This window comes from Magnolia sinica, chromosome 5, assembly GCF_029962835.1.
Source record: "Magnolia sinica isolate HGM2019 chromosome 5, MsV1, whole genome shotgun sequence".
Lineage (NCBI taxonomy): Eukaryota > Viridiplantae > Streptophyta > Magnoliopsida > Magnoliales > Magnoliaceae > Magnolia > Magnolia sinica.
In genome coordinates this window covers 109,204,466-109,276,554 of record NC_080577.1, presented here as the reverse complement: position 1 = coordinate 109,276,554, position 72,089 = coordinate 109,204,466, and the positions used below count along the sequence as shown (strand labels likewise).

General features: G+C 39.4%; 1 protein-coding gene across 1 annotated transcript; it reads right to left on the bottom strand.

Annotated features, from left to right (window-relative positions):
* Positions 1–32,802: 32,802 nt before the first annotated feature.
* On the bottom strand, positions 32,803–71,379 carry LOC131246653 (V-type proton ATPase subunit C-like). The gene is made up of 11 exons (XM_058247002.1): positions 71,144–71,379; positions 70,980–71,048; positions 70,675–70,802; positions 69,801–69,900; positions 61,927–61,994; positions 61,577–61,718; positions 58,962–59,078; positions 58,192–58,317; positions 42,792–42,875; positions 38,255–38,334; positions 32,803–33,096 (listed from the first exon to the last, which is right to left on the bottom strand). Exons 1-11 carry the CDS (start codon positions 71,255–71,257, stop codon positions 33,000–33,002), a joined length of 1,125 nt encoding a protein of 374 aa, XP_058102985.1. The 5' UTR covers positions 71,258–71,379; the 3' UTR covers positions 32,803–32,999.
* Positions 71,380–72,089: the final 710 nt, after the last annotated feature.

The window sequence follows — 72,089 nt, the reverse complement described above, 5'->3', positions numbered from 1 at the left end:
CAGGTGGGCCATACCAATCAAAACAATGATGAATAACTATTAAAAACCTTTTAATTGAAGGCCACAAAAGTTTTGGATCAATTTGATCTTTGTAGTTTACCGTCATCTAGATCTTCTTTACATTATCAACAAGTTGGATTGCAAATAAACATTAATAAAACCTTACGATGGGCTCTTTATAATTTTTAATGGTGAGGTACTATATTATCATTCTTTCTAGTGGTGTGGTCCACTTAAGATTTAAATCTACACAAATTTTTATACCCGGGCCAAAAATGGGTTGGAGAAACATAGGGGCGGCAAGGATATACAACACATCATCAAAATCTCACTTTTGTTATCTAACTTTTCAATTTTTCTTGTCAAAATAAAAAAATCTAGTTTTCTTTTTTAAAATATATATTTTTTTTACAATTTGTCAATTTTTTCACAATTTTGTTTAATTTCTTAAATTTTCTTTTTCAAAATATCATTTTTTTAATCTCACTTTTATTATATAACTTTTCAATTTTTCTTGTCAAAATGCAAAATCTAGTTTTCTTTTTATAAAAAAAAAAAAAAAAAAAAAAAATTCAACTTGTCAATTTTTTCACAATTTTGTTTAATTTTTTAAATTTTCTTTTTCAAAATATCATTTTTTTATCGAATTTTTTTTTTCAAAATTATCAACATTATTCAAAGTTCTTGATTTGTTTTTTCAAAATCTAGATTTTTATAAAATTACAGTTTTTTTTTCAAAATTTAAATTTTTCATAAACATTGTTAATTATTTTTCTAAGCTTCTCAACTTTTTTTTTCGAAATTCATAATTTTTTTGAGCTTCTTTTTTTACCTAAGCACCGTCTCTAATAGAGACGGTCGTTGACCGTCTCTAATAGAGACAGTCTTTGACAGTCTCTAATAGAGACGGTTTAGGACCGTCTCAAATAGAGATGGTCTTTGACAAGGTTATAATAGAGATGGTCTTTGACAGGCTCAGATTATAAGTAAAAGACGACCAATGACCGTCTCAGATGACTACACATAAGACGGTCAAGGACCGTCTTTAATGCGGACGGCTAATGACCGTCTCAGATGACAGCATATAAGACGGTCAACGACCGTCTTAAATGATTTTTAGACGTTCAAATTTTTAAGACAATATTAAGGATGGTCAGAGGCCGTCTAAAATTTTAGAGACGGTTTACAGCCGTCTCTAAAGTGTCTTTAAACCAAGCAATTTTAGAGACGGTCCAGAACCGTCTCAAAATCCATCTTTTTTTTTCATTTTTCACGTAGTGTTTGTTCATATACGGCCTAAATCTAGCTGACCAATCACTAACTAATCAAGACAACCAAAACTAAATAAAGACTTACCAGAAGTCGAGATAACTAAGGGTCGGATCTTAATTAACAAACCAAAATTGACTTACTCCTTTAGCCTAAGGACCAGCATTATTAGGATCGAATCATTCTTTCCGCTAATTGCGACTAGGCCACGTTATGAACTTAGTTAATACAAAGTTTAATCATCGGGCACAAGAAATCATGCTATCCAATTCATTCCATAAATGCCCTGATTTTCTGAACAATCTATAAACCAATCTTTAGCGGGTCACTAAACCCGAGACTATAAAAAGACGTTCGTCTTGGCGAGCTTGTTGCCCATTGTGGGACATCGAGCCGAGATCGCATCTCAAATCACTCAATTTTGACTGGCAAAGTCAGTGCATAAGATGTGTAAATATTTCTAAAATTAATCAAAAACTTTAGTTACTTATATCCGATTTTTACCAAAGTTGTAGCTTTCAGACCATTAGATCGTGACCAAATTTAGGGCAACAGCACAAGTTAATACCATGCACATATGCGTATAGTTGCAGCCCCGATCAACCATCGGTGACCGTCGAATTAACTTTTGATCATACCCGTCGATCAGCGCATCCAAATAACAAGCCGATTATATCCATATATAGACCATCACTAGGGCTAACTATTCTATAGTGTATATTGATCCATACACTCCATAGTAGACCACGAAGGTTAGAAACACCATCCTATAAGGCTAGTAATTGAAAACCTAAGCTTTATGGCCATTTGTACCATTTTTTGCTCTATAAATAGGGCATTTGGGGCCAACCCTTGCTCTCATCCGATTTTTGCCCTTGAGAATGAGAGAATGAGCGAATGAGAGAAAGAAGAAGAAAAATAGCAAATGAGGGGGGAGATTGGTGTCTCCTTCATCGAATCCTTCAATCAAAGTCATATCCTCGACCGTTCTCCTCCGTTAAATCAACTACACTCGCGATTGATATATAAGAAAAACGAACCCTACTTTTCAACCTAGATTTTTTTAAGTTGAATTGCATGAATCTCGTTTAATTCCTTTGAATTTTTTATAGGAATCGTTTTTCTCCAAAACCCTAATCTTGGGAGCTCAAAAATCGAAAATTCTTTCTTAAGGCGCGGACCATTATTCATGGGTTGTCATTTATCGACCATTGAGGGTCTCAGTTAATGATTTATTGCTATAGATGGCATGGTGTTTGCTAACATGTTCATATTTCAATTTTAATTAGAACATGTGTTCTTACTTATTTATTAATGCTCACATGTTCGATGAAATACCTAAGTGATTACATTGTGTGTATTGATGCTCACATGTTTGATGAAATACATAAGTGATTGTGTTATTAAATTTAGGCTTCATATGAAATCTCGTTATGATTACCTGATAAATTGTTAGTCATTAGCGATGTTTAGAATTGCTTACGATGTTGGGTTAGTCGGTAAATCACCCGAACTAAGGGGTGGCCCGAGTTAGGCCAGCCACCTTAGGCTTGTTTGATCGACTCAGGTTGAACCCGAACGACCGATAGTAGCTGTATAACACATGATGCTTGCACCTAATGTTGGTTGTGTTGAGGTTCTCCCAGGTTAATCAAATTATTCTAACAGTCGACTAATCATGTATGTTCACAATGCATGTCACGACCAATATCGAATCTATGATATCCCGTTTTCCAATGGATGAGTCCATTCAACTAGGCGTAACTTAAATCTAAGTTTTCTTCTTTTTTTGGATACACCCAAACACAAACCCAAGTTGTAGCCCTAATTTTAGTCATCTGGTAATGATCACTGATTTAACGCTCACTGCAAGTTATGTAAACTTGACTAGGTCTTCTAATAGACTCAATAAGTCTTACAAGTTAGAATGGATTCACACCTAATACAAGTTTTTCAAAAACTCGACTGACAAATTCCCTAAGTCGAGTTAAATCAACCAAGTTTCGAGTCATGGCACCAAGGTTTAGAATTAGGATTTATAACCTATATGAACCCAAGGTTTTGTGGGAGCACCCAAATAGCACCAGTTTTTAAATACTTGATTTTTTACACCTAAAACATCTTTTTCAATTTTCTAGGATGAAAATGCTCCTGGCCTTTTCTATACTTGGACTTTCTTTTATCATTATTATCTAGCTAACTCTTTTTCTACTACTACGCTAGCAATCTTTCATGCTTTTCAACTACTCTCCGACAATCTTTGGTGCTTAAAAATGAGTTCTTCTTATTCTTCTTTCCTCTCCAGCATAAGGGACTTTCTAACTACCCTCTCCAGCAGAAACTCCTCGATCCATGACTATTACAACCCCAGTCCATATATAATGGATAGCCACCATTGAAAGTGGGGTCTATATGATGGACAATCCACATCAAAGGTGGGCTTCACATGATGGGCGGTAGATATTGAAGGTGGGCCCTACAGGAAGGAAAATAACATTGACGAAGGGCCCTATATGATGGATGACCAGCATCAAGGTGGGCCCCACATAATAGATGGTCCATATCAAAGGTCAGCCCCTAATGACTAATGGCCCACATCCAAGGTGTCCCCCACATGATGGATGACCACATTGAAGGTGTGGCCCACATGATGGATGGTCCACATCAAAGGTATGCTCCACATAATGGGCAGTGTATATTGAAGGTGGGCCCCAAATGAGGATAGTTCACATCGAAGTTCAACCCTTAATGATAAATGAGAAACTCTAACACAGGCCCCATGCATGTAATGGATGGTCCACCTTGAAGTTGGGCCCTACATGATACATAGTCCATATTAAAGGTTGTAACACTACATGGACTATCCATTATTAACACTACATGGACCATCCATTATATGGGGCCTACCTTGATGTGGGTCATTGTTTTCTTGCCTTCAAGTGCAGAAGTTAGTAAGTAATATCTTGTGAATATAGGGTCTATCCCACAAGGAGATGATTTATGAAAATGAGAAAATCAAATGCAAAACTAAGTAAGTAATGGAAACTAAACATATGAAATGATTTTGAAAGTTTTGAAGGTATGGAATTCAATTGAATTAAAACAACACCCAAGCTTCAAAGTTCCATACATAAGTTAATAATCCATAAATCATGATGACTTTGATAACACAATTAAGATCCAAGCACTATGGTCGGCCTAATCGAAAAATAAAACAGTTCAAATATTTTTAGTAAATGATATAAGAGATTAGAGAATCATAAATTAGCACCATTAACATATATTCTCAAGCGCTAGTGATTTTAAGCATTTATATACATAAGATAATGAATCAAAGAAATATAGCAGGTTAAGAACATCTCTCATCTAAGAAATCTAATTGATCCACATTAAACCTATCCATCAATATGGATTTCACGTGATGGAAACATATGGATCTCATATGAGGATCAAAAAACTTAAACTTAGATAATTGATAACATACATACACCATTCATCTCATCATTAAAAACAATCAATCATCATAATTTATAAAATCATTAAACCAATGTGTTTCCGTTCTAGCTTAGGCTAGAGAGAACTAGAAAAACATAACTAAATTGCAAAATAGAAAAGTAACAAGAAAGCAAGAAAATAAATTAATAAAGATCCTAAAGAAAAATAATTTCTAAAACTTATGAAACTTAAGAGCTCTCCAAGAACCTTAGATATGCTCTCTAAAAACCCTAGACATGTTATAAAGTCCGTAGGAAACCTCTATTTATAGTCTAGCTTGGTTACTTTCGCAAAATAAACTCTATTTACATAATCCGCATAGACACCACATTACACTGCGCGATTTCGGTAGCACCAAAATTAGTTCGGTGGCATCGAAATTGCATTTTATCGCATCTGAAATTATATGTGCAAAGTACTTAGGTGGCACCGAAATTGGCTTAGGTGGCACCTAAGTTGACTTCGGTGGTACTGAATTAAGCTTAAGTGGCACCTAATCAAGCTATTTTCTTGCTGAACTGTTTTATTCACTTTAGGTGGCACAGAAGTTGGCTTAGGTGGCACCTAAATGTCTTGTTTTTCTGCTGTTTAACTTGTGTTTTTGCCAATCTTTTCTCCATCCTTTATACTTAGTTTCTTTGGATCTTTAGTATGAGAATTTTCCGTTCTTGGTCTCCTAAGATCCCTCATTTGCCTTAGTGATTATTGAGCATTAAATCCATGCTTTTAGCATTCTTTTCAATTTAAGCTCTTAGATTCACCTTGCAACACAAACATGCATAAAACATAACATTAAACGGTATCATATTCATAAAATCAAGATATAAATGGGGAAAAATATGCATTATATTTGAGTCTCAACAGTCATTCATCATGTGAGGCCCACCATTAATGTTATTGTCCGTCATGTAGAGCTCACCTTCAATATCCACCGCCCATCATGTGGAGCTAACCTTTGATGTAGATTGTCCATCATGCGGATCCCACCTTCAATGTTGGTTGTCCATCATGCTTGGATCCGGGTTCTAACACTACATGAATATGAGTTTATCATGGTTATAACACTACATGGACTGGAGTTCTAGCACTACATGAATCGTGGTTGTAACACTGTATGAATAGCGATTATAACACTACGTTGATCATGATTCTAACATTATATGGATAGTTATTGTAACATTGCATCGATCATGGTTCTAGCAATTGCATTGATCGTGGTTCTAACACTGCATGGACAGTGGTATTTGAGAATCACGTGATTGCACAAAAATCATCATAAATCCCCCGTTATAAGTTAGATTAGGGTGACTTTTGGCTCGTTGGAAAGATAATTAGACGAACTTTCAAATGGGACTAGAATCATTTCATTTACACATCATTCGGACCTTCAACAGTAGGCCTAAAATCCATCATAGCATTCATGTTTATTTCCACCATTGTGCAATCCCATGAAAATTATCATAACTCCCTGTCTCCCTTGTTACAAGTCGGACAGGGTGATCTTAAGCCCATTGGAAAAATAATTTGATGAGCTTTCATATGGGAATAGAATCATCTCATTTAGACATCACTCGACCTTTCAAAACTAGCCCTAAACTCCATAATAGCATTCATGTTCCTTTTCAACATCACACGATCCCACAAAAATGGTTAAAACTCCTTCGTTACAAATTGGATGAGGACGATCTTGAACTCGTTGAAAAGATAATTCTACAATCTTCAAATTCAATTCAAATCATCTCATTTGAATGCCATTTGATCTTTTAAAAGTAGACTCAAAGTATAGCTTTTAATAAAATAACCATCTAAGCTTAATCTTTTGAAGAAAGAAGAACTTATCTTCTAAAAGTGAATTTTGCTATCTCTTTTCTTTCCTTTCCTTTCATCCATATCTTAGCAAAATACCTATTTAAGTAAAAAAATTTGAAGAAAGAAGAACAATTCATTTTTTAAAAGTAGAATATTTTTACTTCTTTTCATCTCTTTTTTTTTCTTTCAAAACAAGTCAATTTCAACATGACTGATAAAAAGTTAAATAAGACCTCACTTTCCAAAGGTGAAAGTTTCTACTGGAGATGATAGTCGAAAAGCCCAAAAAATTTTTAAAGAGTAGTCGTTAAGTACAAAAGATAATCGGAGTGTAATGGTATATTAGATTAGCCAAATAATAGTAATAAAAGAAGGTCTAATAATGAAAAAGATGTTGGAATATTTGGTTGAATTAAATAGACTATTAAAAATCGAGAACCAAAAAAAAAATTTGAGAAAGAAGAACTTATTGAATTGAGTCGAGGCGTAACTGAGTCACTCGGCTTGAAATCGAATTTGCTCCCCTTGGACAGCGTCCCAAGTGCAACAGGTTTCCAGAGCAATCGACCTCCAGGATACAACGACTATGACCCGGTCCCAGCGGTGCACTCACTGTACACGGGCTCGAACCACTTGCAGTTTAATCCAAAAGTGCTGAGTTGACTCAGCGATGAACTCAGTAGAAAATGCTTAAAACCGAATATCAGAGAGCGTTTTATAAGAGAAGAATTTTTCGTATATTTGAAACTGAAATCGGTTGTCTTTATATAGACTCCGAAGTGGTGCATAGGCACCCTTTTCAAAAGGTTAGGTCCGTTGGGTTTAAACCCAACAGAGGCGACCAACCGGAAGGGACGCATCTCTCTGGTTTAAAATGAAAAGGCGCAAGTGCGAGTACACTCCCGCACATACAGTCTTGCGAGTACCCATACACACACCCACGCGAGTACACACCGCACCCGCGCCCATGCCCATGCCCATGCCCAGCCCGTCCCGTCGCGCACGCGGACACGGACACGGACTCAGCTCGGCTCGGCACGGCTCGGCTCGGCGCGCGCGTGCGCGTGTGTGGTTAATGGCATAGATTAGAGCTATTGGCATAGACCCCCCACAGGACCAAATTCACATGCTCCTGAAAGGGGCTCAATCCCTAAGCAAAAATACTATCTTATATACAAGATAGTTAACTTTGTCAAATCCGATGTGGGACAAAAGCCCCAACTCAAAAGTACTACAACTTTTCAAAAATGGAGGGAAATTACCGAAAATTTAAAAATTCAAATTTTAATACTATTTTAAAACAAAATATAACAATCCCCCACATGTTTTAAAATAAAACCCTTTCGGATTAAAGCGTAATAGTTGTGCAATGGTGCCGGTGTCACCATAGACTTGAACCGACATTAGAGTAAGCAAGACAGGTCTACAGGAATCAGGTGACACCATAGTCTTGAACCTGAATCCTTTTAATGTAGATCGCAAGTACATGCCACTCACACAACTCTTCCTCTGCAAGTGATTCTGCGGTTCGGTGCGTTTTGGCCATACACCATTACCTGAATTTCATGAGTGCTCTAGAGAATTCGCCTAGATTCTCATAGGAAGCGGCCTCCACCTCCACACCCATATAGGTGAATTCCATCAAGTGTATGCAACAACTGTATACACCACCAAATATATGGTTATGGATTCATTAAGAGTTCTAACAACTCATCCTTCTACGTTGCTGCTCGCACTGTACACCATAGAAGGGGCTCATACAACTCAGTGCAATCGTCTACCTCGTGTCTTGTTGTTTACCCATTGAACCTACCTCATGGGATCTCCACTTGTATAGGTTGGGTTGCCGACATTGGCAGCTCATATATTAGGCTCAGCCCCATTCCCTTCGATGTATCATTGACTAACCTTTTAGATAGTCCTTTGGTTAGAGGATCTGCTAGATTCTTTTCTGACCTCACAAAGTCAACAGATATGACTCCATCACGCAACATATGTTTCACTATGTTGTGTCTGAGTCTAATATGCCTGCTCTTTCCATTATATATTTTACTCTTTGCTTTCGCTATAGCTGCTTGACAGTCACAATGAATAGTTACGGCCGATACAGGCTTTGGCCACAATGGTATATCAGCTAAGAGATTTCTAAGCCACTCGGCTTCTGATCCAGCCTTTTCTAAGACAATAAATTCAGATTCCATAGTAGACCGAGTGATACATGTCTGTTTGGTAGACTTCCAAGAGACTGCTCCTCCACCTAAAGTGAAGACATATCCACTCGTGGATTTTGTCTCATCTGAATCACTAATCCAGTTAGCATCACTGTATCCTTCTAATACAGCAGGAAAACCATTATAATGTAAACCATAGGCTATACTGCCTTTTAGGTATCTCAAAATTCTAGACAAAGCATTCCAATGCTCTTTTCCAGGGTTATGTGTATATCTACTTAGCCTTCCTACTGCAAAAGCTATGTCTGGTCTAGTGCAGTTTGTTAGATACATAAGGCTACCAATTATTCTAGAATACTCCAATTGAGACACGCTATTTTCAGTATTCTTCATGAGAGTCACACTATAATCATAAGAAGTACTGACAGGTAAACAGTTAAAATGGTTAAACTTTCTCAATATCTTCTCAATGTAATGAGATTGAGATAATATAATAACACAATTTTTTCTGGTTACTTCAATACCCAAGATTACACTAGCTTCTCCTAAGTCTTTCATGTCAAACTTAGATGACAAGAATTTCTTAGTTGTATTAACTAATTTAATATTAGTTCCAAAAATAAGCATGTCATCAACATAAAGGCATATAATAACATAATCATTTTCAGAAATTTTACTATATACACATCTATCTACATCATTTATATGATAACCATTTGATTTTAAAACACCATCAAACTTTTCATGCCATTGTTTAGGAGCCTGTTTTAAACCATATAATGATTTAATTAGTCTACATACTTTATTTTCTTTTCCTGATATCTTATAACCCTCAGGTTGTTCCATATATATTTCTTCTTCTAAGTCTCCATTTAGGAAAGCTGTCTTAACGTCCATCTGGTGTACCACCAGTTTATATATGGAAGCTATCGCTATTAAGACCCTGATAGTTGTAATTCTAGTTACAGGAGAGTATGTATCAAAGTAATCTATTCCTTCTTTTTGTTTAAAGTCTTTCGCTACCAACCTAGCCTTAAACTTTTCAATAGTCCCATCTGGTTTTAGTTTCTTTCTAAACACCCATTTACAACCTATTGGTTTATTTCCAGGTGGTAGGTCTACAATTTTCCAAGTGTTATTGGATATAATAGATTCTAACTCATCATTTATTGCTTCCTTCCAAAAGGTTGCATCTGGAGAATTAATTGCTTCTATATAGGTTGTAGGATCATCTTCTACTAAGAACGTGAAAAAACCATCTCCTACGTTAGTTTCTCTTCTAACCCTAGTACTTTTTCTTGGTTGTATCTCTTTTACTACTTTCTCGTAAACATTTTTACTAGTACACGCAATATCTGATTCTTTGACTTCCTCTATTCCTATAGATTTAGATTTCATAGGGAATACGTTCTCAAAGAACTCTGCATCCCTAGCTTCTATAATTGTATTAGGATCTAGAATATTATCCTTAGTTTTTAAAACTAGGAACCTATAGGCCGCACTATTTTGTGCGTAACCTATAAATACACAGTCGGTCGTTTTAGGACCTAACTTTCTTTTCTTAGTTTCAGGTAATCCTACTTTAGCAAGACACCCCCACACTTTAATATATTTGTAACTAGGAATATGATTCTTCCATACTTCATATGGTGTTTGTTCAGAAGATTTAGAAGGAATCCTATTTAGAATATAACAAACAGATAGAATTGCTTCTCCCCACATATTTGAGGGTAAGCCTGAACTATTTAACATAGCATTCATCATCTCTTTTAGAGTTCTATTCTTACGTTCTGCTATTCCATTCTGTTCTGGTGTATAAGGAGCTGTAGTTTCATGAACTATTCCATTCTTTTCACATAATTCTCTAAATTGAGAAGATTCATATTCACCTCCTCTATCTGTTCTAAGTCTTTTAATTTTTATATTTAACTGATTTTCAACTTCAATTTTGTATTTAGAAAAAGCATCTAAAGCTTCATCTTTGTTCCTTAACAGATAGACTCTAGTGAACCTAGAGTAATCATCTACAAAAGTTATGTAATATCTTTTTCCACCTCTAGACATGTGATTTCTAAAATCACCTAAGTCACTGTGTATTAACTCTAATAGAACAGATGATCTTTCTATTTGTTTAAAGGGTTTTCTAATGAATTTTGATTCGACACATGTTTCACATTTGTCAAATTCTTCATTAGATATATTAGGTAATAAACCTAATCTTTTCATTTTCTTCAAAGATGCTATATTCACATGACCTAATCTACTATGCCATAGATAAAAAGGTTCAACGATATAAACAGAACTGAATGTCTTCTTATTATTATCATTGGATACATTTATAATGAATAAACCATCGCTACAGTACCCCTTACCAACAAAGGTTCCATTTTTAGTCATTACAAGCTTATCTGAATCAAATACTAACTTAACACCAGCCTTATTGAGGAGTGAACCAGAGACCAAGTTTCTTCTAATGTTGGGCACATGTAGGACATCATTCAACATCAGAGTCTTTCCAGAAGTGAGTTTCAGAAGTACTTTCCCTTTTCCTACAACTGGAGACGTTCTAGCATTACCCATGAACACTTGTTCATCATCTCCTGATACTTGGTAGGAGGTAAACATGCTACGATCCTTACACACGTGCCTAGTTGCATCAGTGTCTAGCACCCACTCCAAGTTGTTTACAAGGAAGACTTCTGATACCACAGCTACTATCATGTCAGACTCATTGCCTGTTTCTGTAAGATTAGCTTGCGGCTTATCTTTATTTTTCTTGAGCCTACAGGTTTTGATATGATGCCCAGGCTTTCCACAGTTGTAGCAGTTTCCTTTTTTCTTGAATTGACTGTTTGCATTCTTCTTTTTGAGCCTGCATTCATTTGCATAATGTCCAGGTTTGCTACAGTTATGACAGTTGCCCTTTTTCTTATTATTTACCCGACTTGATTCCACAAGATTTGCCTTTGAATCTATCTCATTTTTATTTTCTTTTTGGTCCCTGATTCTATTGGCCTCCTCTATTCGTATGTGTACGATAGTGGTTTCCAAAGAAACACCGTTCTTTTTATGTTTCATTCTATTCTTATATTCTTTCCAGGAGGGCGGTAACTTTTCTATTAGTGCTCCTGAAAGAAACACTTCATCCAACTTAATTCCTTCTGTCGATAGTTCATGAACTAAACTTTGAAAATCATGAATCTGATTTGTGACAGATATATCGTCTGTCATTTCATAATGAAGGAAATTAGCAATTGCATGTTTCTTAGCGCTTGCATCTTCTAATATGTATTTCTTTTCCAAAGCAGTCCATATGTCTTTAGCAGACACGTAAGAAGCATACACGTCATATAGTTCGTTGGATAAAGAATTTAGAATATAATTTTTACAATTATTTTCATCTGTTACTTCAGTTTGATTTGCTGGATCTATAGTAAATGATTCAGATAATATGTATGAAACTTTCGGGGTGGTCAGAGCGAACATCAGTTTCTGTTTCTACCGTTTAAATGATTGTCCAGCGAACGGTTCGATTTTGGCTAACTCAGTAGAAGCATTTACTGTTACTGTAGCCATAGTCTATGTAATTCAACAATTCGATTTCAAGATTGTTGGAATATTTGGTTGAATTAAATAGACTATTAAAAATCGAGAACCAAAAAAAAAATTTGAGAAAAAAGAACTCATTGAATTGAGTCGAGGCGTGACTGAGTCACTCGGCTTGAAATCGAATTTGCTCCCCTTGGACAGCGTCCCAAGTGCAACAGGTTTCCAGAGCAATCGACCTCCAGGATACAACGACTATGACCCGGTCCCAGCGGTGCACTCACTGTACACGAGCTCGAACCACTTGCAGTTTAATCCAAAAGTGCTGAGTTGACTCGGCGATGAACTCAGTAGAAAATGCTTAAAACCGAATATCAGAGAGCGTTTTATAAGAGAAGAATTTTTCGTATATTTGAAACTGAAATCGGTTGTCTTTATATAGACTCCGAAGTGGTGCATAAGTACCCTTTTCAAAAGGTTAGGTCCGTTGGGTTTAAACCCAACAGAGGCGACCAACCGGAAGGGACGCATCTCTCTGGTTTAAAATGAAAAGGCGCAAGTGCGAGTACACTTCTGCACATACAGTCCTGCGAGTACCCATACACACACCCACGCGAGTATACATACACCGCACCCGCACCCGCGCCCGTGCCCAGCCTGTCCCGTCGCGCACACGGACTCGACTCGGCACGGCTCGGCTCGGCTCGGCCCGCGCGCGCGTGTGTGGTTAATGGCATAGATTAGATCTATTGGCATAGCCCCCCCCCCCTACAGGACCAAATTCACATGCCCGCTAAAAGGGGCTCAAGCCCTAAGCAAAAATACTATCTTATATACAAGATAGTTAACTTTGTCAAATCCGATGTGGGACAAAACTCCCAACTCAAAAGTACTACAACTTTTCAAAAATTGAGGGAAATTACCGAAAATTTAAAAATTCAAATTTTAATACTATTTTAAAACAAAATATAACAAAAGATCCATAGATTTTTTCATATATGAAAATTGAAAAGTGTTTTAACAGTAAAAAAAATCAAGTATTTAAAAAGTTATAATGGTGGGGACTCCCATGAAACCTTACATGTGTAGATGTGTAAAGGTTTTGTTTTTATTAATTTCAAAAAAAAAAAAAAAACGTACGTAACTTGTCATGTCATGCCATCTTTCCCCATTTACTTGGAAGCGTACCAAAAATTTATCGAAAGACAAACCACACGGCTCCTACTAAGTGAGAAAATGCTCATTTATCAGACAGGTAAGATAGTCCCATCAAAGAAAAGTTTAGTTAATCATACACTGGTACCTTGGACGTGATGTGTTGGACACTGCAGGCTTAATGTGATGCAGGTGGTCCATATCTATTTCATCGATGTATTTTTTATCTCATTTAAGCTCGATAAACCAGATCAAAAACTCAAGTGGACCACACCACAGGGATAATGACACTCACCGTTCAAACCTTTCTAGATCCTACTGAAATGTTCATTTATCACCAACTTACTGATCTTATTAGGTCCCACTGAAATGTTCATTTATCACCAACTTACTGATTTTATTAGGTCCCACTGAAATGTTCATTTATCACCAACTTACTGGTAATAACATCACTCGGACATGGAAGAAGGGAAAATAAAAATATCAGTATGATCCAAAACTTTCATATACCCTAAGAAGTTTTAAATGGTGGGCGTTCAATCACCACTTTTCATGTGGTGTGGCCCATTTCAGCTTCAAATCTGCTTTATTTTTCAGTTAATACCTTAAAATAAGGAGTTAAAATAGATGGACAGCATGGATATAAAAAAAACATGCATCAAGTTGGGCCCCACATCCGCAACACATCAACATTGTCAACACCACCTAGTACACAACCTAGAGGCACAAAATTCAAGGCCGAGGCTGAATGTGCAGGCAGCAAAACCAACCTTGCTTGGTTTGTAAGAATGAATATGAAAGACAGAAGATGCAGGTCCTATTAAGGAAAGGCTCATTAATGGATGGTTAAGATGGTCCAATAAATTAAAAAAGGTTTGGTAAATCGTACACTAGTACCACATGTGTGGTTCACAATCTAGAGGCACGAAAATTCAAATACGTGGCTTAATATGCACCGTAGACAAAAATGCGACCACTCTGTTCTCTGGGGCCTGTTTGGACAGAAAAAACCATTTAAATTTCAATTTGCCGACAGGTTTTCTTCCTAATGGCTCAATCCTGACGTCCGATATTTAGTTGTCGTTGCTAAAAAAAATACAATGCATTTGTGGGGCCCGTTTATACAAAATGACGGTCTAGAATCTAATGTGGTGGACCCAAAGGTCCACATCAATGGAGACAGTCGGCGATCACAATCTAAACCATCTTTACTACCAAACAGGTCCATCGCAATCCACTACAATCTAAGAAATTTCAGGTGTGAAAGCGTCCACATATTCATTTTCCCTTGCTACTTGTGGACTGGGCAAGACTCCAATGCGTGATGCCCAAGTAAGTCCTGTTAGTTATAGCACCCGTTATAACAGTAACAGTTTATGCTGCGTGATGTGGGGCTCACCATGATGCTTATGTGCCTTATATCCATGCCGTCCATCCATTTTGACAACTTATTTTAGGCTATGATCCTAAAAATGAAGTAGATCTAAATCTTAGGTGGACCATATTACAGGAAATAGTGGTGATTGAGCATTAAAAATTTCTTGTAGGCCACAAAAGTTTTGGATCAAGATTATATTTGTGTGGTCCCTTCATCCATGTCTTTGTGACTTTATCAATAAGTTGGATGGCAAATAAACATCGGGGTGGCCCCAAAATGTTTTTAAAGGCAGGTACTCAATCATTATCGTTGCCTGTGGTGTGGTTGTTCCTAATATTTGGATATCCTTAGGGTGCATTTGGCGCAGGGTATTAGATGGGATTAGGTGGGCGGGATATAATTGTATTTGGTCCTGTGCAATTCCATTCAGCATTTGGAGAGGATGGGAAAGGTTGGATGAAATTTCATTTAATCCTATGGAGTTGCATTTGGTCCCATGCTGGATTTCCGTCGATTTTGAAATCTATTACACATGTGAGCCCTGATGGGGTTTTCCTCCTCAGGTCAGAGGAGATGTGGTACAGTTCGGGTTCCACAAACAGTGGAATCACCGCGCTGCTCGACTAGTGGAGAGCACTGCTCGACCAGTCGAGTGAACAGTGCTCGACCAATCAATGGTCACTCAACTCAAAGTCCAGCGACCTCAATGAACAGTGCTCGACTAGTCGAGTGAACAGTCTCGACCAGTCGAGGACTCTACTCGACCAGTCGAGGTTACATAGATTTGAGTTCGGATCTTGTGCGGACTGCGAAAATCTGAGGCGATTTCGCAAGAAGTACGAAAGGGAGTTGCCTAAACTATAAATAGGGGTCCCTAGGGCTTTTCTAGAGTATGCAAGAGGTAATGCAAGAGGGTTTCCTAAAGCTTTGTAAGGGTTTGCTAAAAGGTTTAGAGCTATCAAAGGTGTGAGAAAGAGAGAGAAAGAGAAAGAGAGAGAAGAAGTTTGTAGAAGGGAGGTTATACTCGTGAAGGTGATCTACTGTGCAATCAACATTTCAGCGCTTTTATGTCCTCATGATCGGTGAGATCTCTCCGTTTTTCTTTTATTCTCTTATTGTTTATCCACTCCTGCGTGAGTGAAGAAGGTTTTAACGTTCTACTTTATAGTGGATTGTTGATCTGGACGAAGTCCCGTGGTTTTTACCTCTTTGAGAGTTTTCCACGTAAAAATCCCTTGTGTAGTGTGGTTTATGTTTTAATTTATTTCATTGCTTTATTATCCCAGAATTCTGGTTTGCTTTGAGAGGCTAAATCCTAAGGTTTTGTGTAAGGCACCGAGCAAAGGCTGAAACAGGAGTTGGGCAAGTCGTTTGCGATAAAAGACATGGGCCCGGCTAAACATATCTTAGGAATGGAGATAACCTGTGACAGAAGTAACAGGAAGATTTGGCTGTCACAAGAGCGGTATATTGAGAAAGTCCTATAGAGGTTCAAGATGAATGCGGCGAAGCCGGTCAGTACTCCACTGAATGGTCACATCAAATTGAGCGACAAGCAGTGTCCCAAGATGAAGGCAAAGGTGGAAGAGATGCAGAAGATACCCTACGCGTTAGCTATAGGAAGTTTGATGTATGCTATGATGTGTACACGCCCAGACATAGCATATGCGGTTGGTGTTGTCAGCCGGTATTTTGCTAATCCTGGCAAAGAGCATTGGGTAATAGTGAATTGGATACCGCGGTATCTAAGAGGCTCATCCAGGTTGAGCCTATGCTATGGTGACAGAAAACCTGTGTTAGAGGGCTACACAGATGCAGATATGGCAGGTGACATAGACTCCAGGAAGTCTACATCGGGGTTCACGTTCACGTTTGCAAGGGGAGAGGTCTCTTGGCTGAGCAAGCTATAAAAGGTCGTAGCATTGTCGACGACAGAGGTCGAGTACATCGAAGTCAAGGGCAAAGAGCATATAGTGTGTAAGCTGAGGAAGAGCTTGTATGGGCTGAAATAAGCTCCACGGCAATGGTACAAGAAGTTCGACACTTTTATGTTGAAGCATGGGTATGACAGTACAGAGTCGGACCACTGTGTGTTCACGTGCAAGTTCTTAAAAGGTGAATTCCTCTTGAGTCGGAAAGGGGGAGATTTGATGGGATTTTCCTCCTCAGGTTAGAGGAGATGTGGTGCAATTCGGATGCCACAAACAGTGGAATCACCACACTACTCGACCAGTCGAGTGAATAGTGCTCGACCAATCGAGGGTCACTCAACTCAAAGTCCAGCGAGCTCAGTGAACAGTACTCGACCAGTCGAGGGTCGGCTCGACCAGTCGAGTGAACAGTCTCGACCAGTCGAGGACTCTTCTCGACCAGTCGAGGTTACGCAGATTTAAGTCCAGATCTTGTGCGGACTGCGGAAATCTGAGGGGGTTTCGCAAGAGGTGCGAAAGGGAGTTACCTAAATTATAAATAGGGACCCCACATTGATGTATGCATTTATCCATACTATTCATTCATATACATCGTTTACACGCGACATTCTAGTTATATATTTATAAAAGTGAACGACATCCGTTTTGAATTTGGTCCGTTGATTACAATTCCATGGTCTACCAAACATGATTTTGCTTAATCCGGTTTTTTCCCGTAGTAAAAGTTTTGTCCCAAACATGGGATTAGATGGCTACAATGCCATGGTATTTCCATACATGCAATCATTGTGCAATAATGATGTTAATCTCATCTAATAGAATTCAATACGATCCAATTCCATGGACTAAACAGGCCCTTAATGTTTTAGATCATTCCCTAAAATTAGTTGTCAAAACGGATGGATGGTATATATATAAGGCACAACATCACCCCACAGTCAGGGATCCACCTACCAACCAAGATCCATGGGACCCACCATGTCGGAATCATTATTTGAACCGTACATCCTAATAAAAAGTTCCTATAGGCCACTCCAACTGAAACAATGTAAGAATCCTCCTGGAAGCTCTAACTTCATAGGGCGTAACCTCTTTTAGTTTTGGATTAGACTTTCTTTCTTTTTTTTTTATCTCTTGACTCCATCCCAGGTAATTACACCTTATGAAAGATACACATCATGGCAACCCCACACACAAACAAACCTAGTGTGGCCCATCTGATTTTGAGGACTAGCTGATTTTTAATTCCCAGTAAATAAAATGGAGGGTAGAACCTGATGTTCAAGTGGAGTTTACAAAGCTTGGGTGTACTGGGTAAAACAAGTGTTGCAGAGGATACCAGTCCATTCAAGGGGTTATGGCACATGTAACGCATGAGGATGGGCAGGAGATGAGAAGAGAAAGGTACTACCCTTACCAGGACCTAGCCAGAGACAGCCAGTCCTATTGGGGGATCTGTGGGCCTACTTTGTATTTTATCCACGCTATTTATTTTGACAGATTATTTTAGCGCATGAGCTCAAATTAAAGGCTTAAGTGGAACATGCGGTCCGACCTATTTATAAGGCCATATAGACCCAAATAAAGATAAAATATAAACATTAGCTTGATCCAAAACTTTTGTAGCCCTACAAAGTCTTCAGCAATAGGCATTCAATCTCTACTACTTCCCGTGTTGTGCTCCCTTGAGCCTTCAAGCTGTCTATTTCTTAGCTTATGGTAAAAAGACATGGTAAAATGGATGAAAGGCATGGATAAAACACATGCATCAAAGTAGAACCCACAGAGCCCAGACATGAAAATGGTCTCTGGCTAGGTCCTGCGGTGGCAGTGCACAATTCATGTGTGAAAGCGACTAATGGGCCAATGGTGTGATGCACACTATCAACCTCGGTGGTGTGTTGATGTCACCAAGTTCTGTAGGGCCCATCATGATGTATGTATTAGATCCACATTGTCCTTTTATTTTGTGAGATAGTTTTAGAACACGTGCCCAAAAAAGAGACATATTGAAAGCTCAGGTAGACCACAACATAGAAAGTCATGGGACAAAACACCTACCATTGAAAACTTCACGGGGGCATGGAAGTTCCGGATGAAGCTGATATTTGTATTTTCCTTTCGTCGAGGTCTTTGTGACATTATGAACAGCACATCATGTTGAGCACCAGGAATGATTCAATGGTGTGGTTCACTCGAGTTGTGGATAAGTTAGGGCGATGGTGTGGATATAATACATTCATCATGATGAGGCTTACGTGTTTCTTACTCTTACTTGGGTGGTAGACTCTCTGGAGTTTCCACTTCTGGCCAAGGGATCGAATACCTATAGGGTCTATTTGGGCGGTGGGATTAGAAGGGATTAGGTGGGATGGGATTCATCTGGTCCCGTGCCAATTCCTCTCCATGTTTGGGAAGAATGGAAAATCTTGGAATTACATTCTTTGGAGCCACATAAGTTTTGGATCTACCTCATTTTTAGGCCCATGCCATAAAATTTAGACATAACACATGTGTTATTCTCAATAATTTCAAATGATGGTGGGTATATCCATTCAATGTACCACCGTATTATCAACAAAGCAGGGCATTAATCTTATCCCATGGCAACAAGGTGGTGAAATCCTTACCCTTACTTGGGTGGTAGACTCTTAGGAGTTTCAACCGTGTGCGAGTTCCACTCCATGTTTGGGAAGAGTGGAAAAGCTTGGAAGTAGGCTAGATGGAATCGTATCGGTCGCGTGCTAATATCACTCAATGTTAGCAAGTTGTGTAGGTCCCACCATGATGTGTAGGCTATATCCACACCGTCCACCCATATTTTGAGATCATTTTAGAGCATGGACTAAAAAAGCAGGTAGATCTAAAGCTCAAGTGGACCCCACCATAGAAAGTAATGGGGATTGAATACTTACCGTTGAAAACTTCTTTGGGGCCACATAAGTTTTGGATCTGCCTCATATTTAGGCCCATGCCATAATGAGGTTACAAAACAAATGAACGGTTTAAATAGAACACATATGTGTTATTGTCCATAGTTTCAAATGATAGTGGGTATATCCTTTCAATGTACCACCGTGTTACAAACAGAAAAGGGAATTAAGCTTATCCCATGGTAACCGGGAACAGTCCCTGCCATGGATGGGTAATAATGATGTCTTTTGAATCCCATCCCACCTAATACCGTGGGATCGGTCCGGCCAAACAGGCCCTTAGGTGGTGAAATCCCGCTACGCCGGGGAGGGTGGGATTTATTAAAAAAATTGATGAGGCCCACGGATTCTGATAACGTCAACGCACCACACACATACATGATATACATCCATACCAACTATCAGAATATGGAAGTTGGATTGCTCACTGAGTTACTCAGTACGCTTTTATCGTACTGAGTAAACTCTGTTGGGCCCACCTTGAATGCATGACATTTATCCACACCGTTCATACGTTTTTACAGATCAATTTAGTCATTGATCCGAAAATTGAAGCATATAAAAATCTCAAGGGGACAAGACCACAGGAAAGAGTGGAAATATTGATATCCTCCGTTGATACCTTTCTAAGCCCCCAGTGATGTTTATTTGTCATCCAAGATATTCATAAGATCACACAGACATCGATGAAAGGGAAATCACAAATATCAGCTTGATCGAAAACTTTTGTGGCCCCTAAGAACTTTTCAACGGTGAATTCAATTCACACTATTTCTGGTGGTGTGTTCCAATTGCACTTTAGATATGCTTCATTTTTGGAGTAACTCCCTAAAATTATCTGGTAAAAAAGATGGACGGAGTGGATAAAATGTATGTATGACGGTGGGCCCCAAAGAATTTACTCAGTACACTAAGCGTACTGAGTTACTCAGTACGCAATCCGCTTCCCAGAATATGATGCTTTGGGACTATATCCGTTGGATGTAGGGCCGTGTTTATTGATCCAAACCGTTTAATAGATAGATCTCACTATCGATGAAGGATAACTGGTAATTGAACGTCCGGATTAGAATACCAAGGCACTCTGGTTATTTAATCTTTTCCGTTGAATACAAACCATTTTCTTGATCGCTGCTTTGTGGACCATTTATTTGAACACTTATTATTTTCCATTTTTTAAATTTTGTAGACGGTATTTCATCCTGTATCTCGTAATATCAACCGTTCGGATCATTGAACGTGACCCAAGATCCGACAAATAGAGTCCGGACGTATCATATTTTGATACATTGGGAAACCTCTTGCCCCATGCAAATAGAGGGACGCAGATTGGGTACCACACCCACCAGGACCTGACCTAGCTACAGATGGACGGTCCTGTAAGGAGGGGTGAGTGGGGTCCACCATATGGTTTTTTTAACCACGCCACCCTTCTATTTCTATTGATAATTTTCAGATATAAGCTGAAAAAAGAGACATACTGCAAACTCAAGTAGGACACACCATAACACCCAGATCCATAGTTCAACTGGCAGACTTAGTGGAGATACCTCGTTTCAACACTTAAGTCTTGGTATCATCCTCAGTGGGGGTGGCTTATGGAGTGTGTGTACTGACATGGGTGTGTACTAACAACCCTAACCCAGAAAGAGTTTACAGAACGTATATGAAGTGAAAAACATATATATATATATATATATACATCCAAAACTTCAGTTATCCCCGAGAAGTTTTCTACGAAGCCACTGATAGGACCATCCATCCTTACCTAAGTCATGGTGGAGGTAGTACCTAATATAGGTCCCAAATGGAGAGAGGCGCCCACCCCTCCTGTTTCCTTTGACCGGGTGGATGGACGGAGTCCTTTTCTGACATCAACGCACACAGTCAAATTCTGCCAGGTCGGCAGGGACAAGTGGACAGAAATTGCATAGTATAGCACCATCGTGCTGGAAAAGTTATATGAGCCTTATCGTAACGGAAGTGGATTGGCTAGTGTACCTTACACCAGACATATAGCTGCCGTATTGGCGTCATCAAGTTCTGTGGATCTTATCACGAGGTATTTGTTATATCCAAACTGTCCATCCATTTGACGAGCACGTCTTGAGGCTTGAGAAGAAAAATAAGACATATCTAGCTATCAAGTGGACCACACTGCAAAAAACAGCGGGGGATTGAATGTCTACCATTGAAACCCTTTTTGGGGTCATAAAAGTTTTGGATCAATATGAAAAAATAAAAAAAAATCCACTTCATACAGGTCTTTGTGACCTTATAAACAAATTGGATGAAAAATAAACATCACGGTGGGCCCTATGAATTTTTTAACAGTGAAAATCATTATCTCCACTGCTATTGTGGTGTGGTCCATTTGATCATCTCCTTTGAACCGTTCATACAACTCGGAGCTTTAGGAGCGTCAGTGCTCATCTTCGCACGACACGTCCCTACAGCAGCTATATAGCTGGTGTGTGGTACACCAGCCAATCCGCTTCCCATCGTAACGTATTCCTTTTATCCACATTATCTATCCATTTTGCCAATTCAAAAATGAGATAGATCCAAACTTCATATAAACCACACCATATGATGTAGCGGTGATTGAACTCCCTTTTCAATGCCCACTATAATGCTTAGTTAAAATCTAACCTGTTGCTCAGCTTAATGCAGACGTGGAGGAAGGAAAAACACAAATACCAACTTATCTAAAACTTTTGTACCTCTAAGAAGATATTAATGGTGGCAGTTCAATCACTGGTATTTTCTATGGTGTGGTCCACCTTAGATTTGGATATACCTATAATCAGTGATAAAAGCTTTTAATAGTGGGTGGTCAATCACATCTGTTTCTTACGGTGTGGCAGACTTAAGATTTGGATATACTTCATTAATGACGTGGTAGAATGAATGGACATGGATAACACATGAATGGGGGCATCAATGCCAATCCAGAAAGTCCGAATTGTGGGCCTATTGCTTGGATCATACATTTAAAATGGGATGTGATTTGGGTGATGGCCCCACACCATACAGGTAGCCGGCGTCAAAGCTCGGTGGGCCCTACTATGACATAGGTGTTTTATTTATATTGTTCATTTATTTTGCCAATCGATATTAGGTTGAGCTCTATCTATGTTGTTCACTCATTTTGCCGGCTCATTTTACGTCATGATCTTGAAAATAAATAAATGTAAACTTCTAGCTGACCACACCAAAGGAAACAGTGGGGATTAAACACTTACAGCTGAAAACCTTTTGAGAGTCACATAAGTTTATAAATCAAGTTGATATTTGTGTTTTCCTGCCCTCGGAAGGTTTAAGGTCAGGCCACATCTCTACTATTTTCTTTGACATCCCTACCATTTCATGTGGTATGGTCCACTTAAGATCTAGGTCGGTTGGGGTCACGCACAAAAATGAGCCGAAGAAAATGAATGAATGGCATGGATAAAATATATACATCATGGTAGGACCCACAGCTTTGACACCACCTAGCTGGCTAGTGTTTTGGTCACCAACCAAACCGCGTGTTTAAAATCACGTGGATCGAACGGTCTTAACTAGTTAATCTCGCCCATTGACTTTGAACAACCGATTAATTTCCTTTTAGTTGCTCATCTGATGGCCACTAGTTGGATGGTTCGATCAACCTTCAGAGTTTCTGCACTCAATCTGCACCGTACATGTTACCACATGGATGGTTAAAGCAATTCACGTCTAATGGGCCCAGAGCGGCCTCATTTAGAATCGGAATACCTCGACCGTTGGTTTATGAGTGGACCAACAAAATAGTGATAACCAATCATCCGAAGGGTGCCTTCTTTTTACTACAAGATCGGAGTGGGCCCACCAAGTTCATGGTCACGATCCTTCCACGTGGCCACGTGGACAAGATGTGCGTATAGAGATCTCCCACATGTTGACTCGTCAGACGGTCAGAGAAAGAAGGGCCTGTCAAAAGGACGGATATCCAGGGACCACCTATCTGTAGTTTTGCAACGTGGGGCTCTACTTTCTAGCCACGTGTCGTTCTTGGCCATGTCCATGCACCCGTCCATTGTCTACATCGATGTTTGCCATAGATGGATGTCCTTGTCACCCATCATGATCCTTCAAACCATGATACCTAGCCGGGTACACGCACCATACTCGCATGAGGAATGTTAATTGCACTCGCCTCACACGTGGAAATGAGCCAAACGTGTCTGATATCAGAGCCGTTAGTCATTGAAACCAACGGTTTTGACCATATATCTTAAAAACAAGCCTATTATGATCATCAAGTGGCACATATATACCTTCTCAATGTAAATGAACGGTTAATAGAAGTTGATCAATGGTTAGAATTCTGTGTACATTTCTGGCCCACCTGATGATCGTATTTGATTGGCTTTTTTTCGATACATGAAGTCTACACGGTGAAGATGGCACGAAAAGGCTCTAATCTCATGCACGTGTGAGCTCTTCCACGTGTAAGGCAAGTGCACTCGAGCGAGTGCAATAGCTAAAAGGTGAGATTTGCTGCAATACATCCGGACGAATTACACCACACGTCGTGACTTTATTCTTCTAATATAGATCATTTTCTAATGATCCTAACCGTTCAAATGACGATTCTCATCCTTAAACTTTGATAGACCAGAAGAAAATTTCTAATTTGGACTATTTCAACCGTTTGATCATTTTCCTCTTTTCTTGAACGGTCTTCGTAACTTTCTTATAATCAAAGGTTTCAAATATCCAATCTAAGACTCTCCTTGTGGTCTTCCCATCCAAGGAAATCTCTATCAAATAAACCGTCTGTGTCATTAAAAAAACCCCAAAATCCAACGGTTAGATTCACGATGTATCTTATTGACATACATATGAGATGTATTTGAGCAAACCTCAAATGTACATCTCCCCATCCATGTCATGGGACAGCAACAGTCCATGCCCCAAAATGACACGTCATCTTCACAATACATCTTTTAGCATGAAAATAAAAGCACGAGCTGACGTGGCATCAGCCAACGTGGCCATGTCCGGGGGCCGACATGCATGGATGGGCATCATGGTCTTAGATGGCTTCAACTGAAAAAACAAATTCAACACGGTTTGACCAATGTGTTTTGCCTCTGTCGCGACTCGGGGACTAGCGTTTGTCACCACCTGCTGGGGCCCACTTGATAATATGGCTCGAAGATTTTAACCGTCCATTTTCTCTTTACTACTATAAGTAATTCAATTACCCTTCAGAGATGATCCTATCCTTTGATCTTTAGCGTTAAATCAGACCCATTGAAAACTTTCTATTCACTGCTTGAAATTTACCTATAGAGATATTTACAATCATCCTTTCAACAGAAGTTTTCTATGGTCTGTAAAGCATATAGTCCACAATGTGGAAGGTTCCGATCTAAAGATCACTTAGAATGTAGGCCCCAGTGACCGCGATGTACACTGTTTTCTACATCGCAACAGACGCAAAACGATCTCTCTCTAGTAGCATATGAGAGTGACACTCGCATGCAGGTATGTAACTCAATCCAACCCATCAAGTAATGGACCATCTGTAAATGGGCCATTACCCCAAAACCTAAAATTAGACAATCATGGCCCTAATCAATCGGCATTAATTTGTTAAATTCAGGCCTTCGGATATTTTTCAATTCGTTTTAACCGTCCATTAGATTATCCATCTACATCAGGCCCCATGACTTGGACCATTTAACTTAAAGCTACGCTATTCCATATATACAATTGATGTGCATGCATGTGGATCAATCCACCGTACAAAAATATCCAAAAACACCATCATCCCGGGATTATGTGTCCCTTCATCCAAGACAGTTGTCATTATCATAGGTGGGCCGCACCTTTCTGTTCAAAGCATGGAACCTGTAAAGTAGGGTCACTCCACCATGAAAGTTGGAAAACTTTTTAAATAAAATCATTTGAAAGGGTTTTTTTTTTGGTTGTCCATTGTTTCTTATGGTTTGGTCCACCTTGTTGTGTATATTCCATCTAAACCGTACATCACATTCGCCCATCATAATAATGGGATACCCAAAAAAAAACTAATGCAATATTAGGTGGGCCATGTCATGGAAAATAATGGGTAGTCATCCAAAAACCTTCAAATTCACATCGTAGCTCATATCATTATTCGATCTATGGTATTTTTTGGCATCTAATTTCATGATGGATGACTGTGCTGTACAGGTTGGATGCCATGATCAGACCCAGGTGGGCCCATGCAAGACATTGTAGAATAAGCTTACGTAGAAGAAAATGATATCAACAAACACTTGAATACTCATGTCTCCCATTGTTTTTTGGGATAGGAGATAAGGACAACCGATAATCACATTGATTAGGTAATCTAAGGTGGGCCAAGGGGCCCGGCACAGACAAGACTGCCAGGCGGTGTAGGCTGGGGTAGAAGCTGGTGGGGCCAAGTTCTACATACTAGAGTGGGCGGGAGGAGCATTGGCTCGTGGCAGGGCACGTGTAGAAATCAATCACCATGTCTTCCTTGTCTGGAAGACATGGGATTAGTAGGAATAGGAAGGTTGTTAGAGAAAAATAGAGAAGGGGACACTGATTTAATGTCATGGTGTCCACATCTCTTGTAGGTAAGCATGGGCTGTCCAAAAATAGATAGGGCCCACCTTTTTTTATTTGGGTTTTGGCAATGGATAGATCTTTTTTTCTTGTACATGGGTCATTTTGGCCTGTAGTTATTGGCTCCTGTGCTTTAGGGAATGTATGGTTTGCTGAGGTGGGGCCCATTTTTTGGTCTTCAATTTTTATCTGAGCCACAGCATTGGTGGAGAAATCTAAGCAATGCGAATTAAACTGACCGATTATGGTCCTAGCTTAGATGTACCATTATCATATTGGAGACTTAAAGAGTTGTTTGGATGTCTATAGATAGAGTTAATTGTAAATGATTTGTAGGTAAATGACCAAGAGTCTTTGTTTGGATGCTGAAAATGCTTGTAAATGATTCACCGGCGTTTTCAGTCAAAATCTTTAATACTCTGGCAGGCTTTGGTGGATTATAATCAGGCACTGAGGAACTATTTAGAAATTGTATAGGTGAAATATAGGCAATGCGAATTAAACTGACCGATTATGGTCCTAGCTTAGATGTACCATTATCATATTGGAGACTTAAAGAGTTGTTTGGATGTCTATAGATAGAGTTAATTGTAAATGATTTGTAGGTAAATGACCAAGAGTCTTTGTTTGGATGCTGAAAATGCTTGAATATGATTCACCGGCGTTTTCAGTCCCATTTGATTTACAGACAAAAAGTTGTCCTTTTCATTTACAAGCTCTCCATTTACAACCTAATCACTATATTTTGGAACACTGGCAATCATTTACAGGTTACAGTCAAACCAGACAAGATTCAGATGATTTAAACCTGTAAATTATTTACTTATATTTACTGTTTAAACCTTTTACAAGCATTCAAACATTTCCTTAGTGGATAGTTAAAAATGAAAGATATCTAATGGTCCCATCCAACAAGGGTCCACCAAATCAGAGGTTAGAATCGTTCAACTAACTTAATTTTGGGACCATTAGATAAACAGTGCCAAAATTTACACAATTTAAATTGAGTTAATGTATGTCGTGTATATAGTTTTTGAGTGTTTGCATATCAAGCTTTCTGCACTGCCAAAGTATCAAATCATTCGCTTTCTCAATAACAAAAGTTCCTATCTTTTGGTAGGCTATGATTAAACCTTTTTTAAGAATCCAATCTAAGCAATGGATTACTAAAATTTTCATTTTTAGTAATTGTTCTTGGCAATCTATAATTGAAGTTTGACCACTAGAAATTTGTAATCAAGCTTTTAGAAAGATCATACATGGCTTAAAATCTGATAAGGGTAAGAGCATGTAATAAAGAAAAAGAATATCATTGTCTTCCTCAACTAATTAAATTCTTAAATTCACAAAGATAATTCTTGAATCCATAAAAAATAAGAGAAAATTCATATAATTTAATTGAATAATATATGCATAATTTCTCAATTACACTACTAATAAAGAAAACTCAAACCCTAATTCAAAAATATTCAAAATAATTTTCGAAAAATAAAAATGTTTAAATAAATTTTATTGGAGCATTCCGGACATTAGGGTGTGAAAATCCTCAAACTACATAGATAAGAAGATAAGTATAAATGAAAAATTCTAAAATAATGTTATTTTTTTTCTTAAAATCACAATTTTAAACCAATGGCATGCTATTTTTTATAAAACAGGTTAATTCCACCAGCATATCCAGCCAGTTGACCCTGAAAGTATCGTTATATAAAGATCAATAAGTTGTATGTATTGTAATAGTGTATGGACTAAAAGTTACTTTCTTTTATGGTACACTCTTTGAATGACAATTTTTACCCTATTTGTAATTAGTTTTTTTCTTTTAACCCTATAAACCTAGGGTCCATTTATGTTATGCCCTACATAGGATCGGACTCGTTCCTAACAAACTAATTTTGCTTCCATTTGAGCTTCTTTTGATCCAACCATGCTAACAGTGTATTTGTGCAGCCCACTCTACATTAAAATCGAAAGTAGATTCATGTAGATAATGAATTCTTGCCAAATTCCAAATTGCCAATTATGAAAATTAAACCTGGAATTAGTATCCAATTCCAAGTTGCCAAGCGGCTCCTTCAACAACCAAAATGAAACTTCAAGGGTTTTACCAACCGTACGTACAATCTTGATCCAATGGCCTCTTGAGGGTGGCTCCCACATCTCAAAACTATCCAATCTTTGATCCATGGTTTAAAATACTTGAAATTAAAGCATCTGAGTTTTAGAACTGATTAATTAAATGTCCCAAAAACCAACGGCTCACATACACAGACCTTTGAATAATCGTGCTTGTAGTAGACATAGCAGAATTATTACAAGGTGCAACTTGGTATTGGGTTGTAGTGTATTTAATGCATCTGCCCACTAATCATGCCCATGGAAAAGACTCCTGATCGTTGTAACAGGAATTGGTGGGCCCGTTTTGTCGACGGTTGATATGGAATGAGCTTTAAATGCCCTTAATTTTCATTAGCTATCAGTAGCTGATTTGAACGAGGAGACAGCCAAACATTGAGCTGTGATCTTGATAACAAACCATACAGTATACACCAATACTCGGTGTATACTTGATCTCTATCACCTAATCAGTGCACTTGCAGATCGATCTAGACCGTTGGTTAAATGGGCCATAGCCTCAAAGTAGGACCCAATGATTGGTGGTGAACTTGTCACTGCATATGTAACAAACATTGACTCGATAGGAACCGATCACCAACTATAAAGATAAGGCTCACCGTTAGTGAGAAAAACCTCCCTCGTAGATGGTTAGGATCTTCCAATCAAGATTATTTCTAGATGGTAGTCAATCAATCCAGAGCTGATGGGATGCATGCATGTTTCCTACAACAGTTTTGTCGTAGGGAGAGCCAGTGCAACAAAAAACCTTTGTGGGGCCCACGTGATGTTTTTTTAACATCCACTCCCTCTATCAGCTGCGCCAGCTCATGTTTAAGGCAGATTAAAATACTAAAGTGGACCACACCATAGGAAACGGTCAGGATGGGGGCATCCGCCATTGAAACCTTTGTGGGACCTGCCTATGTTTTTCATCTGGATGATGCTGTGTTTTCCCCTCATCCTGGTGGGAATCACCTTATGAAAGGGTTGGATGGTACATAAACATCACCTTGGATGCAAGAAGGTATCGATGGTGGGCGTCTCCAACCGTCCATCTCCATTGTTTCCTGCGGTGTGGCCCACCTTAGTTTTGAACCTGACTAATTTTTATGCTCACATCGTAACATGACCTCTCACAACTCATGGATGGCGTGGATATCACAGAGACATCGTGGTTGGCTGTGGATAGATCGTTTGGACGGTCTGGATCGCCATCCAACTATGCCGTGCTTATAGCCCAGGACGAGAGATTCTACTTCCCAACTGCCTGCATCAATGAATTTTTGCAGGAGTATACACACGCATGCAACCTTCCTTTATCTAGGCTCGGGATCCGCGCGGATTGCGCGATACACTCCCCTCTCTAGCCACGAACGGGCAGATCTGTGTGAGGGCCCACCTTGATGTATCTGTATATCCACGCCGTCCATACCTTCTCTCAAACCATTCTAAGGTAAGAGCCCAAAACTGAGGCAGATCCAACGCTCAAGTGGACCACACCACAGATGACTCTTGCATTTAATGCAATCCGAGCTTACTATTTGGTGTGGTCCACTTGAGCATTGATCTGCATCATTTTTAGTATCATACTTTAAAATGACGTGAGAAAACTCAGAAAAGAGATTTCAAATAGCGTTTGGTTAGTTTTTCATATAAAAATTTCAGATATTTTTATGTTTTAAATATTAATATTATTTTGGTAAGAACTCAAGAGACTTTCTTCTCAACACAAGCTTTTGAGTTTCTAAACAATCCGAGCTGATTAGGTTTTACCATTGTTAAGCTGGCGTGGCAGCATATCTATAACGTGGCGGCATATCATTGGCATGCAAATGCCTGTCAGAGAAGGACTGAGTACCTACTCGACCTGTGAAGCGGATTAGGTTTTATCCGGTGTTAACCTAACCGTGTGGAGCGCACCTTGATGAATATGTTGTATATCCATGCCGCCCATCCGTTTTTCCAGCTCATTTAAGTACGTCATTCCAAAAATTAAGGAGTTCCAAATATCCAATGGACCACACCATTGGAAAAGGTGGTGAATGAGAATTAAAAAGCTGGCCACACCATTGGATCAAGCTGATCTTTGTATTTACCTTTATACAGGTTTGATGGACCTTATCAACAGGTTGGATGTTTAATAAACATTAAGGATCTGCTTACGGTGGGCCCTGGGAAGTTTTTAATGGTGGCTGTTCAATCCCCACTGTTTCCTGTGGTGTGGTCCAACTGAGATTTTGATCTGCTTAGTTTTTGGACCACTACCCAAAATGGGCTGGAAATGCAGATTGACGGTGTGGATATACAACACATCATCAAGGTGGGCCCCACGGTAATCCGCTCCCCAATCTGACAGTCAGGGGATAGGGTAACACCTAATCCACTCCCCTGGAAACGATGAAGGAAGAATCCAGACCAGTCATGTGATGCAGGCTCTATCGGTGTCGAGCCATAAGCCAGAGCATCATGGACTCCGACCCATTTCCTGACTGACAGGACTCAATCATGTCCCAGAATTTCAGACCCAATCGATTGATGGAATTCATCTGACACTCACTCTTAGGACCCAACACTGGCTCAACCCACAAGGAGTAAAGCTGCATTAAGAAAACAAACCAAGCACAAACTAGAACAGTACCAGTTCGGGTCAGCTCCGAGCTTGGCTTGATTCAGCTTGATTCGGCTCATAGATTGTATGCACACTGTTTCTATGGTGTCATCTGCTTAAGCTTTGGATATGATTCAATTTTTGGATCATCTACTAAAATGACATCTACAAATGGATGGACAGCATGGATAATATATATACGTGATGACGTGGATAATACATAATACATGTGCTTGAATGCATATTGTTTCCTATGGTTTGGTCCACTTGAGTTTTGGATATGATTTAATTTTGGATGATGTCCTAAAATGATATGTAAAAAGAGATGGACAGCGTGGTAATACATATACATGACGGTGGGTCCACAAAGTTTACTATGTACATTAAAGCGGGATTCAAATTGGTTGGTGGGCCTAAAAACATTTTGTTCATTGTTACCTTCCTATAGAGGATACTAAACTTTTATGTTATTTTTTAGTACTGTTACTTTTGTACATCTTTTTTAATGTTATTTTATAGTGTTATCTTTGTATTTAAAAAAATTAAATTAAAAAATTTGAAAATTTAAAAAAAAAAAAAAAAAAAAAAAAAAAAAAATCATATCATGTATATTATTTATTTTAATTTTTTAAAAAATGAGCTAGCCTTGAACTTGGCTGGCTTAGTTCAGCTCGGATATTTGGATTAAACCAAACCAAGCTGGTATAATCTAGACCAAACCAAGCCCAAACAGTAGGTATAGGCTCAAAGCTCGGCTCGTCTAAAGCTCGAACAGGAGGTGTCACATAAACAAGCTAAACCAAAATTGGGTCAAACTCAGTTCGATTCGGCTCATGTATAGCTCTAGCTTTCGACTTTGTAGGGTGCATTAATGAGTTTGTTTTCTCCTTTTTCTTTTGAAAAAACACAAACTCGTTAATGCACCCAACAGACTCAAAAGCCTTTGGACGGCCCGAATGCCAGACGTGGCCGGTCCAGTGAGGAGCTTTCTCCTCTTTAAATATTTGATCTCTTGGTTGATAGACACTGACAGATATGGGCCAGAGTCTGGTTAGTGTCACTGTACATTCGGTCTCCCACCCACCATAACAATTCAGATGACAGATTTTACGTGGAGGGAGGACAGTGAAAAGATTGAACAGCTGAATTGGGGCACACATGCGAGAATGGGGCCATGTACGAGGTGGGGCTCTATGTGAACATGCTGTCGCAATATCCAGGCTGGACCAAAACCAGGTGGGCCACACGCATGTTAAATATCGGTCATTGGTGATTTTCTACCAACCATCCATTTTACTCGTACTAGCCTATCCCACCTGACTAGCAGTTCCACCCTGATTAATGCTCCAGAGCACGTTCACAGTCACACTTAACCCACTTAACGAATGGGCTGGATCTTGTACAGGTGTGCCACAAATCACCTGTTCAATCTCTCCTGGCTAGCTGTCATTACTCATTTCACAAATATGCTATAGAATTGACTTTTGAGAAGTGGGGGGGGAGGAGAGAGGTACTAACCGTCGCGTCTGCCACAAAGCCCCGGTGCAGCCCATGGGTGGTTCATCAACTGCAGATCAATCTCAGCCTAATGGAACCCATTTGCAACAAGCTGAAAACCAGAGGATTTTGGGGACATCTTCCAGCCATGGCCAAGTCCCATCAGATCACAGAAAAGTGGGACCAGCCGGTCCCTCGGATTTAAGGATCATAAGATTTTTTTAGAATAAACAGACTGAATTACAATGATCTGAACTTTTCTGTGTGGGGGGGGGGGGGGGAATCACTCCAATCAAAATCATCGGACAGATTGAGATAGTCCAAGATATAGAGATGAACTACAAAAGAATCGGGTATAGAGTATACTAATATACAGTGTAAAGACAGTTTTCTAATCCCATTCATCGTGTATTATTGCAGGATAAGAGTAAATCATCGAACTCACGAATTAAACAGATCGAGCTGGGATTTTGATTCAGATCAGATGAGGTTGATTGTGAAGGCGACGTATGGATAAGTATCAGCTTCCCCACCAAGACCGGGCATCGCAACTTCATCCTCAGATTTCCAGTAGGTGCTGCAATGCATAACATAGATTCAATCCTCACAATACAAACAGTCAATATTCAATCCTTGCAGCACAAACAGTCGAATGTGAATTCTAAAAGATCAAGGATTTCATCTACCTGCTGACAAATGACTACTCTGCATTAGTACATTGCAGGTTTCACTCATGTGCTGTACACTCCCCATGCATGCATCCATGTGCCAGTGTGGCACATGCATGAAGCATCCAATCCACCCATCAGGTGGACCACACTGTAGATGAGCTGGACCAAAAATCAGGCCAGTCCACACATGGGGTGGGCCATTGTACGAAACAAATGATCAGCAGTACCAAATTCTTGTAGCGGTTGCGAGAATGGGGCATTTGGATGGGGCAGATATTTCAATTGCCAGGTATTGCAATGCCCAGGTAGTTTAGCTGTTGGCAATTATAATTTCTGTTTAAGCAACTTCCTGTAATAGGCATGTGATTCCCAGAAATTATAATTCCTGTGTTTGGTTGGCTCACAAGTTGGGAATCGTGTGGTGTACTGTTTATGTATTAAAAAAGCATCCTACTTAAACGAACAAGTGTGGCCCACTCTATCACCTAATCAACTATAACTCTCAATATCAACTGTATATCAGGAGATCAAATTGATGAATGGATTGGATGTTGCTTACATGTGTGATCCATAATGGTAACTGAAATGAACAGCCTATACTGATCATGCTATGGTCTGATCATTGATCGAGGCTAACATGTGGTTCTCACCCTTGATTGCACATCCTGTTTAAAATTTTAAAATTAAAAATTTAAATTTAAAAATTAAAAATTAAAAATTAAAAAAAAAAAACACTAGTACTGGAAAATCCTAACTACCCATGTAATGGTTAGTGAAATGGACACCCATATTAATCACACCAATCATCAAGGTATCCCGTATCAGTTTCGGTTAGCGTAACGTTGCCCTCCGATACCGATACGGATACGGGGGTGTAACGGCGATATGGGGGCGCAACGGCCCATAATGGTGCAATTTTATTTTTTTTTGCCAAAAAAATATTTTTAAAAAAATGGATTAAATCCAAAATATTCTAAGCATTCCAAATATGCATTCATTTATAAATTGGAACATGTTTATGGTGGTGTAACGGTCCACTCTTTGGTGAGAAGTTGTATCGGACTGTCTGATGAATTTATGAACCAGATAACCTGAATTTGACTACAAAATTCATATATTTAATTTTCTAAATATCTAATTTATATACTTAACAATTTGATATCGTTTCTCCCAATAGTTCTTTAAAAAAATGAAATTAAATTCAGATAGATGGCGTTGCCAATTTGGGGCTGACTTGGAGGATCAATTCATGCCCCAAATCCGCCTCAAATTCATGCAATTTATTAGCATTATCCCATTTATGAATTGGTGGACATTTATTGGATAGTGAATCATGAAAAAAAATCAAAAGGCCCTATTTTAAAAAATAAGCATCCACAAATTAACAATTAAAACTATTCAAACAATTCGATTTTGGCATTGTGAGTTAGCAACTATAGTCCATAATTTAATTGGTAAATTTTAAGTTAATACATGTCTCGTGTACAATTTTTTAAGAGCCCGAATTAGGCAGGACTCAGATTGTGAAGTGTAGCACACGAGTGTCAAAGTTTTTTGGGCCCCACCCGTGATGAATGTGTTATATCCACACCGTCCATCCATTTTGCCAAATAATTTTAGGGCATGGGCCCAAAAATGAGGCAGATCCAAAGCTCGAATTAGGCAAGACTCGAATTGTGAAGTGTAGCACACAAGTGTCAAAGTTTTTTGGGCTCCACCGTGATGAATGTGTTATATCCACATCAGTGTGACCCAATTAACAGGTTAGATGGAAAATAAACATTACAGTGGACCCTAAGAAATTTTGAAAATTTTAATGGTGAGCATTCTATAACCATTGTTTCCTATGGTGTGGTCCACCTGAGATTTGGATCTTACTAATTTTTGGATCATGACCTAAAATGATGTGGCAAAATGGATGGACAGCGGATAAAATACATACATCATGGTGGGGCCCACGCGGCACATGGAGCAATAATAGCATACCGCGTAACTTGTACGCAGTCCGATTTCTTTGGAAGCAGATTGGCTGCTGTACCTCACACCTATAGCTGTTGTATTGACGTCAGCAAGTCTTGTGGGTCTGATCATGAGGTATGTGTTATATCGAAACCATTCATTCATTTGACGAGCTAGTCTTAAGGCTTGACATGAAAAATAATACAGATCTAATTATCAGGTGGACCACATTGCAAAAAGCAGTGGGGGATAAAACGTCTACCATTGAAACCCTTTTTGGGATCACATAAGTTTTGGATCAATATGAAATTTGTTTTTCCTCTTCATTCAGGTCTTTTTAACCTTATGAACAGATTGGATGTAAAATAAACGTTATGGTGGGCCCTACGAATTGTTTAACGGAGAAAATCATTATCTCCGCTGCTATTTTTGGTGTGGTCCAGACGATCTTTGGATATGATTCATTTTTTGGGTAATGCTCTAAAATGATCTCTAAAAATAGATGAACGGTGTAGATATAATAAATACATCACTGTGGAGCCCATGTAACTTTGATCTCCTTTGAACCGTTCGTGCAACTCAGAGCTCGAGGAGTGTCAGCGCTCGTCTTAGCATGACACATACCTATAGCAGCTATATAGCTGGTGTGTGGTACACCAACCAATCCGCTTCCGATTTCTTTTTCCAATACCAGAGAGGGAAACCGAAAAGAAAAGGAGGGAAAGAAGGGGGGAAGAAGAAGAAAAGAAAGAAAAAAAAAAAAAGAATGTTTGTTTTTTTTTTTTTCCTAGTTTCTTTAGGCCCATAACAGCCATTATGTGCCCGTTTTGACCCCGTATCGCGTAACGGTGTCAGCCGTTACCGTTACGTATCGGCCGATATGGCCGTATCGTAACGGATACGGGACACCCTGCCAATCATGTGGGTCCCAATCTTGATTGCCTATCCTTTTTGAAAAATCACTTTGACTGGATTATCATAACTTCCAATTAATGCCTAGGAAAATGAATGGCCACATTGATCCTACTAAAAATGGTATGATCATTGATCTAGACCATCCATCATTTGGGTACCACCATTAATTGCCCACCCCTCTCAGAAAACCACTTTGATTGAATGATCTTAATCCTCCGATCAATGCCTATGAAAATTGGCAGTCCATATTGACCATACTACAAATGTTGTTTACCACTGATCTATGCCACCGATCATGTAGACCCCACCCTTGTTTGTCCATCTTTCTCAAAAATCAATTCAATCGGATGATTGTAACCTAGAAGTAACACCTAGGAAAATCCATGGTCCATATCAATCATACTAAAAATGGTTCAATAAATTGATCTATGACACGGACCGTGTAGACCACTAATCAATTCAATCGGATGATCGTAACCTAGAAGTAACACCTAGGAAAATCCATGGTCCATATCAATCATACTAAAAATGGTTCAATAAATTGATCTATGACACGGACCGTGTAGACCACTGATCTATGACACCGACCATGTAGACCACTAATCTATGACATCAACCATGTGAACCCCACCCTTGATTGCCCATCCCTCTCAAAAATCACTTCGGTCAAAAGATCATAACCTACAAGTAACACCTACGAAAATGAACAATCCATATCAATCATGCTAAAAATGGTTTGATAATTGATCTGGAGATCTATCATGTGTGTTGCCTTTTCTTTTCTTTTCTTCTTCTTCTTCTTCTTCTTCTTCTTCTTTTTTTTTTTTTTTTTTTTGGCCTCACCTTTGATTGTCCATTCCTCAAAAAAATCACTTGGATGACTGATCCTAGCCTTCCAATCAATCACAAGGAAAATGGATGGTTCATACTCCAAATTGACCATAATACAATGGTGCCATCAATGATTTAAATCCTCCATCATGTCTGCCCTACTCCTTTCATTGCACATCCATTTGAAAACAAAGAACAAAACAAAACAGAAAAAATAAATAAATAAATAAATAAAGAGCTTTGGTCCAATGACCTAAGGCAGGATTTGGGGAATCCTTGGCGGGTATTGGAGTGAAATTCCAGCATTTTTTTTGAAATCAAAAATGCCCATTTGTTGGGCATTGCAATACCTGGTAGCCATTTAAATTGTCAGGATTTTTAATACCCATCATATTCCAAACATTGGAATCGTGGGGGTAGGGGGTACTAGAATACCCAGGTATTCTAATTACTCCAATCCAAGAGATGAGTTAGCTTTTTTTCTCTTGTATAACAAGTTCCAACTGGTAACTGACCAGCCGAATTTTTGCCAGCGCATCTATACAATGGGGCCCACTTGATGGATTAATTAGACGCTTCACATGAATAAGGGCATGAATAACTTCCAGACGCATCCATGCCGCAAACATGGTACAACTTTAAAAGTGAGATGCCTGGTTTGGTGATCCAGACCATTGAATCTTCCAGATCAGAGGATCCTAGATATCCAACCACTGGTCTATGGCAATCTGTGACTTTCAAAAAAAAAAAAGAGTCCATGGCAATCTGTGCAGTATTTCTTTCTTAACGGGCACTGATCGAAGGGCTAGGATCATCTGACAAGAAGATTATGAAGCATCCCCCATCTACAGTGGGACAATTAGATCAATGGTTTGATCACTAAACAGGGGGTCATACTTGCACAGACTTGGCACATCATGACACTGGTATCATGGTTGAGGCAACAGGATTCCTTGTTAAAGGTTAAGAGGATAAGCAATAATAGTGGCTGAGAAAAAACGGGGTCCTGCTCATCAAGAAACGTAATCCGTACATGTGGTTCTTATGGTTCAGTGATCCAAAACCCTAAACTTGATGGACCAAGCATTGGATGGGAAATGCTATTGAAATCTTCCAGAATGGAAGATTCCAGACATTCAATATGGTGGCCCACATCTGGACAGTTCATATTAGAAAAGGGGAAAAACAGGCCATATCAACAGGCTACGATCTACAAATCTGAGACGAGAATTCCCTACCAACAGTAGGTCCCATCAGATCAATGGTTTGGAAAACTGAAAAACATGGGCCCCACATGCATGAAAACCTTCCTGTCAGACACCATAATTCATGGTTGAGAAGCAAAAATGATAATTTCACCTAGTTCCATTGTTACAGAAGCTTTCCAAGATCGAGCGCACTTTCTTCTCACTTTTCACAGATGGAGCCAATACTGCTGCCTGAAATCAAATTCCCAATCAATACTCGGTTAGTATAAAGAAAAAAGCTACATTACTTAATCTGAGGTATCAGATATGGCAACCTGAAAAATCCAACATGCTGACATGACTGTACAGGTATATGATGATATTCAACTTCTTCTTCATATTCTTCTTACATATATAAAAAGTAAAGAGACTTCATTAAAAGAAGAGAGGGGGGGCCATATCCATTTAGGGATAAAGAGTCTCTCCAAAGATTCCCTCACACAGCCTCCTTTAAAAATGCTGGCGTGACTTCTGTATAGAAAGGGTGTTACTTTCACTGATGTGGATGGAACAACTTCATGTAATGAGATCCACCCCGCCCATCAGGTGCGCCACCATGTATTTGTATTGGGGGTCAAAAATCAAGCCAAATAAACACTCAAGTGGACTACACCACTGAAAACAATTGAGATGGGAAGTCCCACCATTAAAATAGTCAAAATTTTGCATGGGGTCCAACGTGGCATACACATGGCATCCAATCCACTCATCTGACCTACCACACCAGGATAAACATATCCCCGAAAACCAGCACTTTCCAAGACTCACGTTGGGCAGACCACGTGAATTGAGAGGTTTTAGGAATGACTTTACACTATTCCTTATGGTGTGGCCCACCTGAGTATTTAATTTGACTGATTTTCAGTATCCAATGTGAAAATGTGATGGCGGACCTGATGGACAGGGTGGATCTGATGCATTTTTCTCCTTAGTAGCGCTCAGTTAATGCAAGTAACACTTTTGGCGTGCCTACAAATCATCCTAGCGCAGTCCCAGCCTCTTTTAACCAAATAGTCAGCAAGGACATTGGCTTCTCTAGATACATGGTAGAAAGAAAGCGAAAAAGAAGACATCAATCCTTTTATTTCATTTACAAGGAATTGACACTCCAGGGGATCCAGTTTACACCCAGAAACCCAAGCACTAGCACTCTTTGAGTTGCCCTCGACGGTGACCCTCAGGTCACCCACTCTTTGTTAAGATTCAGACCCTGGTGTTCATGGCTTCCAACTCCGCTTAATTGGAGTCGCCTGCATAGAGAGGACCAGAGAAGACAAATGATTCTGCCTTGGTCATCTCTAACCACTCCCCACATGCCATCGATAATAATGTTGAAGGACATTAAAATTTTAAATTGGAGCTACTATTTACATCCAGGCCCATTTTTCATTTTGGGAATTGAAATCGTACAAATATTTATTGTTTCAATTCCCAATATGAGAAAATGTGTGTTTGCAAATCAAAGAGGGTGGGTGCAACATGCAAGTAACCATCACATATAAATGTTAGCTCATGGAAGCATGTAAAATTACCTGAACTTGTAGATTTATGGACCGGGCTAATTTCCAGGCACTAGGGGTTTCATGAGGTGACGAATCTGGTGGACGGATTGGATGTTGTGACACATCACGTGGGATGAGTTCTCAAAATGTTATCACGGGTTATCATGAGAAACAGTTCCTTGGAGAAAATTTCTCCTCTTTGATAAGATTCAGACCGGTCTTCATAGCTTCCAACTCCACATGATTGGAATCGCCTACATGGAGAGGAGGACCAGAGAAGACCAACATGATTCTGCCTTGGTCATCTCCAACCACTCACCTTATGCCCTCGATAATATTGAGTGGCATATTAAAATTTTAAATTGGGAGCTGTTATTTACATCCACATCCATTTTGCATTTTGGGAATTTTATTTATTTTTCTTATTATTATTTTTTTGTTAGCTTGTTAGTACACCCCACTGTCAGTTGACACTTCATTGTTAGCCACCCCCACTAGGTATCGATACCAAGACCTCAGTGTTGAAACGAGGTATCTTTCACTCAGTCTACCACTTGAGCTATGGGAATTGAAATGGTACCCAAAAAAAAAAAAACATATTGTTTCAATTCCCTAAAATGGAAAATTGAGGTTTGTAAATAAAAGGTGAGTGTAAGTACTATCACATTTAAATATTAGTTCATGCGATGTAAGATTACCTAGACTGGTAAACATACATAGAAACTATAGAAATGGTGTACAAGTAATACCCAGAAAAAAAAAAAAGGATGTTTCTCCCTAACAGCAGAATAATGGCTTTCTACTAACACAATTTGTAGGTTATGTATTAGATTGTGAATAAAAGGTTAGTGCAAGTACTATCACATTTAAATGTTAGTTTATGCAATGTAAGATTACCTAGACTGGTAAACATACATAGAAACTATAGAAATGGTGTACAAGTAATACCCAGAAAAAAAAAAAAAGGGATGTTTCTCCCTAACAGCAGAATGATGGCTTTCTACTAACACAATTTGTAGGTTATGTATTAGATTGTGGAACAACATAAAATACTATTCTCGACATTTAAAAATGCCCCTTTTTTTTCCTTTTGTAATAGCAGAGTCGACATGTACCAGCCAAATATTGTAATTTCTCAGAAAAATGGACGTATGTAGGTTCAGCCAGATAAGAATCAAAGGAGAAATCATAGGTAGATTAAAACCAGATAAAAACTAGAGGAAAAATTATAGGGATGACGCACAATAACATAAGAGGAATTAGTTTTTTTTTTTTTTGAAAGATCACTGAATATATATTGAGAAGAAGAAGGGAGGGGGGAAGAACAAGAAGGAAACAATTACAGGGGCAAAAGATTTGCCGAGAAGGCAAAACTAAAAATTACAACCCAAGAAAAAGAAAATCTACTTGATTAAAACTTACAACATAAACCAGCCATTCAATCAGGAGACGCTTGGCTTTACTGACAATATGCACGGCGGGATTGGAGACGTCCCTGAAACACCTGTTGTTTCTTTCTTCCCAAACCGACCACCAGATAGCTATGATCGCCATGCGCCAGATAACTAAGAGGAATTAGTTATGATGGCTGACCAAGAAGTTCCCCAAAATGACCACTTTCAATATATATAGGGTCAATAATTCATGAGAGTGGAGAGATTGAGAAGGACATTGCCCATAGAATCCAACAGGGGTGGAAGAAATGGAGTTGTGCCTTTGCAGTTTTATGTGATTGCTGCGTACCACTCAAAACTGAAAGGGAAATTTTATAGTATGCCTATAGAATCATAAGAATTATAGGGGCTGTTTGATTTTCCATTTCACCTTGTAAATGGTAGTAAATAAATATTTATTATTTACAAAAGCGAGTCATGCCAGCTGCCACTACGACTTGACAGCTAATAGGTTTTGACGCTAGTACCGAGGAAGAAAAACTAAAATCTGAGGGGGCCTACTATGATGTATGTCTGATCCATGCTGTCCATCCATTTTAGCAGCTCATTTAAGGGCATTAGCCCAAAAAATGAGAAGGATCCAAAGCACAAGTGGACCACACCACTTGAAACAAAATGAATTGAACACCTGCCATCCGTAGCTTATTAGGGGCCAAGAAGTTTTGGATGAAGCAGATATTTTTGTTCTCCCTTCATCCATGTCCGTCGAACCTTATGAACAGGTTGGATGACTGCTATACATCACTGTGGACCCGAGGAAGTTTTCAACTTTCAACTGTGGACGTCATTATCCACATTGTTTCCTGTGGCGTGGTCCACTTGAACTTCTAAACTGGATCATTTTTGCGCTCATGTCCTAAAATGAGCTGACAAGATGGATGGACATCATCATCCACCCTGTTTCTTGTGGTGTGGTCCACTTGAGCTTTCTAATACTGCCTCATTTTTGGACTCATGCCCTACAATGAGCTGACAAGACAGATGGATGGCGTGGACCAGGCACATACATCGTGGTGGGACCCACAGATTGTTGTTGCTCAATCTCAATCGCATTTAAAAAAAAAATTAAAAAAAAAGGAAATCTCGAAAATCAAGGCCTAAATATGCAGCTAATTCCTTCTCAAACAAACAGCAGTAGAAATCATCACGACTCATTTACCACCATTTACGTGTGGAAATGGAAAAACTAACAGCCCATAAGGTGGGATCTATATACTAGATTTTTCAAGATGATGATTGGACCTCTTTTGTTTCTCCAGTCAATCTTGACTGTCCATTTTAATGCCATTGATCAGAAGCTTAGGATCACCCAATTGGCATGATTTTTGCACCATGGCTTGCTCGTAGTTGTATAAATGAATGAACAGTTTGGATCGACAATAGATCACCCTGTGTGCCTTTTAAAAAGGTTTGGGACATTGCTAACATCCCCGTGAAGATGGGGAAGTTAGCAAAACCATATAAATATATATAGCATGAATAAAACCAAAGATTAGACTGGGATCTTCCGAGCTGAAAAATGTTGGGGCAACCACAATCAAGGGTGGGTCTTATCAGGTCAATCGTTTGGATAAACTAAACATGTGCCCCATTTGTAGATACTAGGACCATCAGTTGTTCATGTGATAATGCATCAGAACCCTACAATTTCTCAAATTTAAGAAAGGGCATCATGTATGAGGAGTTTTCTTACCAAGAATGATGGCGGCAAGCCGTATCTCAGAATGCTCTCCACAAAGACACGTACAGCACAAAAGTGCATCCAGGAGCTGAAAACCTGCACACAGAAAAAAGGGCTTTCGAAACATAACTTTGACATAAGGTTACCTAGCCAAATAAAATTTAAAGAAGAGGTAGGAATCTCATTTAAAGGTAGAGATGTATCTGATTGGACCATATGGCTTATTTTCTCAAGTACCTCAACCGCAATTATTGTATTTTTGAGTGAGGAATTATCAGATTCTCAATCCTGGTACATTGACAGTTACTCGGTTTTCAGTTTGTAGTAGTGCAGCCCATAGTTTAGTAATCCAAAACATTGATTCATTGGGCCTCACCATGATGGAGCATGTCCCGAGAATCTGACCAATAACCTTTCAATTTGCAGTCTGTTGATTGACAGTTAATGGTGCATGATAGATTAAACGAAGTGCACACCTAAGCAAGAGCATCATACCCCAACGAATCAATGTTCTAGATTACTATATAAAAAATAAAAAATAGTAATGTTCATTCACTATTCACCATTTTTTTAATAAGAGTCTTTATATATGTATGCGTGTCTCTATCTGTGTGTGTAGGGAAAATATACTATGAAGTCGACCTCATGGGAACTTCCCATCCCATGAGCTCGAGCTCTATGGGCCCCACCGTGATGTGTGATGGGCATCCATCCCATCAATCAGATGCACCCAGTGTTTTCGGTAGCATTGTAGCGTAGCAAAAATGCTACGTAGCGTATGCAAGTAGCGTAACTCTCTGGTAGCATAAGCTATGGGGCATGTAGCGTAGCGTAGTGTGTAGCGTAGATAACGTAAGCTACCTGAAATCTCTTTTTTTATTTTTTAAGTGTTTTTCCTATGTTTAACACCTATTTTAAAATGGTGATGACTTATACCTATCACACACGGGACTACATTAAACTAATATGGACCATCCAAATTGTGGTCCATAACATGGATAGAGCACTTAGATCAATCCAGACTATCCAAATTGTGGCCTATATCATGAATTTGTGATATTTCAATAAATAATTCACACTTAGAGATGTCTAAAGGCAGAGAGAGAGAGAGAGAGAGAGCAGAGAGAGAGAGATTTTGCATGGAAATAAGTGGTTGAAGATCCAGATTCGTAGTCAAGAACTCATATAAGTTATGCATTTTGTAAATTTTATCATATTTTCTATTATTTTAATTAAAAAATATTAAAGATTGTGTAGCTTAGGCTACACGCTATAAAGGGCCAAATGCTACGCTATACGCTACTCACTACTTAAAACACTGGATGTAGCCTTCCACATTGAGACACGGACCTAAAAATCAGGCCAATCCATGGCTCAGGTGGGCCACACCATAGACAACAATTGAGAGTGGATGCCGACCCATTGAAACCTTCCTGATTGTACATAGGGTCTAGTGAGGTGCGGCTTAAACATCCAGCCCATCCATTGTGTGTCCCACTTGGATGAGGGATCACACTAAATTTCAAGCCATTCCAAAACTTAGGTGGGCCCCACCAAGTGCTTTTAGATGTTTTAAGTATGATTTTCCATGATTTCAGATAGTGTGGCCCACCTAAGTTCCACATACAGCTGATTTTTTACCGCATCCCATAACCAAGAGGGGACCTATCAAATACATGGCTTGGATGTCCATCACACATCACAGTGGGGCCCACAGAGCTCAACCTCATGGGAAGCTCCCGTGAGGTCAACCTCATAGTACCATTTCCCATGTGTGTTAGCGTAAGTAGCATAGAGTGAAGCGTAAGCTACATGATAGTTCTAATTTTAAAATTAAAAATAGAAAAAATATGATAAATAGTAAGAAAAAAATATAAAATAAAAATGACTAAAAGATGATTCATTATTTCATGTACAAGCATATTCAAACAAGTTATTAATTATCATTTATCAAAAGCAAATCCACATATATAAACCAAACCAAATCATTATCACATCAACAACTTTCTAAGCAAACCACTTTAATTAATAATGTCTAATTGAAACCACAAGTCACAACCAGTGTTCGAAATATCGGTATCGCGTTACGTATCGCACCCTTGGAATACGAATACGTATCTGTTATCGCATGGGACATATCGATTGTATTAGCATAATGTATCGCTGTTGTTGGAAACATGGGAAAACATTGGGAAATTGGTTGAAATTTTCAATGGAACTTCGGGGTTTGTTAAAAAAGACATCAATACACACTTATAAATCAAAACATTACAAAAAACAAGTGCACATAATAGGTTTTCTTTGTATGGGATCGTAATCTATGCGATGTCTAATCCAGTGGATGCAAGTATATTCAAAATCTATTCATATAATTTATAAATGTAAGAAGATGTGGAAACACAAGCAATACATTCAAAAAAAAAAAATCGCTAGATCAGGTTACATATATGTTTGATTTTATGTTTAAACACAGATTGTAACCAATTTGTGAGAAATTGGAAATTTTTTATTTTTTTTCAATTTTCCACAACTCGCCCGTCTCCTCCAATTCTCGAAATCGAAGCTCCCAATCCTCGATTTTTCATGGAAAACATGAAAAATCATGGATTTGTAACAATCTGACACTGCCTTAACATGATTTGCAGGAAAAAAAAAAAAAAGGATCAAAAATCGAAAATGTTCACTAGACTGAACATATGGGATATATCCCACTACTTGTGGGTTTCCTATCGCACAGGTGGGATAGGAGATAAAACGTGGGATATATCGGTTGATATCATCGATACTTAAAAACACTGGTCACAACTATGAAAAGAAATTAAAATCCCATAGGTTGAGATATTAAGTACAAAACACAAATACGATTATCATTTTTTTTTAATGTAGAGTATGCTACAACGCTACATATGCTACATACACTATGCGTACGCTACATACACTACGACCCCTATAACGTATGCTACAGCCTACATGAGATTTATGCTACTTGCTAGTGCTACGTAGCGTCATAGCTATGCTGCAAACGCTATTTAAAATATTGGTTATGGTCCACCTAGCAAATAACTATCCAACCCCTCGTGTGTGTGAAATCCAACTGTCCAATACGTTGGCCTTATCATGAGGAATACCTTTTTAAAAAAAAACAAAAATATCAAAAATATCTACACATCAAGTGCACCACACTTCTTTTTTGCTATTTACTAATGGCAAGAAATTGTTTTACATGGTGAGACCCACCTGGTGAGTAGGTAGGATGATTTCTAAACTAGATGATCCTCATAGTGGGACCAGCCTATTAGAAGGGTTGGATGACACATGCACTTAATAGGTTGGATGTTATCCGCTAGCTGGACTTTACCTTGTGGTCCTACCAGTTAGACTTGAGAACAGCAAAATTACCCATCCCCACTACGGTATAGCTATTGCAAAGATAATCTATTTGCTATAGAATTCTCGAGTAATTGGTGTCAACTTGATGTGGAATCTAAGAGCCACATATGCTCTCCCTACAGCCTCTAGCTTTCCCAAAAAATCACCTCCACCACCCATCCACACCACCTTGTTGATTACCTAGTTTACACGTCTTTGATCCCCTACATCATTCCCTGCGACAAACATTGTCAGTTTTGATAACCGTCAGAGGCTCTAAAGTTGTGACTAGGAATGATGGACCATCAACTTCAAGGTCTATCACCATGCACCACCTCTGCCCTTAGCAAACATAAAAATTAACCGCTCTATTCGGCTATCAATCTCTAGTGCCTCACCAAATCGGGACCAAAAAATTTTCAACACCTTAGTGTCCCATGCATGTACCAGGATCTCGTATCCTAACTGCTTTTGTTAGTCACCATCTCTGACAGCCGCCACCAATCCACCATGAGCAAGTAATGCAGCACCCTAATGTTTCCATGCCATTCCTAGATTCAAAAGATAAAGAGGAATGACTAAGAAACAACCTTACCACCGAGATCTTTGAGACTGCAAAAGGAGATTTCCTTCTGATCTCCATAATCTTCACAATCAACACATCTCCACAAGCTACCCTAGCCACTAGGGTGTATGTAAGACCTTTAAATCTTCTCTCAACTATAACATTCTTGAAAATCACCCCTTAGGGGCTGTTTGATTTTCCAATGACAGTGGTAATTCATGGTAAATGAGTAATAATTATTTAACTTTGTATTTACTGCTGCATTTTCGAGGTGATGTTGACAGCCGCCTTCATTTATAGCACCTCATGTTACCCGAGACCAACACATGTTGCTTTTGTGGGGCCGGCCATGATATAAGTTTATTATCCACACCGTTCATCCCTTTAGTCAGCTCATTTTAGGGCATGAACCAAAAAATGAGGCAGATCTAAGGCTCAAGTGGACCACACCATAGGAAATAATGGGAATTGAGCTCCTACCATTGAAAGCTTTTTGAGGCCCTAGAAGTTTTGGATCAAACTGATATTTTTGTTTTCCTTTTATTTGTGACTATGTGACCTTATGAACAGGTTGGATGACAAATAAACATCAATGTGGGCCCTAGGGAGAAAATAGCTTTCAACGGTTCACGTCTTTACAATCATTGTTTCTTAAGGTGTGGCCCACTCGAACTTGGGATTTTCCTCATTTTTGGACTTATGCTATAAAATATGCCGTTACGAAGGATGGATGGTGTGGATAAGTAACATACATCACGATGGGTCCCACAAGTTTAAATCAGCAAAAATATGAGTTTTGGACCGATTTTCAAGATGTAATTCCTTTGCCAATTTCAAACAGCTGAACTTAGTAATAATTACTTTTTTTACACGTATTTACTAGGAAGCTTAAAAATCAAACAGCCCCTTAGACTCATGCTCACTATGTCGAGGATTACGAACCAAAATTTCATAGTATGAACCACAGCTTCTTGTCCTTTCTAGTTCCTGACACTTCCTCTGCTTCCCTTCCCTAACCTTCTACCGCTTTTTCTCAACCCATACTGCTTGTGGCCCTCTTCCTCTTCATATTCCAGTCTTTTGGCATCGCAGACCTTGATTATCTGCCTCCAAGTAGCCTCCCATCCATCAATTGTGTTCTAGGCTTCATCCTTGTCCCTGAAGCGAGCGAATGCAAACCCTCTACTCCTCTTAGTTCCCCTCTCTCTAGGTATGAACACATCTGCAATGGAGCCAAACTTCCCGAGCACTTCAACCAGATCATCGGCTCATCGAAATCCAGCAAGAAAGGAATCACGACGACTAAGCTCAATTTAACCTTTTTTCCGGTGTTGCCTCACCATCTCCTACCCTCCATCTTTCACTCTAGCAACATTTAGTATGTTACTATAGCAAGTATGGTCGTGGGTATTATAGCATGCCTCTTTTTGAGGAAATAGGTGATGGATCCCATGACTAAATGTGATTGGGTGGAACACATAATGCTGCATCATTTCTCATTCTTGGACAAAAGATATTAAGGTCTAGCAAGCACTTTTGATGCACAATTTGATGCAGGACATAAAAATTAACTATGATATGCAAGATCTCAGGCTTTAGATCAAACTAATTCAGAAACATTCACATAAAATTTCCACATCCCACACAAAAGTTCAAACATTCAAGCAAGAGGAATCTGTGCGGGTCCAGGCCTACACAGGTTAGGGCTGGATCAGTAAAATTATGGACCAAACGATACTCAAAGGAAAGTAAAAATCATCCACACATGCACAACAATCAGTCCCTAATCCAATGGATTCACCAATTCCAATTCAGAGAACCCTAGGGTAAGAACAAGGGCAAATAAATTAAAAGTAATGCAATCTAGGGTTAGGGTTAGGGAGAATAAGTATGAGAGGAGTAAAATAGGCGGAAATCCGAACCTGGAGATAGTCCCCACTCACGGATAGCGGGCCAGGCCTGTCGCACGTGCGCATGGGTCTGGTCGCATGTGCGAGGGGGCGCCGAAGGTGGAAAGCGCCTCCTTGGCTCTGGTCGGCCAACGGAGGGCTTCAAAACCCCCAAGTTTCGTATCGATCGGATGCGCGGTCTGTGCGTGGTGCTCTGCCGAAGTTTCAGCCCTCTTGCAGGGCCAGAATCTGAAATTCTGCTGTAAAGAAGAAAATTGTTGCAATAAAGGACATCTTTGAAGCGCGGATGGTGGTAGGAGATGAGAAATAGAGATGGTAGAAGATAGTGGTGAATCGGGATCGATGTGGCTTCACACCACGGTAGTTAGCCCTTCAATGAAGGGAGGGCTTCGCACCCAATTGGATTTCCACAACTCGAGAACTCAAGAGGAGTAGAAAAAAGCAGAATTTTTATTAAGCTTCAATGAGAAAAAAAAAACCTACAAGGGGTGGCTATTTATAGGAAAACCCTATACCCCAAAACTCGTGCCATATGCGCAACCTATTACTTGGTGATGAAGTAAACAAAAATAAAAACTAATCCAAGAAATTTAAACCGTCCATGATACTCTAAATAACATTAATAAGCAAAACCTAAAATATAAGATTAATCAGACTAGTAGGCCACGATCATGAGATCTCATGATGGTATTTACTTGACTATCGGGCCTAATCCAACGAACCAAAACTCCGTCTTCTAGCTAGGAGACCCTCCCTGGACGTCGTCATCAATCCAAATCGACGGTAGAGTCCTTCTCCTTGCGTACATGTGTAGGGGTCAGCATGCGTGTGCATATGTGTGTGATATCCCCATCAACTCTCCCTGGCTACGAAGATTTTGCCACTGGCGAAACAAAACTCCTAAACCGCTCCAAGATATCATGATCAAGTCTCTGAAGCTCCTCCTTAGTGAGCCACGTGCTGTCTGAAGCTAGGCGTGACTTCCATTTAATCAGGTACTTCTAAAATCCGTCATCCGACGTTGAAACTATCTAATGATCTAGAATATCTTCTATTTCTTCTCTGGGTGTATGAAGGTTAGGTATGGGAGGTAGAGGCTGGGAAGAAAAGTCGGGAAGAGGCCATGTATCAAGGGACAGATCTGGGGAATCAAGATGGGTGGGCGAAGGGCCGAACAAAGTATCAGGGGTCCCCTGAAACACAACTAGATCATCCACATTGAATGTGGAACTAATTCCCATAAAAAGTGGAAGATCTACCACATACGCATTGAGACCGTTCGTTTAATAATTTTGAAGGGTCCAGCGCAACGCGCGTGTAATTTACAAACAGCTTCCTGAGGATACTGCTCGGGCCTAATGCGGACCATCACAGAGTCCCCTACATTGAATTCCTTAAAACGTTTATGTTGGTCTGGAGAAAATTTGTAATGTTCATTACTAGTAGTGATCTTTCGGCTGATTTCTTGATGCAATGAATGGATGTGATGCGCAAAAGACTCTATAGACTCTGATGGCCTATGGGACAATGACATAGGGATGAAATCAATGGGTTTCCTAGGCTTGTAACCAGTAACAACTTCAAAAGGACTTAGACCTGTGGACGTATTGACAGAACTATTGAATGCAAACTCAGCTATGGGTAGTACAGCGTCCCATGTCCTAGTATACTCCCCCACTAAACATCTGAGCAAACTCTCTAAGCTCTTATTAACCACCTCAGTCTGACCATCGGTCTGAGGGTGGTAGGCAGAAAAAAATTGAAGCCTAGTATTCATCATGTGTCATAGTGTCTTCCAAAAGTAACTCATGAATCGCACATCACGGTCAGACACTATGGTTTTTTGGTAACCCATGCAGTTTAACAACCTCACTAAAGAACAACTTGGCAACATGAGATGCATCGGAGGTCTTAGAACAAGGAATGAAGTGGGTCATTTTAAAAAAACGGTTCACGACAACAAATATGGAATCGTGTTTCCGAAAAGTCTTGGGAAGTCCAAGCACGAAGTCTATACTGATGTCCTGTCAAGGGATGAATGGGACTGGCAAAGGTGTGTATAATCCTGTGTTTTATTTCTTTTGTTTTGCCAGTTGACAAGTACGACATTGCCCTATAATTTTGGCCACGTCTCGCTTGAGGCTTGGCCAATGAAACCTATCCTCCACTAAGGCAATGGTCTTGTCTTGACTGAAATGACCTGCAACCCCTCCTGAATGTAACTCCCAGACAAGAAAATCGTGGAGGGAGGTGCATGGTATGCACAAGCAGTCACTCCTAAACAAATACCCGTCTAAAATCAAGTACTCACTGCTAGCTCCTGACAGACTCTCTAACAACGATGCGTACACAACTCCAAAATCTAGACACTCAGAATAATCTTCTTTAATGTGCTCAAGGCTCGTAACTTCGACACTCATAGAATTGAGTAATGCGACTCGACGACTCAACGAGTCAGCAAGCTTATTCTCTACATCGGCCTTGTGCTTAAGCACAAAAGTGTACTCTTGAAGGAATTGAACCCACTTGGCGTGCCTAGGGTTTAATTTCTTCTGAGAGTTCAGATATCTCAAGGCCTCGTGATCTGAGAATAAGACGAATTCTTGCAGCAATAGGTAATGACGCCAGTGGCACAGTGATTGCACTACCGCATAGAACTCTTTGTCATAGGTGGAATATTTTTGTTTCGCCTCATTCAGTTTCTCACTTAAAAAAGGCAACAGGATGCCCTTCCTGACTAAGTAATCCTATGTCGATTCCTAACGCGTCACATACAACTTCAAAAGCTTTTGAAAAATTCAGAAATCACGTGACTGGATCTTCAATCATCTTGACCATTAAAACTCTCATTTTTTTATGCAATCTGTGATGGGAGCCATAATGGAACTGAAACCTCGAATGAACTGCCTATAGAAGGTGGCTAAGCCGTGAAAGCTGCGCACCTCATGAATATTGCGGGGTTCAAGCCAATTGACGATGGCCTTAACTTTCTCGGGATCAGCCGATACGCCTTCAGCTGACACAATAAAACCTAAGAAGAAAACACTACTACACAAAAAAGCACACTTCTTTAGGTTGGCGTACAATTTCTCGGCTCTAAGGATCCCACAAACCTGCCTCAAATAGTTGAGGTATTATTCTTTGGTCCTGCTATAAATCAAGATATCATCAAAATATACGACTAAGAACTTTCCCATGAAGGGCCTTAACACTTGGGTCATCACATACATGAAAGTACTTGGGGCGTTAGTCAACCTAAAAGGCATAAGTAGCCACTCGTATAGCCCATCCTTCGTCTTGAAGGTCGTCTTCCACTCATTACCAAGGCATACACGGATTTCGTGATAACCACTTTTGAGGTCAATTTTAGAGAAGATAGTAACATTGGTCATCATATCCAACATGTCATCAAGACGCGATATGGGAAACCAATACTTGACCATGATTTTGTTGATGGCCCTACTATCAACACACATCCTCCATGTGTCATCCTTTTTAGGTGTAAGAAGGACGGGTAAGGCACACGGGCTCATGCTCTCTCGAATGAATCCCTTTTCTAGGAGTTCATCAATCTATCTCTTCAAATCAGCGTGCTCCTATGGGTTCATTCTATAATGCGGGAGGTTTGGTAGAGTCCCCCCAGGGATTAAATCAATGGCATGTTGTATATCCCTCGTAGGGGGAAGCTCATTTGGTAGATCATCAGGAAAGACATCACGAAACTCACGCACTACCTAAGGGCCTGTTTGGCTAGCTGCATTAGGAAGGATTACATGGGATTGAATTAGAAAAATCAATGGTTCAAACTTCATGCATGTTTGGTTATTAGCTTTGGTGGTATTGGTTCAAGACTTTGGAAACTGAACCGGATAGAAATTTGAATTCTCCCGGTCCCGCTAGATTTATAACTACCAGAGTGAATCCTGCATGGATTCAAGAAGAAGAAAAATTAGTATGTTGCACGATGGTGTATGGGCGTCACCAAGTTTCATGGGGCCCACTATGATATATGTATTATATCCATACCGTCCATCCATCTAAGAGATCATATTAAGCCATAAACCCAAAAATGAGATAGATACAAAGATCAAGTGGACCACACCACATAAAGTAGCGAGGATAATGATTCCCATCATTGAAACCTTCCTAAGGCCCATCATGATGTTTATTTGTCATCTAAGATGTTCATAAGGTCACACAGACCTAGGTGAAGGTAAAAAACAAATATCAGACTGATTCTAAACTTCTATGGCCCAAATCTTACTAGTTTATGTGGTGTGGTCCACTTAAGATTCTGATATGCTTCATTTTTGGGCCCGTGCCCTAAAATGATCTTGTAAAATGGATAGACGGTGTGGATGTAATACATACATCACTGTGGGCCTCATAGAATGTGGTGACGTAAACAAAAATGCGGTGCATCTTCGTCACAATCCACGGCATCTCATCGACTGCAGTTGATGGGTTTTCACCATTGATTGCCAAACACGACAACCATTGTTATCCCAGGATATTCCAACTTATCCAAACAGACCGTCAAAAGTGTCCCGGGATATTGCAATACCGTGGAACTCCAACCCATCCACCGACAACACCATCATTACCTTAAAACTAGTTCCATCCCTTCTAATCCCACCTAATGCAACCGGCCAAACACGTCATAAATGGCCTTAGTGGGTAACTTTACGCTAGCCTCTAGTACACTCTCCCTAGCCACAAGGGCATATACTATCGAGTCCGCCTCCGTTTCTTGCTCAAAGTCCTTGGCATTTAGAATATGCAGTGGTTTGAACTTGGACTTCGATTCCTTCAATTCTTTTGAGCCGCTCGCACCACTGTGTGGTGGACTCCTTTCCAGTCGTGTTCTTGGGTGGCAGTGGATTTAGTTTGACATTCTTGCCCTCGAACCAGAATATACACACATTTGAACAACCAAATATGGTAACATCCCTGTTATAGAGCCGCGGTCTACCCAAAATGATATGACCAACATCCATGGAAACAACATCACACCAAAGTGTGTCTTTATATGATCCAAACTGAATACGAACAAAACAACGGTGCGAGACTGAAATGGACGTTTCATTAACCCAAGAGACTATAGGGTTGAGGATGGGCTCCCAGCTTTAAGCTCAAACGGCTCACAGTGCTAGTCGATGTCAGGTTGGCACAACTACCACTATCCGCGATCATCTTACAGCTTTTTTCCCCACATTTCACATAAGTATAGAAGATCGTGTTGTAGCGCCAATCATCAGTGTTCTTGGCCTAAGCCAAGGCGCAACGCACAATCGCAAGGGTTGCAAACTCTTGGAGTCTCTCTTCCTCATCACTAGGGGTTTCTACTTGCTCATATTCTTTCTCTTTGCCGTCACTCTCTGAGGGCACTACTTCTACTTGCCCATCAATAAAGAATACTTTGGTGCCCTCTTTCGTGCCACACTGGTGGGCAAAGTAACCAAACCCCTGACACCTAAAACACCCAGTTGCCCCACTTCCACGTGAACTAGACCCGGCAATTTCTTTACCCTTATCATCCTTGGGCCTGGGCTGAAAACTGTTGGAAGGTTTGCTCTGGTACTCAGTGTTAGGTTTAGCCCCAGAGAGGTTGGCCTTAGCACTATAATCGTAAAAGTCAAACCGTCTTCCCACAAATGCTTTGAGGTATTGTTCAACTTCTAACACTAGATACAATTGTTCAATAGTGTCTATGTCTTTGGCAAGCAACTCTCTCCTAATGTCAGGACGAAAGCCCGTTTTAAAACAACCAAGCGTGAGTACGGGGTCCCCATCAACCTCGCAGCGAGTCAAGTACTCTTCGAACTTCTCAATGTAGTCAACAACACTCATGGAACCCTGTCGAAGAGACTGCCACTCCTCAACCAACCGCAAGTGATAAGAGAAAAGGAACTACTTCTCTTTAAGTGTTTCTTTCATTTCTCCCCAATGGACTATTGCGAGTTTCCTCGCTCTTTCTTTCGCTCTACCGTCGCCCAAAACCTCTTTGTTTGGCCCACAAGCTTCATCTTGGTGAACCGGACTCGTCGAGCATCTAACATGTCATACCACTCACAATAGTAATCCATATCTACCAACCAATATAAAAAGGCTTTAGGGTCCAACTGGTCATCAAACGTAGGGGGCATCTAGTCTAACTCCCTTGAGGAATTGTGCGTCTGGGTGATATTGGTCATGATATCCCTCACGGGGTGGATGCACAGGTGTGCGCCCCCATGACCAACTCCTTGGCCACCTCCATTCCTTAGTCTAACCTCCTAACCACCTGCCTGAGATTGGACATTTTCCCCAATAGTGGGGTTTGCCCCGAGGGAGGCCTCTAGTTGGGTAACGCGATCATTAAATTGGTGAAGGCGTTGATCTATGCGTTGTTCCAAGCGCTTACTCAAAGAATCAACCTGCTGGGTTAACTTGTTCACTGATTCTTGTAGTTGCTCCATGTTTAGTGTAGGGTGCAAACCAAAACCACGACCTGTACATGTGAGCATACAACCGCTAACTCCACCTAAGGACTTTCTACTACGACTATATGCAACTAAATGATCCTATGAGACTCTATATGAGGGAAACTACACAATGCTACTAAAATCCAGCAATATAGTTGTCGAAATAAGGGAATAACAAGAAGTTATAGCAATGCGAATTGGTAGCTTCCTGATAACAGAAATTTCAGCAACTAATATCAATAACTACGAACTTCTAAACAACTATATATGATGAAACTGGATGCATGATGAACTTAAACAAACTACGCTAAACATTTAATGCATTTCCCTATAAGAACCTGGATCTGATACCAAATTATGCAGGACATGAAAATTAACTATGATATGCAAGATCACAGGCTTTAGATCAAACTAATTCAGAAACATTCACATAAAATTTTCACATCCCATACAAAAGTTCAAACATTCAAGCAAAGGGAATCTGTGCGGGTCCAGGCCTACACAGGCCAGAGCTGGATCAATAAAATTATGAACCAAACGATACTCAAAGGGAAGTAAAAATCATCCACACATGCAAAGCAATCAGTCTCTAATCCAAGGGATTCATCAATTCCAATTCAAAGAACACTAGGGTAAGAAAATGGGCAAATAAATTGAAAGTAATGCAATCTAGGATTAGGGTTAGGGAAAATAGGTGTGAGAGTAAAATAGGCGAAAATCTGAACCTAGAGATAGTCCCCACTCGCGGACAGCGGGCCAGGCCTATCGAACATGCGCAAGGGTCTGGTCGTACGTGCGAGGGGGCGCCGAACGCGGAAAGCGTCTCCTTAGCTCTGATCGGCCAGGAGAGGGCTTCAAAACCCTCAAGTTTCGTATCGATCGAATGCACGGTCTGTACGTGGTGCTCCGCCAAAGTTTCAGCCCTCCTGTAGGGTCAGAATCTGAAATTCTGTTATAAAGAGGAAAACCGTTGCAATAAAGGACATATTTGAAGCGCGGATGGTGGTAGGAGATGAGAAATAGAGATGGTAGAGGATGGGGGCGAATTGGGATCGATGTGGCTTCGCACCACGGTAGTTAGCCCTTTGATGAAGGGAGGGCTTCGCACCCAATTGGATTTCCACAACTCGAGAACTCAGAATAGAAAAACGCAGAATTTTTATTAAGCTTCAATGAGAAAAAAAAAAAAACCTACAAGGAGTGCCTATTTATAGGAAAACCCTATACCCCAAAACTCGCGTCATGTGCGCAACCTATTACTTGGTGATGAAGTAAACAAAAATAAAAACTAATCCAAGAAATCTAAACCGTCCATGATACTCTAAATAACATTAATAAGCAAAACCTAAAATATAAGATTAATCAGACTAGTGGGCCACAATCATGAGATCCCATGATGGGCTTTACTTGACTATCGGGCCCACTCCAACGAACCAAAACTCCATCTTCTACCTAGGAGGCCCTACCTGGACGTCGTCATCAATCCAGATCGACGGTGGGGTCCTCATTCTCCTTGCGTACGTGCGTAGCGGGGGCGGCGTGCGTGTGCATGTGCGCGTGCGCGTGATGTCCCCATCACAATTCCAATGGCATGGAGTGGCCCCCTGCAATTTCCCTCACAGAATATGAAGTATTTGCAAAATATCCAATGGAATGAGGGCTCAAATTTCAAACTAAGAACCCAACAACAATTCAAATTTTCCAGCAAGTGGGGTTCAATTTCTAGCAGTTAGAAATTGATCTCCGGCAACTAGATGAGTAATCCAGGGAATTGGGAAGGATTCACTGTTTCAGGAATAAAAAATTGCAGCAATCACTGTAAAATTCCAATAACTAGACAAACTGTTTAAATTGTACCAGATGCACTCGCAAGCACTAACAAAAGGAGACAAGAACCTTCATCTTAAGAAATTGAGGTTCTACAAGCCCAAAAGTTCCAAACCTTCCCTGAGTTCTATCTCCAAAACATATACAAAGGAGGAAGAAGAAGAAGAAGAAAGAAAAGAAGGAAAAAAAAAAAAAAAGCAACACTTCTTCCCCTTACATATGAAAAAGGGATTCTACAGTCTATACTAACCCTAGAACCTAAACTAAACCCTAGCTCTTCAGTTAAATTCATCGCAACCCTAATAATAATACCTGGGTTTCCAAATAAAGGGAAAATAACCTTGACCAAGTCCCTACATAAGACATACATGGGGACCCACATAGGGACCAATAGCAATGGTTAGAAAGCCCCTAAAAACTAATATTTCTGCCCTAGTCCTTCAAACCTGCATCACCTTTACTACAGAACAGGTGTTTTGGAGGCTTGGACCCTTTCTATTGCCAATCAAGCACACACCAGCACCCCTCCAGGCCTCCACAGATGGGAAATTCTCCACATTTAAAGAAGCTCCTAATCCTTTGCTTGGTGGCCCACAAATCCTAATCCACAGGAAGGAACAAAGATTGAAAGATTAGGAACCGCTTGCAAAATCAAATCATGCTCCACAAGATCCTATATCAGCTACACATCCTCGCATTTATGCTAGAGACGTCACCAGTGCTATGGGCTTTGGCTTATGTAGATCAAAAATGATGAATGCGATTGTGGCACTCCACTTGCCACCAATGCGGAACGATGCCGCTGAAAAGAATGGAATGCTGCTTCGCTCCGCTGGATGCGTTGGATCCCATATAACAAGCAAGCTCTAGACATTCCAATTTGGGAAGTCTTCATTCCACTCCATCCACAATGGGCCCATCAGATAAATGATCTGGATCACCAAATTATGGGCTCCACATTTGTGGAACAGGAAGCCTCAGAAAACTGTACATTTGCTGAGCCTCGGACCCCATAATTGCTTTCTTTGAAGACTAATAAATATGGCTACCATTTTAGAGGCATGTGCAAAGTTTTGCTCAATCCATCATATTGATGGGATAGGATATTATCACTTGAGAATGAATTCATAGGAATACTCTACAAGTCGATCTTTGCCACACATCCTTGAATTTTAACATAAGCTAGCCACATCAATTGTATAATCACAGTTACAACATCTGCGTGTTCTGTTCAGCATTAGCTGAAAAGAAAAGAAAAAAAGAAAAGAATATGTTACCTCCCCATAACTGGCATAGCACCATTGCAAAAGAGAGCTTCTCATGGTTTCCTGATCTTGCATCAATTTTTCCAACTCTCTCTTTCGACTTTCTTGATCTTCTGGACTATATTCAAAATCCCGGATCTGAATCACATGAATCATAACACAAAAGCCTGTTGGAAATAGTGGCTAAAGAAGACTACATCTGTCAAGAACAGCTACCCAACAAAAAGGCAAAAAGGAAAAACTAAAATGCTACTGCAAGCATTTCTTTCAGGCAATCCTAGCAAGAAAATTTTAAACAGCATGATTCCATGTACCATGCTTCAGGAGAAATACTGATATCACAAGCAAATGTCACACGCACTTTCCACAAGTACACATGGCGATTATGAATGAAATCCAGACTGAACATTTGCAAGCCCCATCCTCGATAGGCGATAGCACAAAAATCACAATGGATGGATAATCATTAATTCCTTGCCATTTGATCAAAGCGGTTTTAAAGGAAAAAGAGGGGCAGTTACCCAAAAATAAAAACAATGGACAGTTCATATGTGATGGATAAAAGTCCTCGATTAGGGCAGATGGGACTGTCCAACTGTTGTATTTTCAGGCCACAGCCCATCCATGGTTAGACCTACTGAACCGACAATCTGGATATTCCCATGTGCCACATGTTTCAATGGAGAGGCATGTGACATTCTGCCTGTGATAGTAGCACTCATTCATGACTCAAGAGGGTAAAGTAACATCGAAGTATTCAAAATGATGTAGAAACAACTCACCTGAAATCCTTTCTCACGTGCAGCTGTTTTGAAGTTGTCAGCAACTTTAGCAAATAGTGTTACAGTGTAAAGAGCATATTCATTGTCTTCATGCAACATCTTGGAGGACCTGGGAACCTAAAAGAATTTAGCTAAATTAATAGTCAGCAACTTTTTATCATTACTAATAATCAGCAACTATTGGAGAAGAAACCACACGCAAATGAACAGGCAAAGGCATTCACTGTTTGTCCATTTCAACATTAACTCAACCAATAAACATCGGGATCAAGCATGCAGAAAGGAGATTTTAACTTTAGGGCATGGTGAGCTGAAAAGGCCATTATGGGGCCTTAAAGGCTGCTAAGTAAAGGTAAAGGCAACAACCTTTACACGTTACGGGGTCATAAAGGCCGTTACAGCCCCCGTAATGGACCGTTATAGGGCTGAAATAGGTTTTTCGTATTTTTTTCAATTAAAAATAAAAATAAAAAATAGGGCCATAACAGCCCGTTACGGCCCTCATAACAGTTGTTACACCCCGTATCCTAAAGGTAACACCGGTGGCCGTTACAGCCGCCATTACCGTTACAGAATACCTTGCTTTAGAGTGCGTTTGCATTGGAGGTAACCTATGGGACGCAAACAATATTTCCTTTGATTTGACATTTCCTCCATTTGGATTACATAAGGGCATGTTTGGATGCATGAAATCCAAGGCAATAGAAAAGAAAAACAATAAATATCTAATGATGATTTCCATGAGAACTATAAAAACATGGGTTCCAATTTGGAGTACTTGTTTGGGTAGCAACTGGAAATCTCATATTCCTCCCCCAATACTCACATGGTTTCTTGTGCCAAGAATTCAAATTATGAAAAACTTTAATGATTGTTGGGTGGAAGCCGTCCTTTTCTTTGCTATCCAAACAACACAAATTATCACATCAAAGGAAAACCATTTCCTTTTCCATCATTTGGCATGGAATTCATGGTCTCCAAACATGCCCTAAAAAGATAAGGAAATCCATTTCCTTTCCTTAGCAAGGAAGTAAAACCTTCTTCTTTTTTAAATTCAAATGGTGGGTACTTTCCTTCTTATGTGACATTTCAAATGGTAAAATTACAGGGTAAAAAGGTTTCCCTTTCAAAATTGCAACCCAAACACTTGAAAATGCAAAAGACAAGCACTTTCCTTCACAGTTTCCCTAACAAAATAAACAGGTGCAAAAGGTTTCCTTCCCCTAACGCTGATGTCAGTTTACCATCCATACTTGCACCAAATTTTAATTTCCCTTGCCTTCCCATAGTTCAACCCCAACCCAAACATGGCCTTAGCTTTCAATACATTGAATCGAACTTGATAGTTTTATTGCAACCTTTTTTTTAAGATGACAACTAAACTTTTATGGCTCAATATTTATATTCTACAAGTTAAATCACTATAACTTTACTGCTTTTTAAACCACACAAAGATACTCAGTCCTGAATGTGGCACCTTATAATTTTAAAAACCAAATGCGCACATGTAAGAAAGAAATAATAGAATTGGGTTCAAGGTCATATTGGTGGAGCATGGAACTCATTCAGGTACTCCCTCCTGTCAAGGGAAAAATGAGTTAAGAAGATTTCGGAGAAGAAGAATTGTTACATTAAATCATGGAATTATTCTTGATGTATCCTTCAAGACCTGAGAATTATAACATTTAAAGTTGTTCTTCATTCATTTGGATAATAATGATTAAAAAAGATACATATTGACTAAAAACATGGTCCAAACTCAATACTTTGGAGAGGTTTGCCACGCCACATGCATGTACAAAGCATCCATCTATACACAACTACATGTGCAAGTACACAACACTGGAGAAATACGCAAGACCTCCATCAAATGGATCTGGCCATCGATCTAGCAATGTAGATGGTCTGGCCCAAAAATCAGGTTGTTTTATTCTTCAGGCAGGCAAAATGTCAGAAACAAGTTGATGGCCTAGAAAAACTTTACCAAGTTTTTCTTCAGCCATCCATTCATTTAAACTGTGGCCAACGTGACAAGTGGATTGGCATTATTTTTGGGGCAATGCATCTTCACCGTGGGACACACCTTATTGACATCTTGGATCTTATACGTGTGCCATGATGGCACATGTGATGGCATGTAGATAGTCTACCTTCTACAAGTGTGCAGGCAGAATAGAGCTTGCGTTAGGATATCTTTCCGCAGGCCTTGAAACTTCAGTCCTGCCAGACCACATTTTTCTACTGATTTTGTAGCTGTAACCACAGTATGGAGTTCTCACCACCACTATCACGAAGTTCTTATTCGGTAAAAATTCATTGAGGCATCAGTGGCTCGAGAAAATTAGAGAAAAAAAAGGGAAAAAAAACCGGCAAAATTGCAGACTTAAATGAGGAGAAGAAACCAGTCACCTCTCAAAGATGAAGAAACCAGTCAAATTTTTCTTGAGCTTCTTTGTTTCTCATTTTAACTACTCAATAATTGTGAATCATTCACATAGCATTTGTGGATCGTGAGTAAGCGCTTAAAAATAAAGAAATTCAGGAGAAATTCTTTTTTCCTGAAACTCAAATATTTTGAGGGTAAAAAATTAGGAGAATTTTGTCGATATGCTTACCACATAGGTAGCAAGTGTTTCATAGCTTGATAGCCAGTCCTTCTGTGAATACTTCGGAACAACTGCAAGGAGAGTTACTAAATGTTCTGACATAATAATATCCTCTGGCTTCACTAAACCAGAAAGATCGCGTACAGCCAAGCTGAAATAGAAGAGAGAGGGACTCAGTTCTAACATGAATCTTAACAAAGCATGTCTCATTTAATATCCCTGATAACAGAGTACGACAAGAATATAGCATCCAAGAAAGCACTCCAAGTATAATTTCAAAAGGAGACAGATAAATTCATTCTGTTCCATTACAGATAAGATGATCAACTGATGAGCTATCTGAAAACCAATATGCAGACCTTCCGCTTTGCTTTCTGTTTATGGCGTTAAGTTGACTACGAACATTGTTATACTCGGCAACACGAACCTGCAAAGTAAAGACACAGAAGAACGTTAAGTTTCAAAGTGAGACTACAAAATAAGTTATAAATATAAGTCAGAACATCCAATTCTCAACATTTCTTTCAAAACTCGGAGCTACAGGGACTTGCTTACGTCAACTACCGTATGACTGCATCAGCAATGTACAATCCATACAGACTATTTTCAATCGGGAAGATAAAAGAATTCTGCAAACTGATGCAAGTGATCTTTATTGGGGAGCAGTTCTCCTTGTCGAAGACAACTCCGGAAAAAGAAAATTTTGTGGATACAAGGGTGGAACTTGACTTTCAAAACAGCATTACCACTCTACCTTCAAAGAAATATCAGCCGTCAAAAATGGAATTTCAAAATTCCAATTCCACCTCATTGGGCACAAATTCCAGATTGATATGGATGTGTCCTCTTTCCCAAGAATGCTGCAATTTAAACAAAAAACCTTACCCAGTGCTCAGTTCCTTCGATGGGCAAAATGTTTTTCCCAATTGGACTTTAGCGTTGAAAAATTTTAGGGGCAAAAGCAATACCTTAGCAGACTTCCTGTCCAAACAACCTCATACCCCCCATCCAGAAGTTCAATTCTTCTCTATTCCTGGTATTTATCGATTAGAATCCATAACTACCTTACCTCCAAAAATCATTGAATCTATAGCCAACCTCCTCTTTATAAAAAGAAGCTACCATAATTTTAAACAAATTCTTGAAATCCATCCATTCAAAAACTACCCACTATTTGAACAATTCCCACATCTAGATTACCCTTTCCTTACTCTATTCTCCGTTAAGAACCTTTACTATTTCCCGAGAGAAGCCCTCTGTCTGCTTTGGTACTTGTCTGAGGCATACACCATTGCCTTTGTTTTTTATGCTCCACGTCTCAGTGCCTATCTCTTACAAATTGAGCTAAATCACCCTATGCTTGGTGATCAAAGGAACGTATTCAACTGACTATCATGGTTCCACAGCCTAGATGAATGGAAAAACCACCTAGAATATCACTTCTCCAAATACATGCTCATCACATTTCATATAGCTAGAGATTTCATCCAGACTAATCATGGCAGCTATTCTCCAGCAATTACTCAATCAAAAATACAAGCTTGGCAACCTTATAACCTCACTAGACATCACAGGAGCAATCCAGAACCATGACAATTTTTCAAGCAACAAATGTGCTCTCTTAATGGTTACTCAACGGCATCCATTCCCTCTAAAATCATAGCTAATCAATTTGTCAGCCCCTAGCATCCATTGAATGAAAGATTTGTTGAGCGTCTTGTTGATTTTCTGGAGACACGACCAATTAGCTAAAGTTGATGAATCACCAAGCTCACCCTATGTAGGGATTGGTAGCCCGATGAGTTCAGAAGACTCCGAGACTGAGTCAGAATAAGCTTCAGTCGATCATGATGAAAGCAGTGACGGCATCCTAGTAACGCTATCTCCCTCCACGAAGCATCTACGTTTCCAAAAGGCGACACCGCACGACAGCATATTGATTTTACTGTAGCAGTATAGTGTTTATTGTTGTGTACTGTTATGTCGACAGCATAGTGTTCACTGTTGTGTCAGCAACATAGTGCTTACTATTGTGTACTGTCATGTCGGCAGCATAGCATTGTATGTGTTATCCTTTATTTTATTTCATTTCAGGTCCGGATTTCAAGGATGACCCTGAAGTCTATAAATTGTGAGCTCCATTGTGAACTCCTCCTCATCCAAAGGCAGAGTAAGTGCTGAGAGAGGAATGGAGAGCTAGTATAATGTCAGTTTTTAATCTTTCAAGAGCATCCATCACAGTGTGCAGTTTCTTGATGTATATTGCAATAGTTTCTTGTTTGATCTTGCTGTAGTTTTGTGAACACCTTTTTGTGATCAATAGTCTCTTGGAAGTGTAACCTTTCTCTTTCAGGAGGTAGCATAGCATGTGTTAGAGGAGGATTTCTACCTCATATTCTGAGGAATTTTGGACATGACCTTATTACATGAAGACAGCTGGGAGATCTGAGCTGGAAGCATCATCGGAAGCCTCAATAGAGTCTGTATGGATTTTTAGGGAATGGGCAGAAAAGAGTGAAATAGAATGAAGGAATGAAGAAATGAAGAAATTAGGTTTGGTGCCTCGATTGGGAGGATTACTAGGTCAAGAATGAAGAGGCTGAATGTTCAAAAAAAACACAAAAAACAAAAAAACAAAAGAATGGAAGAGGTTGTTGGAAATGTATTATATGGGTTTGGAGAACAAGGAACGGGAGTAGGTCTTGGTGGACGAGGCCTGGGATGTGATGGTGAAGAAGGGTTTTAGGAGGTAGAGAGTTGTTGGTGGAAAAGGTATTTTGCACTGAGCGGAATTGGGTCTTTGAACAACGTATTGTTAGCGGTTGGAAGAAGTGGTTGTGGCTGAATATGAGTATGATGAAGTGGTGGAGTAAAGGATCCTGGGGAATAAACAGAAAGGGAGGAGGGTTTGGTGGAAGAAGTGGAATTGTGATAGATTGGAGTTGATTTTCCAGCGATTTCTTTTCTGCCTCCTTTTGTGAAATCAAGGAGCTAGGATAAGCAAAGTCCTTGACTATAGTTGCAATCTAAAAGCGTTCTGTTTCGAGGGTTGAAAGCCAAGACTTGATCATACTGATAATGGAGAATCCTTTAAAAGAGTTTGGGACATCTGTTCCTGATTTTCTAATATTTTTTGCAACGCCTTGTTTTGAGAAACAACATTTTCAGCATGCCAGTTCAATGCTACTTCTGCTACTAAAACTCTTCTAAGAGTCCCATCTAGATTTGAGTCGGTGGGGTTTTTTATTTTCCATATATGTTTAGTTTGTTGCGGAGGAAGATCAAAATCTTGTGGTTCTAGGCAAGATGTTGATTCAGCAAGACATACAACAGGAATTAATGGTGCGTGCTTAACAAGGGATGGAAGGATAGTTTTTGTAACAAGAAGGAATAATGCTTTTTGATAATATCGCATAAGGGTTGGTTTTGGAGGGAGAGATGGGGGTTCAATTGGTGGGTTGGGAGTGTAAGGTAGATGTATTTTTTTGGAGGTAAAGCACATAGTAATCAAACTTTCTAGAGGGTTCTCCTAGCAGGCCAACTGTTGGATCTCCTACTTCATGAGGGCTTCTTTTTCTTGGGTTTAACGTTGTGGCATCAATCATCTGGCTCATCATCGAACTCATGTTCAAGACTGTCATCATAGCCACACACGTCCCACCAAATGCGTCCTATCTTGCTCTTGCCTTAGTGAACAGGCAAGCCATCATCATCAATGAGGATGATTGGGATTGGTTAAGTTGGAAAAATCATGTTTGCTTCAGGGAGAAGGGTAGAGAAGACTAGGGAGCTTTGTATTGCAACGGGCAAGAACCTTATTTCTACAGTCATGTCTTGCTTCCTGATGAACATCGGTTGGTCGTTGTGGACTACCTAGGAATCAAAGTATGTCTTCTCACAACTTATAACCTAGCTTTCTGGAAGGATGGATTGAAGCTATTCTCTAGAGAGTTGTCTTGGAACAAACACGAAAGTTGGCACATAAGTGCCTTGAACGTCAATCAGGAGAGCTTCTTGGTTGTTTTAGAGTCCAGGAAAGGAGAAATCCAAAGCATGGTTTTGGACTCGGAAGGCTACCCGGTAATGAAGGGTAGCAGCAATAGAGTTTTGAAGTTGAGGTGCTTTAGTAAGCTAAACTCAGTGTTTTAAATAGTGTGTAGTGTATAGAGTGGCATTTGGCCCTCTATAGCGTGCAGCGCAAGCTACGCAATCCTTAATACTTTTTTAATTAAAATAATAGAAAATATGATAAAATTTACAAAATGCATCATTTCTATGAGTTCCTAACTGTGAATCTGGATCATCAACTAGTTATTTCCATGCAAAATCTCTCTCTCTCTCTAAGTGTGAATTCTTCTTTTTTATTGAAACATAACAAATTCATGATATAGGCCACAATTTGGATGATCCGGATTGATCTAAGTGCTCTATCCACGATATGGACCATAATTTGGATAGTTCGGATTAGTTTAATGTGGTGTCATGAGCGATAGTTATAAGTCATCACCATTTAAAAATAGGTGTTAAACATAAAAAAAAACTTTTAAAAAATAAAAAATAAAAAGAGAGATTTTAAGTAGCTTACACTACGCTACACACCCTATACCTTACACTACTACCCTATAGCTTACAATACCAGGGAGTTACGCTACTTGCGTATGCTACATAGCGTTTTCACTACGCTACGCTACAACGCTACTGAAAACACTGGCTGAACTTAGATCTTAAGAGCCTCAAAGAGGTACAAATCATCAAGGGACATGTTAAAATTGGGAAACAATGTAACAAACACTGCTCCTACATTTAGAGTAGTTTGAATGGTCCCTATGCAAACATGCTGGTATTCTCGAAAGCAATAGTCTAGAAGTACGATTTTTTATGAAACTGGAAGACCATGTTTACCATGAAAGGTTAATGCAGTCTTGACTACTCCAAAGTGAAGATATGTGTATCCTTCTTTTTTTCCAAAGGGGATAAAGTTCTTTTGGAAGGTTGATGGTGGCAAAGGATTCATTTTGATTTGCAAGGATGTTGATCAAATTTAGAGGCACATGCATCTTCTTTTATTACAGAGGGGGATTTTGGAGAGAGAAGTTTCTTAAAGGTCTTTTGTATAGGACCTGATTGAGGGTTGCCATATATTTGTTAAGGATTGACGACGGGATATTTGGTTGCAGAAATCTTGTATCTAGTAAATATTCTATTTCATAGAGGTAGTCTAATTTAGAAGCCGAAGAAGTTCTAAAAGGAGGAGAACGTAGAAGTAAGGATGTAGAAGAACAAATGCCATTGGGCAAAGGTCTATTTGTCAGTAAACTAGATGATTGGAATCATTTCTTCTTTGTCAATATTAATTTTTTATGTAAGAGTAATTATGTGAAAGCAATATTACTGTAAACAGCGGGCAACGGAACGACCTTCTGTCTAATTGGTCCTTCAAGAAAATTATTGCATTCTGTAAATTTACTCTTAAATATAAGTGTAAGTCTCATGATATCAAAAAATAAGGGCTTAGCATTCACTTGTTCTTTTAATCATGTTTTCTGTTGTAGAGGATCCGTTCTGACAGCAACTACAAAGCATATTAATCATGATCAAGAACAGAGGCTACTAATCAAAGCCTAAATCTTTCGAGACTCTATTTGAGATTATTTGATTTTTCCCCTTTTTTTACCCAAAAAAAAAAAAAGTTGCAGGGGCATAATGACCGTAACGGCCCTTATGCTTAACGGTATCAATGGGGACCATTAGCCCATCATTATTGTATCAGCGGGGACTATTACACCCATCGATACCATTATAGCGCACCTTGGTTATCACTATGGGACTACATGACTCTCCTTTCATAACTTTGACTGGCATACAACCACAGCAGCCTATCAATTTAGTCTCATTTCTTTTGCAACTCGATTAAGCCAAGACACTGAAGCTTTTGCACAACATATTAAAGAGATGCATGAAGAAGTCAGATGGAAGATCACTTCAAATAATGAAAATTATAAAGGGCATAAAGACGTTCAATGGCGTTTTCATAATTTTAAGGGTATAAATCATTGTGATGCTCAAACATGAGAGGTTTTCAATAGGCTCTTACACTAAGCTCCACTCCAAAAAAGAGGGTCCTTATCGTATTTTGAAGAAGTAATAATGCATATGAGTGTTTGAAGTATTGGTAGCGCTAAAGTTTCACTAGTCAGGGATACGAAAACAACATCGATATCGCTAATAATATCGTTGATAACCGGAAATGCGAAAAAATGTAGGAAAAACAGTAGAATTTTCAATGAAACTTTAGGAGATGCTAAAATACACATATTTGCATATTTAGGAATTAAAAAAATTGCAAAAAAGTATGTATGCAAAATAATTTTCCATATAATGGGGGCTTAAAAGCATGTGTCGTCCTAAGAAACGGTCTAACCATCCAATCCATCCCATTTAACCATCCAATCATCCATCCAAACACCCATCGATATTGCATAATATCGACAGCTCATGATATTTTGCCAAGAAATCATCAACAACAGTAAAGGAAACAAAAGATTGTGGCCTTGATATCATGCATGTAGCAATAATGATAATATAGAGATATTATCTATATTAGCAATGACAAATTGAAAACTGCATACAACAATGCGCTCGGAAAAAAATTCAAATGGAATTTTTTTTTAATAAACAAACTTTCCGTGATATCTCTATGGTGGCGATATTATTGAAATATCGCCGATACACTTGTGATACAAGCGTCACCTAGAATTTACATAGTCGAAAATATTAGCGATACATTGGTGATACAAGCGACGCCTGTAATTTACACAATTCAAAATATTGGTGATATCAGGACGTTGGCAGTACTTAGCACTAGATTGTTGATGCTTGGAATTTCTAATACTACCGGTGTTATCGGTATCACCAAGCTAGAGATAGCGATAATATCGGAGATATTTCGATAATATCAGAGATAATTCAAACAATATCTGATCGAGCTTCCACATAAATAAATATTAGCCCAATTTTCAATGTGGAAAACCTCACGGTTTATCTTAGGCATCATAAAGACGAGCATAAAACATCAAACTATCCAGATACCCAAGGTACCACACCAATTCGAAGAATCATTGAAAGTGTATTCTATGATCAAATAGTTTCCACACGCTGATGAGGGTATGAGAAGTTTCTCGTCAAGTGAAAGGGTTGACCAAGACCTGACAACGAGTGGATCTCAATAGACAATTCCAAGCGCATTAACCCAAAGCTCTATGAAAAGTACATTGCCATTACCTCGACAAAACCAAGTTTTTCCAAGCCAAGGGAAATTGATGCGATCACACCACATCCCACATGTGCGCACAAGAAAAGACCCAATTTCCTTTTTTAGCTTGTTTCTATTTTGCTTTGTTTTTCATATTTCTATATTAAGAAAATATATTTATTCTAGGAAAGAAGTATAATTAAATTTTTCATGTTTAAGAGTTTTATTATTTTAGAGATCTTGGCTAAGAAGGAATTCTATTTTTAGATTCCTTAAATTATATTAGAGATTTTCTCAAAGAGGAAACCTTATAAAACTCATTATAAATAAAATATAGACCCATGGAATGAGACAGTTGAATGATATTTTCTTTAAGCATGTTCTCTTGTTTCTCTAAGGTAATGTGTTGAGGGAGGAGTGATGATCTCTAGTATAAGATTAGATTGTTGAGCTTGCTCACAGTCATTACATCTTCTCTTGTGTGATTCGAACTTTCAATCTGGTATGCTGAACTTCATTGCAGTTAGTTTCTACCTTTCAAAAAAAAGTCGCATTAGGTTTCTTTAACTCCAATGGTGGTAGCAAATCTCTAGCGCCGTTGGGAACTCTGCAGACAAACAACTAAAGCTAAAGATGCAGAGGACTGTGTTTTAACAATTTTCAGAAACTTGAAATCAGCTTGGATACTTTGTTTTCTACTATTACTTATTTGTTGTATTCTTGTGACCATTTGTAGGCTAACAGACCCACTGTTAGGATTGTCCAATCAGTGCCTCCTTGAACATTGATTGTTGCTTCAATAGTCATTTAATGTCCATTTGTGGGCCATAGATTGGATGGTTAGGATTGTCAAGTGAGTTCCATTTCGAGCTAGAGAATAAAATGGATCCAGGCAGATCAATCGGAATGAGAGAGAGAGAGAGAGAGAGAGAGAGAGAGAGAGAGAGAAATCAAGTTACAATAAAATGTCCAAATATTTACCTTCAGATCATCCTCAATCCTGGCTACTTGAACATGAATGTTGTCAACAATCTCCCTAAGTGGGGACATTGTCGGATACTTAGCTTCATCCCAAACAAATCTGCCATCTCAAAACCACTTCAATTATCCAGAAATCATAAAAGATGAGGTTTTGCCTTGGTCATGCTTGAGGTCCATCTCCTTTGGTCCATCCATGATGGGGCCCACATCTCTTTGTGATCAAATGATCCTGACTGTCCATCTATGGAATCCTGGCATGTACAGCTACTGGGCAAAAATTGCAGCAATTGAACAATACGAGTCACCTGATTTTCCAATTGAATGTGGACCATTTATGATTTTTTGTTTTTCAGGGTCAGTTTGAAGGTTGCTGATCAGTAGGATAGGATTTTACAACTTATTTAACATTTCCATAACTGCCCATCAGATGGATGGTGCAGCCATCACTCCATGTAGCCTTGTGAGCCGCATCATGGATGGTCAAAAAATCGCCCTCAATCAGAACTGGCTAGAATCAGCTTCATCAGCAGCAGCATAGTATGATGCACGGAAAAAAAAAAAAAAAAAAAAATCAGCTCTTTTAGCTAGTCCTCACAATCGCACGAGTGGGGCCCAATTCTCAGCAGTCTAAATTTTTCATCAGGTGGGCCCCCATCATGGGATCAAGCCATAGTCCAATATCGGTAAATGCACACGTAGAGCAAAGGAGCCACATTCAACACGAAAATGATCCGATTGGATGGTTACAATCATCCATTTGCAGGAGATCATTTCACATACATCCCATCCATAAGGGGCCCACCATACAAACAGTTCAGATCGCCTAAAAAACATCACTGGAAAATCACAACACTATTTACAGAAATGCCATTACCTGGTGAGATAAGAATCGACGGGAACTCCATCGACGGTGAGGGCCCCACTCTCGACACCAGACACCCTCTCAAATTCCTCGATCTGACGCCTTATCTTATGCGAAACTCCTTCCACAAAGTTATTCGACTGCATGAATTCCAACAAAAAGGAAAATTGACATTCACACCCACCCTTCCAATTTCCAACACACCATCTTCCCTCTCAGGAATCGAAACAGTACACTTTCGAGCTGTTCCAATTCCCAAAATTCCAAAGAGAGAGAGAGAGAGGGAGAATTCTAATCCGAATTATCAAAGATCGCACCTTGACGAGATCGTCGCTGAGGGATAGGAGAGAATCGAGGGTGCCGACGCGGAGATCCGGCACATTGAACTGCAAAATTGCAGAGAAACGAGAGAAACGGTGAGACCAAGGACTGAGATTTTGACACGTGGATCTGATTTTGGAAGATGGGGGATCGTACGTACTCTGTAGAGAGGAGTATCGAAGGATTGCTTGGAGATGGCTTCTTGCAGACGAGACCAGAGAGAAGCAGGGGTGCTTTGGACGGGGAGAGAGACTATCCAATATCTCGTAGCCATTAGAGATGAGATTTTGAGATATTGGGATTTTCGGTCTTTCTGTTACTCGGAGGGCTGCGAATGCAGGAAGCAGGAGATCTCCAGCAGCGGGATGGAGAAAATCAGAAAAAAATAAATAAAAATTTGATACTCCGGTAGAGAGTGAAAGATGATACGCAGGCACTTAAATTGCATGTGTCATAAAACTAATTTAAATTAAACGGTCCAAATTGCGTTTAATATTTTAGATGTATCTTTACGCAAAAGCTACGCTTATTTAAAATTACCATATATTGGGTTCGAGTCCTTACTTCGGTAAACTCTGAGGAGTTTCAACATGAGGTCTTGGGTTCTATGCCCATGGGTGGTGAAATCCCACTACTGTGTTTGTGGGTGTCGTGTCTACAAAACAATAATAATAATAATAACAACAGTATATTGTGTAATTCTTCAGATATGGATTGTTAGTTAGCCCTAAACGCAGTAATGGTGATTTTCTCAAGTAGTTACAGCCGTGAAGAGGTTGAGAGTTCAAGGATTTTGTAAAGGACTGTTTGTGGGACCTATATATTATAGTAATGTATTTATTTTATACATGTCATCCATTTATTTTGTTAGATTATGTTATGGCAAAGGTCAATCAAAAACTTTTATAGTTATTGAGAAGTTTTCAATGATAGGTATTCAATTTCCATTGTTTTTAATGATAGTCTCCTCAGCTTTGGATCTACCTCATCTTTCAACCCGTGCTATAAAATTATATAAAAAAATGAATAGACAACATAAATATATCACATACATTATGGTGAGGCCTGCCTGTTATGAGGTTGAGTTTTGCTCAAATTTTAAGGTG

What these genes read in the sequence shown, in the direction of transcription:
- LOC131246653 (XM_058247002.1), bottom strand. Translation starts at nt 71,257, where the DNA reads ATGGCTACGAGATATTGGATAGTCTCTCTCCCCGTCCAAAGCACCCCT. An exon ending in CACGTGAGAAAGGATTTCAG is followed by an intron (nt 58,318 to 58,961) that starts GTGAGTTGTTTC and finishes CATGTGATTCAG; the next exon opens with ATCCGGGATTTTGAATATAG. An exon ending in GCTATGCCAGTTATGGGGAG is followed by an intron (nt 42,876 to 58,191) that starts GTAACATATTCT and finishes TTCTGTGTGCAG; the next exon opens with GTTTTCAGCTCCTGGATGCA.